Source organism: Salvelinus namaycush, chromosome 4 (assembly GCF_016432855.1).
Source record: "Salvelinus namaycush isolate Seneca chromosome 4, SaNama_1.0, whole genome shotgun sequence".
NCBI lineage: Eukaryota > Metazoa > Chordata > Actinopteri > Salmoniformes > Salmonidae > Salvelinus > Salvelinus namaycush.
The window spans coordinates 84,160,767-84,217,439 of NC_052310.1; the positions used below are offsets into that span (position 1 = coordinate 84,160,767).

The following is a 56,673-nucleotide window of genomic DNA, read 5'->3' on the forward strand; positions in this document are numbered from 1 at the left end:
ACAGAGCACTCTCCCCATCCCAGACAGAGACACTCATCCCATCCCAGACAGAGACAGAGACACACTCCCCATCCCAGACAGAGACACTCACACCATCCCAGACAGAGACACTCTCCCCATCACAGACAGAGACACTCTCCCCATCCCAGACAGAGACACTCACCCCATCCCAGACAGAGGAACCTCTTCCTGATGAGCCTGGTGCGGACTTTCCCAGTGACGGCCATGTAGGACTGCCAAGCCTCCGTTAGGACCCAGCAGAACGACGCCAGGAAGAAGAAGTGAAGGAAGGCTGTCGTCATGGTACAGACACCCTGTTGATGACGAAGAAAAGGGACAGTGAGGTTCTGGATGGTAAAACCTTGTGAAGAACATGAGTGAGCGGGACAGCAATGGCCGACAACATCAACTTCCTAGACCTGTATTCACAAAGCATCTCAGAGTGGGATAGCTAATATAGGATCCGTTTAGTCTTTTAGATCATAATGAATGAGGTTATATGGACGAGAAGGACCTGATCCTAGATCAGCACATAAGGACCTAAGATTATTAGAAGAATTGACTGTGTCAATTCTGAGATTCCCATAATGCACCACAGTTTGATCACATAAAAGCAGTCACAAAAGCAGCACAGTATCATATAACAATTCTACTCAGGTATAAAACACAGTAGATCTGAACTGCACTTTCATTCTACATAATACCTTATAAACCAAAGATTGTACTACACTCCATTAATATATTATCTGTTTGCCATGAGCACTACAACTACATACAACTCCAGCATACATATATAACGCTTCTGCTAAATGGTATATTGGTTAGTTAGACAAATACATATTGTAATGGGACCCTGTCCTGAACAGTAATGGAACCCTGTCCTGAACAGTAATGGTACCCTGTCCTGAACAGTAATGGGACCCTGTCCTGAACAGTAATGGAACCCTGTCCTGAACAGTAATGGTACCCTGTCCTGAACAGTAATGGAACCCTGTCCTGAACAGTAATGGTACCCTGCCCTGAACAGTAATGGGACCCTGTCCTGAACAGTAATGGAACCCTGTCCTGAACAGTAATGATACCCTGCCCTGAACAGTAATGGACCCTGTCCTGAACAGTAATGGTACCCTGCCCTGAACAGTAATGGTACCCTGTCCTGAACAGTAATGGGACCCTGTCCTGAACAGTAATGGTACCCTGTCCTGAACAGTAATGGGACCCTGTCCTGAACAGTAATGGGACCCTGTCCTGAACAGTAATGGGAACCTGTCCTGAACAGTAATGGGACCCTGTCCTGAACAGTAATGGTACCCTGTCCTGAACAGTAATGGTACCCTGTCCTGAACAGTAATGGTACCCTGCCCTGAACAGTAATGGTACCCTGTCCTGAACAGTAATGGGACCCTGTCCTGAACAGTAATGGGAACCTGTCCTGAACAGTAATGGTACCCTGTCCTAAACAGTAATGGGAACCTGTCCTGAACAGTAATGGCACCCTGTCCTGAACAGTAATGGTACCCTGTCCTGAACAGTAATGGTACCCTGTCCTGAACAGTAATGGGAACCTGTCCTGAACAGTAATGGCACCCTGTCCTGAACAGTAATGGTACCCTGCCCTGAACAGTAATGGTACCCTGTCCTGAACAGTAATGGTACCCTGTCCTGAACAGTTATGGTACCCTGCCCTGAACAGTAATGGGACCCTGTCCTGAACAGTAATGGCACCCTGTCCTGAACAGTAATGGTACCCTGTCCTGAACAGTAATTGGACCCTGTCCTGAGCAGTAATGGTACCCTGTCCTGAACAGTAATGGTACCCTGCCCTGAACAGTAATGGTACCCTGCCCTGAACAGTAATGGTACCCTGCCCTGAACAGTAATGGAGCCCTGAACATATGTACCTGTCCTGAACAGTAATGGTACCCTGTCCTGAACAGTAATGGTACCCTGTCCTGAACAGTAATGGTACCCTGCCCTGAACAGTAATGGTACCCTGCCCTGAACAGTAATGGTACCCTGCCCTGAACAGTAATGGTACCCTGCCCTGAACAGTAATGGTACCCTGCCCTGAACAGTAATGGTACCCTGTCCTGAACAGTAATGGTACCCTGTCCTGAACAGTAATGGTACCCTGTCCTGAACAGTAATGGTACCCTGCCCTGAACAGTAATGGGACCCTGTCCTGAACAGTAATGGTACCCTGTCCTGAACAGTAATGGTACCCTGTCCTGAACAGTAATGGCACCCTGTCCTGAACAGTAATGGAACCTGTCCTGAACAGTAATGGGACCCTGTCCTGAACAGTAATGGTACCCTGCCCTGAACAGTAATGGTACCCTGTCCTGAACAGTAATGGTACCCTGTCCTGAACATTATGGTACCCTGTCCTGAACAGTAATGGTACCCTGCCTGAACAGTAATGGTACCTCCGAACAGTATGTCCCTGCCCGAACAGTAATGGGACCCTGTCCTGAACAGTAATGGTACCCTGTCCTGAACAGTAATGGTACCCTGTCCTGAACAGTTATGGTACCCTGTCCTGAACAGTAATGGTACCCTGTCCTGAACAGTAATGGTACCCTGCCCTGAACAGTAATGGTACCCTGCCCTGAACAGTAATGGGACCCTGTCCTGAACAGTAATGGGACCCTGTCCTGAACAGTAATGGTACCCTGTCCTGAACAGTAATGGTAACCTGTCCTGAACAGTACTGGTACCCTGTCCTGAACATTAATGGTACCCTGCCCTGAACAATAATGGGACCCTGTCCTGAACAGTAATGGTACCCTGTCCTGAACAGTAATGGTACCCTGTCCTGAACATTAATGGTACCCTGCCCTGAACAGTAATGTACCCTGCTGAACAGTAATGGTACCCTGCCCTGACAGTAATGGTACCCTGCCCTGAACAGTAATGGGACCCTGTCCTGAACAGTAATGGACCCTGTCCTGAACGTAATGACACGTCTAACAGAATGGTAACCTGTCCTGAACAGTAATGGTACCCTGTCCTGAACATTAATGGTACCCTGCCCTGAACAATAATGGGACCCTGTCCTGAACAGTAATGGTACCCTGTCCTGAACAGTAATGGTACCCTGTCCTGAACATTAATGGTACCCTGCCCTGAACAGTAATGGTACCCTGTCCTGAACATTAATGGTACCCTGCCCTGAACAGTAATGGTACCCTGCCCTGAACAGTAATGGTACCCTGCCCTGAACAGTAATGGTACCCTGTCCTAAACAGTAATGGTACCCTGCCCTGAACAGTAATGGTACCCTGTCCTAAACAGTAATGGTACCCTGCCCTGAACAGTACTGGTACCCTGTCCTGAACATTAATGGTACCCTGTCCTGAACATTAAGTGAATAAGAGCATTGGTTAGAATCCCATGACTGCAGCAACAGGAACGACCGACAGACAGACAGACAGACAGACAGACAGACAGACAGACAGACAGACAGACAGACAGACAGACAGACAGACAGACAGACAGACAGACAGACAGACAGACAGACAGACAGACAGCACTACTACTAATGATCAGATTGGGAGCCAGAGAACCAGGTTGACTGACTGACTGACACAAAAGCCATGGCTCTGGAATTTCTCTGCCTGGAGCACACACTCATTAGTATGCTAGTGATCGAACAGGAAGGCACGTGAAGCAAGGTCAAGCTATATACACGGAGAGGGAGTGTTTGTGTGTGTGTGTGTATGTGTGTATTTTTGTTTAACTATCCTTGTTGGTACCAGAAGAACTCACAAGGATAGTAAAACAAGGAAAATTCAGGGATGGGGTAAGTATCTGCTGGTCCCCATAAGGAAAAATGCTATTTTAGGCTTAGGGGTTAGAGTTAGGTTTAGGGTTATAATTACGGTTAGGTTTAGGGTTAGGGGTTAGGTTTAGGGTTATAATTATGGTTAGGGTTAGAATGAGGGTTAGGGTTAGAATGAAAGTTAGGGTTAGAATGAAGGTTATGGTTAGAATGAAGGTTAGGGTTAGAATGAAGGTTATGGTTAGAATGAAGGTTAGGGTTAGGGAAAGGGCGATATCTAGTCAGTTGTCCAACTGAATGTATTCAACTGAAATGTGTCCTCTGAATCAGAGAGGTGCGGGGGGCTGGGGGGCTGCGGGGGGCTGCCATAATCGACATCCACGTCTTCGGCGCCCGGGGAACAGTGGGTTAACTGCCTTGCTCAGGGGCAGAACGACAGATTTTTACCTTGTCAGCTCAGGGACAAGGTAAAAATGGTTAGGGGTTAGAGTTAGGTTGAGGGTAAGGGTTAGGGGTAGGAGTTAGGGTTACAGTACGTATAGTTTTAGGGTTAGGGGTTTGGAATCAAGGTTAGGCTTTGGGTTAAGGTTAGAGTTAGGGTTAGGGAAAATATGATTTTGGTTGGGAATCAATTATTTGGTCCCCACAAGGATAGCAATACAAAACTGTGTGTGTGTGTGTGTGTGTGTGCTGTGTGTGTGTGCTGTGTGTGTGTGTGTGTGTGTGTGCGTGTGCGTGTGTGTGTGTGTGTGTGTGTGTGCGTTTGTCCATCACTATTCTTCCTCTAAGCAGATAAAGCAACAGCCTGAATTTGGGCGTGAATCCATGAAAAAGAGGCTTAGTGAATTAAGAAGTAGCCTTAGTAAGCTTGGTGAAAGGGAAGTGACATGTACAGTGGGTAGTGAGAGGATGTCAATTCAGACACACTCTGGTTTCTGTATTTCCTGTTTTTGAGCTGTGGTAATCTGAGTGTTATTAGGCAAAGCAGTGGAAACAGTTGAGCATGTGTCAGCTCCTTCCAAATCCAAGTCTTCCACACTGTACTGTACTGTAGAGGGATTAGATTAACATTCAACACATCCATCCTCTTCAATTAGAAAAGCTACTTCATTCAAAAAACAACAAAACCTGCAGCCCCGTCACGCAGTTTGCCATTAAGCTGGGGGACGGGGCTGGAGATGCTTTCATTGAAATGACCAATGAACAGCAGTATATATTGCAGAGTGCACCTTTAATGTTGATGGAAGCCACTGGAGATACTGACTAACCCATGTTCAGGCCATGTGAGAAAATGAAATGATGTTTACCCATGGCCAGGAGGGATTTTAATCACGCCTTTGTGGACGCGGCTGGCAAATGTTTTCCCTGAATTCATGCATGCCTGCACATCGTCCTCTTTTGAACTCTTATACAACTGCCTGCTATAGAAAGAGACAGCACACCAATACTATGGAGACTATAACACATTCTCTCTCCACACAGCAGACAGTAGATCTAGAGACAGGTGTTGAAGGAGAACTATAACACATTCTCTCTCCACACAGCAGACAGTAGATCTAGAGACAGGTGTTGAAGGAGACTATAACACATTGTCTCTCCACACAGCAGACAGTAGGTCTAGAGACAGGTGTTGAAGGAGAACTATAACACATTCTCTCTCCACACAGCAGACAGTAGATCTAGAGACAGGTGTTGAAGGAGAACATAACACATTCTATCTCCACACAGCAGACAGTCAGGTCCTAGAGACAGAGTGTTGAAGGAGAACTATAACACATTCCTCTCCACACAGCAGAACAGTAGTCTAGAGACAGGTGTTTGAAGGAGACTATAACACATTCCTCTCTCCACACAGCAGACAGTAGATCTAGAGACAGGTGTTGAAGGAGACTATAACACATTGTCTCTCCACACAGCAGACAGTAGGTCTAGAGACAGGTGTTGAAGGAGAACTATAACACATTCTCTCTCCACACAGCAGACAGTAGATCTAGAGACAGGTGTTGAAGGAGAACTATAACACATTCTCTCTCCACACAGCAGACAGTAGGTCTAGAGACAGGTGTTGAAGGAGACTATAACACATTCTCTCTCCACACAGCAGACAGTAGATCTAGAGACAGGTGTTGAAGGAGACTATAACACATTCTCTCTCCACACAGCAGACAGTAGGTCTAGAGACAGGTGTTGAAGGAGAACTATAACACATTCTCTCTCCACACAGCAGACAGTAGGTCTAGAGACAGGTGTTGAAGGAGAACTATAACACATTCTCTCTCCACACAGCAGACAGTAGGTCTAGAGACAGGTGTTGAAGGAGACTATAACACATTCTCTCTCCACACAGCAGACAGTAGGTCTAGAGACAGGTGTTGAAGGAGAACTATAACACATTCTCTCTCCACACAGCAGACAGTAGATCTAGAGACAGGTGTTGAAGGAGACTATAACACATTGTCTCTCCACACAGCAGACAGTAGATCTAGAGACAGGTGTTGAAGGAGACTATAACACATTCTCTCTCCACACAGCAGACAGTAGTCTAGAGACAGGTGTTAAGGAGACATAAACACATTCTCTCTCCACCACAGCAGACAGTAGGTCTAGAGACAGGTGTTGAAGGAGAACTATAACACATTCTCTCTCCACACAGCAGACAGTAGTAGTCTAGAGAAGGTGTTGAAGGAGACTATAACACATTCTCTTCCACACCAGACAGTATCTAGGACAGGTGTTGAGGAGACTATAACACACTCTCTCCACACAGCAGACAGTAGATCTAGAGACAGGTGTGAAGGAGAACTATAACACATTCTCTCTCCACACAGCAGACAGTAGATCTAGAGACAGGTGTTGAAGGAGAACTATAACACATTCTCTCTCCACACAGCAGACAGTAGGTCTAGAGACAGGTGTGAAGGAGACTATAACACATTCTCTCTCCACACAGCAGACAGTAAGTCTAGAGACAGGTGTTGAAGGAGAACTATAACACATTCTCTCTCCACACAGCAGACAGTAGGTCTAGAGACAGGTGTTGAAGGAGAACTATAACACATTCTCTCTCCACACAGCAGACAGTAGATCTGGAGACAGGTGTTGAAGGAGAACTATAACACATTCTCTCTCCACACAGCAGACAGTAGATCTGGAGACAGGTGTTGAAGGAGAACTATAACACATTCTCTCTCCACACAGCAGACAGTAGGATCTAAAGAACAGGTGTTGAAGGAGACTATAAACACATTTCTCCCACGCGACAGTAGGTCTAGAGACAGGTGTTGAAGGAGATAACACATTCTCTCTCCACACAGCAGACAGTAGATCTAGAGACCAGGTGTTGAAGGAGAACTAAACACATTCTCTCTCCACACAGCAGACAGTAGGTCTAGAGAAGGTGTTTTGAAGGAGAACTAAAACATTCTCTCTCCACACAGCAGACCAGAGTAGATCTGAGACAGGTGTTGAAGGAGACTATAACACATTCTCTCTCCACAGCAGACAGTGTTATGAGACAGGTGTGAGGAGACTATAACACATTCTCTCTCCACACAGCAGACAGTAGTCTAGAGACAGGTGTTTGAGGAGAACATAACACATTCTCTCCACACAGCAGACAGTAGGTCTGAGACAGGTGTTGAAGGAGAACTATAAACACATTCTCTCTCTCCACACAGCAGACAGTAGGTCTAGAGACAGGTGTTGAAGGAGACTATAACACATTCTCTCTCCACACAGCAGACAGTAGGTCTAGAGACAGGTGTTGAAGGAGACTATAACACATTCTCTCTCCACACAGCAGACAGTAGATCTAGAGACAGGTGTTGAAGGAACACTAAAACACATTCTCTCTCCACACAGCAGACAGTAGGTCTAGAGACAGGTGTTGAAGGAGACTATAACACATTCTCTCTACACAGCAGACAGTAGATCTAGAGACAGGTGTTGAAGGAGAACTATAACACATTCTCTCTCCACACAGCAGACAGTAGATTCTAGAGAGACGGTGGTTGAAGGAGAACTATAAACATTCTCTCTCCACACAGCAGACAGTAGATCTAGAGACAGGTGTTGAAGAGAACTATAACACATTCTCTCTCCAACAGCAGACAGTAGGTCTAGAGACAGGTGTTGAAGGAGAACTATACACATTCTCTCTCCACACAGCAGACAGTAGTCTAAGACAGGTGTTGAAGGAGAACTATAACACATTCTCTCTCCACACAGCAGACAGTAGATCTAGAGACAGGTGTTGAAGGAGAACTATAAACATTCTCTCTCCACCCAGCAGACAGTAGACTAGAGACGGTGTTGAAGAGAACTATAACACATTCTTCTCCACACAGCAGACAGTTAGGTCTAGAGACAGGTTGTTGAAGAGAATATAACACATTCTCTCTCACAACAGCAGACAGTAGGTCTAGAGACAGGGTGAAGGAGAACTAACACATTCTCGATACTCCACACAGCAGACAGTAGAATCTAGAGACAAGGTGTTGATAGGGAGAACTATAACCACATTCTCTCTCCACACAGAGCGACAGTAGGTCGTAGAGACAGGTGTTGAAGAGAACTAACACATTACTCCTCCACACACAGACAGTAGGTCTAGAGACAGGGTTGAAGGAGACTATACACATGCTCTCTCCACACAGGGCAGACAGTAGAATTAGAGGACAGGTGTTAAGAGAAACTATAAACATTTCTCTTCCACACAGCAGACAGTAGTCTAGAGACAGGTGTTGAAGGGACTATAACACTATCTCTCTCCACACAGCAGACTAGTAGATCTAGAGACAGGTGTTGAAGGAGAACTATAACACATTCTCTCCCACACAGAGACAGTAGATTAGAGACAGGTGTTGAAGGAGACTATAACACATTGTTCTCCACACAGCAGACAGTAGGTCTAGAGCAGTGTTGAAGGAGATATAAAACATTCTCTCTCCACACAGCAGACAGTAGATCTAGAGACAGGTGTTGAAGGAGAACTATAACACATTCTCTCTCCACAGGCAGACAGTAGGTCTAGAGACAGTGTTGAGAGAACTATAACACATTATCTCTCCACACAGCAGACAGTAGGTCTAGAGACAGGTTGGAAGGAGACTATAAACAACTCTCTCTCCACCAGCAGACAGTAGATCTAGAGACAGTGTCTGAAGGGGACTATAACACATTGTCTCTCCACACAGCAGACAGTAGGTCTAGAGACAGGTGTTGAAGGAGAACTATAACACATTCTCTCTCCACACAGCAGACAGTAGATCTAGAGACAGGTGTTGAAGGAGAACTATAACACATTCTCTCTCCACACAGCAGACAGAGGTTCTAGAGACAGGTGTTGAAGGAGAACTATAAACACATTCTCTCTCCACACAGCAGACAGTAGGTCTAGAGACAGGTGTTGAAGGGATATAAACACATTCTCTCTCCACACAGCAGACAGTAGGTCTAGAGACAGGTGTTGAAGGAGAACATAACACATTCTCTCCTCCACACAGCAGTACCAGTAGGTCTAGAACAGGTGTTGAAGGAGAACTATAACACATTCTCTCTCCACACAGCAGACAGTAGGTCTAGAGACAGGTGTGAAGCGAGACTATAACACCATTCTCTCTCCCACACAGCAGACTGTAGGTACTAGAGACAGGTGTTGAAGGAGAAACTATAACACATCTCTCTCCACACAGCAGACAGTAGATCTAGAGACAGGTGTTGCAGGAACTAAAACACATGTCCTCCAAACAGCGAGACAGTAGATCTAGAGACAGGTGTTGAAGGAGAAACTATAAAACAGTTCTCCTCCACACAGCAGACAGTAGGTCTAGAGACAGGGTTGAAGGAGACTATAACACATTCTCTTCCCACAGCAGACAGCTAGGTCTATAGAGACAGGTGTTGAAGGAGAAAATATAACACATTCTCTCCACACAGCAGACAGTAGGTATTAGAGACAGGTGTTGAAGGAGACTAACACATTCTCTCTCCACACAGCAACAGTAATCTAGCAGGTGTTGAAGAGAACTATAACACATTGTCTCTCCACACAGCAGACAGTAGATCTAGAGACAGGTGTTGAAGGAGACTATAAAAACATTCTCTCTCACAACAGCAGACAGTAGATCTAGAGACAGGTGTTGAAGGAGAACTATACACCATTCTCTCTCCACACAGCAGACAGTAGATCTAGAGCAGGTGTTGAAGGAGACTATAACACATTGTCTCTCCACACAGCAGACAGTATCTAGAGAAGAGTGTGAAGGAGTACTATAACCACATTCTCTTCCACACAGCAGACAGGATCTAGAGACAGGTGTTGAAGGAGAATATAACACACTTCTCTCTCCAACAGCAGACAGTAGATCTGAGAGACAGGTGTTGAAGGAGAACTATAACACATTTCTCTCCACACAGCAGACAGTAGGGTCTAGAGACAGGTGTTGAAGGAGAACTATAACACATTCTCTCTCCACACAGCAGACACGTAGGTCTAGAGAACAGGTGTTGAAGGAGAACTATAACACATTCTCTCTCCACACAGCAGACAGTAGTCTAAAGAGACAGGTGGTGAAGGAGACTATAACACTTCGTCTCTCCATCACAGCAGAAGAGTAGTCTAGAGACAGGTGGTAAGGAGAAATTATAACACATTCTCTCCACCACAGCAGGACCAGCTAGGTCTAAGGACAGGTGTTGGAAGGAGAAACTATAACACATTCTCTCTCCACATCAGCCAGACAGTAGGTCTTGAGGACAGGGTTGAAGGAGAACTATAACACATTCTTCTCCACACAGCAGACAGTAGTCTAGAGACAGGTGTTTGAAGGAGACTATAACACAATTCTCTCCACACTAGCAGGACAGTAGGTTAGAGAAGGTGTTGAAGGAGAACATATAACACATTCTCTTCCACCACAGCAGACGTAGAGTCTGGAGACAGGGTGTGAAGGAAGAACTATAACACATCTCTCTCACCACAGAGACAGTAGGTCTAGAGACCAGGTGTTAGGAGACGTATAACACATTTCTCTTCCACACAGCCCAGACAGAGGTCTAGAGAAGGTGTTGAAGGGGATATAACACATTCTCTTCTCCACACACAGACAGTAGATCTACGAGACAGTGTTTGCGGAAACTATAACACATTCTCTCTCCACACAGCAGACAGTAGGATGCTAGATGAAAGGTGTTGAAGGAGAACTATAACACATTCTCTCTCCACACACAGGACAGTAGGTCTAGGACAGGTGTTGAAGGAGACTTAACACATTCTCTCTCTACACACAGGCAGACCAGTATGGTCTAGAGACAGGTGTGAAGGAGAACTATAACACTTCTCTCTCCACACAGCAGACCAGTAGATCTGGAGACAGGGTTGAAGGGAAGAACTACAAACCACATTGTCTTTCTCCACACAGCAGACAGTAGATCTAGAGAAGGTGTGAGGAGACTATAAACACATTCTCTCTCCACACAGCAGACAGTAGATCTAGAGACAGGTGTTGAAGGAGAACTATAAACACATTCGCTCTCCACACAGCAGACAGTAGATTAGAGACAGGTGTTGAAGGAGAACTATAACACATTCTCTCTACACCAGCAGACAGTAGTCTAGAGACAGGTGTGAGGAGACTAGTAACAATTCTCTCTCCACACGCAGACAGTAGTCTAGAGACAGGTGTTGAAGGAGAACTATAACACATTCTCTCTCCAAACAGCAGACAGTGGTCTAGAGACAGGTGTTGAAGGAGAACTATAACACATTCTCTCTCACACAGCAGACAGTAGATCTAGGAGAAGGTTGGTGACTCTTTTCCAGGAGAAACTATAACCACATTCTCTCTCCAAACAGCGACAGTAGAATCTGAGACAGGTGGTGAAGGAGAACTATAACACATTCTCTCTCCACACAGCAGACAGTAGGTCTAGAGACAGGTGTGAAGGAGAACTATAACACATTCTCTTCCCACAGCAGACAGTAGATCTAGAGACAGGTGTTGAAGGAGACTATAAAACATTCTCCTCCACACAGCAGACAGTAGATCTAGAGACAGGTGTTGAAGGAGAACTATCTAACACATTCTCTCTCCACACAGCAGACAGTAGAGTCTAGAGACAGGTGTTTAAGGGAGACTATAACACATTCCTCTCCACACAGCAGACAGTAGTCTAGAGACAGGTGTTGAAGGAGAACTATACACATTCTCTCTCCACACAGCAGACAGTAGATCTAGAGACAGGTTGTTGAAGGAGAACTATAACACATTCTCTCTCCACACAGCAGACAGTAGATCTGGAGACAGGTGTTGAAGGAGAACTATAACACATTCTCTCTCCACACAGCAGACAGTAGGTCTAGAGACAGGGGTGTGAGAGAGAACTATAACACATTCTCTCTCCACACGCAGACAGTAGATCTAGAGACAGGTGTTGAAGGAGAACTATAACACATTCTCTCTCCACACAGCAGACAGTAGATCTAGAGACAGGTGTTGAAGGAGAACTATAACACATTCTCTCTCCACACAGCAGACAGTAGATCTAGAGACAGGTGTTGAAGGAGACTATAACACATTCTCTCTCCAACAGCAGACAGTAGGTCTAGAGACAAGGTGTTGAAGGAGAACTTAACACATTCTCTCTCCACACAGCAGACAGTAGATCTAGAGACAGGTGTTGAAGGAACACTAAAACACATTCTCTCTCCACACAGCAGACAGTAGGTCTAGAGACAGGTGTTGAAGGAGAACTATAACACATTCTCTCTCCACACAGCAGACAGTAGATCTAGAGACAGGTGTTGAAGGAGAAACTATAACACAATTCTCTCTCCACACAGCAGACAGTAGGTCTAGAGACAGGTGTTGAAGGAGGACTATAACACATTTCTCTCCACACAGCAGACAGTAGATCTAGAGACAGGTGTTGAAGGAGCACTAAAAACATTCTCTCTCCACACAGCAGACAGTAGTCTAGAGACAGGTGTTGAAGGAGACTATAACAACATTTCTCTTCCACACAGCAGACAGTAGATCTAGAGACAGGTGTTGAAGGAGATTATAACACATTCTCTCTCCACACAGCAGACAGTAGGTCTAGAGACAGGTGTTGAAGGAGAACTATACACACACTTCTCTCTCACACAGCAGACAGTAGATCTTAGAGACAGGTGTTGAAGGAGAACTATAACACATTCTCTCTCCACACAGCAGACAGTAGATTAGAGACAGGTGTGAAGGAGAACTATAACACATTTCTCTCTCCACACAGCAGACAGTAGATCTAGAGACAGGTGTTGAGAGGAGACTTATAACACATTCTCTCTCCACACAGCAGACAGTAGATCTAGAGAGACAGGTGTTGAAGGAGAACTATAAACACATTCGTTCTCCACACAGCAGACAGTAGGTCTAGAGACAGGTGTGAAGGAGACTATAACACATTCTCTCTCCACACAGCAGACAGTAGATCTAGAGACAGGTGTTGAAGGAGAACTATAACACATTCTCTCTCCACACAGCAGACAGTAGGTCTAGAGACAGGTGTTGAAGGAGAACTATAACACATTCTCTCTCCACACAGCAGACAGTAGGTCTAGAGACAGGTGTTGAAGGAGACTATAACACATTCTCTCTCCACACAGCAGACAGTAGATCTAGAGACAGGTGTTGAAGGAGAACTATAACACATTCTCTCTCCACACAGCAGACAGTAGGTCTAGAGACAGGTGTTGAAGGAGAACTATAACACATTCTCTCTCCACACAGCAGACAGTAGGTCTAGAGACAGGTGTTGAAGGAGACTATAACACATTCTCTCTCCACACAGCAGACAGTAGATCTAGAGGACAGGTGTGAAGGAGAACTATAACACATTTCTCTCCACACAGCAGACAGGAGATCTAGAGACAGGTGTGAAGGAGAACTATAACACATTCTCTCTCCACACAGCAGACAGTAGTCTAGAGACAGGTGTTGAAGGAGAACTATAACACATTCTCTCTCCACACAGCAGACAGTAGATCTAGAGACAGGTGTTGAAGGAGAACTATAACACATCTCTCTCCACAGCAGACAGTAGGTCTAGAGACAGGTGTTGAAGGAGAACTATAACACATTCTCTCTCCACACAGCAGACAGTAGGTCTAGAGAGACAGGTGTTGAAGGAGACTATAACACATTCTCTCTACACACACAGACAGTAGATCTAGAGACAGGTGTTGAAGGAGAACTATAACACATTCTCTCTCCACACAGCAGACAGTAGATCTAGAGACAGGTGTTGAAGGAGACTATAACACATTCTCTCTCCACACAGCAGACAGTAGGTCTAGAGACAGGTGTTGAAGGAGAACTATCCACACAGCAGACAGTAGGTCTAGAGACAGGTGTTGAAGGAGATTATAACACATTCTCTCTCCACACAGCAGACAGTCGGTCTAGAGACAGGTGTTGAATGAGAACTATCCACACAGCAGACAGTAGGTCTAGAGACAGGTGTTGAAGGAGACTATAACACATTCTCTCTCCACACAGCAGACAGTAGATCTAGAGACAGGTGTTGAAGGAGAGTAACTATAACACTCTCTCTCCACACAGCGACAGTAGATCTAGAGACAGGTGTGAAGGAGAACTAAACACATTCTCTCTCCACACAGCAGACAGTAGGCTAGAGACAGGTGTTGAAGGAGAACTTTAACACATTCTCTCTCACACAGCAGACAGTAGTCTAGAGACAGGTGTGAAGGAGAACTATAAACCATTCTCTATCCCACAGCAGACAGTAGGTCTAGAGACAGGTGTTGAAGGAGACTATAACACATTCTCTCTCCACACAGCAGACAGTAGATCTAGAGACAGGTGTTGAAGGAGAACTATAACACATTCTCTCTCCACACAGCAGACAGTAGATTAGAGACAGGTGTCTGAAAATGAAGACTATAACACATTCTCTCTCCACCACAGCAGACAGTAGGTCAGAGACAGGTTGTTGAAGGAGAACTATAACACATTCTCTCTCCACACAGCAGACAGTAGGTCTGGAGACAGGTGTTGAAGGAGACTATAACCACATTCTCTCTCACACAGCAGACAGTAGATCTGAGACAGGTGTTGAAGGAGAACTATAACACATTCTTCTCCACACAGCAGACAGTGGTCTAGAGGACAGGTGTGAAGGAGAACTATAACACATTCTCTCCCACACAGCAGACAGTAGGTCTAGAGACAGGTGTTGAAGGAGACTATAACACATTCTCTCTCCACACAGCAGACAGTAGATCTAGAGACAGGTGTTGAAGGAGAACTATAACACATTCTCTCTCCACACAGCAGACAGTAGGTCTAGAGACAGGTGTTAAGGAGACTATAAAACAATTCTCTTCCACACAGCAGACAGTAGAGATCTAGAGACAGGTGTTGAAGGAGAACTATAACACATTTCTCTCCAACACAGCAGACAGTAGGTTCTAGAGACAGGTGTGAAGGAGAACTATAAACACATTCTCTTCTCCACACCAGACAGTAGGATCTAGAGAAGGTGTGAAGGAGGACTATAAACACATTCTCTCTCCACACAGCAGACAGTAGAATCTAGAGACAGGTGTTTGAAGGCAGCATCCTGTATGACGGCTGTACGGCACGATGAAACAAGCATCCAGAACTACCTGCCTTATTGTTCATGTATTCATTCTACTCTTTTTCAGGATTACCTGTCTTATTGTTCATGTATTCATTCTTCTCTTTTTCAGGATTACCTGCCTTAGTGGTTGCCGTCTCAATGGGATTCACCAAAGCAAAAGGCTATGGGACACCCCAATAGTATGTTTTTCTCTCACTTCTTTCTACCTATATGTCACCTTGGTAGCTCTGATATTTTGGTAAAGATTATAATGTATAACGTGTGGCATTTGCTCATGGTAATCACTGTCTATATCCCAAAATGCAATTGTTTTCATTTGTAAAGCCTCATACTAATTGTGTCAATTTAAATCAGAAGTTTCATTTTCAGAAATGTTGGTAAATTAGCTTTTATTGTTAAAATAATTTATGAACGAGACTGGTGTGTTTTTTTCACTAACTAATCATGGCATGGGCTTGTTCAATGGCAAAGGAGAGCCTCACACTCTAGGAGTTGAATAACCAACGTTTGACAGACAAGCTGTGTTCATCAGGGCATAATGACAAACACTGGGGGGTCACTGCTTTATATACTTTGAAAGGACACACACAGGTGTCTGTAATCAAGGGGTTGTTCAATGATACATGTATTTGTTTCAAATCTATCACATGATGGTTTCATTTCAGAGAGACAAAGAATCATGTGTTTTTTGCTAAACTGTCACGTTCGTCATAACGATGAGACCAAGGCGCAGCGTGATTGGAATACATTCTTCTTTATTAAACAAAGAACACTTAAACAAACTAACAAAATAACAAAACAAACGTGACGCTATAAACAACTAGTGCTGACATGCAACTACACATAGACAACTACCCACAAATACAGGTGGGAAAAGGCTACCTAAGTATGGTTCTCAATCAGAGACAACGATAGACAGCTGCCTCTGATTGAGAACCACACCCGGCCAAACACACAGAAATACAAATCATAGAAAAAGGAACATAGAATGCGCACCCATATCACACCCATACCAAACCAAAATAGAGACATAAAAAGCTCTCTACGGTCAGGGTGTGACATAAACGCTATACATCCGCCTCACTCAGATAAATAAGTAGTTATACTAGGTTGTACACAGTCAAATGTAACAAATAACTACATTTTTAATAAAGAACTTTACAAATGTTACATTTGTGACATCAATGTATTACAAAAATGTAAGATAATAATAATAATATAGCTTCTTTAAATCAGAACAACAGTTTTCAGCTGTGCTAACATAATTGCAAAAGGGTTTTCTAATGATCAATTAGCCTTTTAAAATGATAAACTTGGATTAGCTAACACAACGTGCCATTGGAACACAGGAGTGATGGTGGCTGATAATGGTCCTCTGTACGCCTATGTAGATATTCCAAACAGCCGTTTCCAGCTACAATAAAAAATCTGCCGTTTCCAGCTACAATAGTCATTTACAACATTAACAATGTCTACACTGTATTTCTGATCAATTTGATGTTATTTTAATGGACAATGGCTTTTCTTTCAAAAACAAAGACATTTCTAAGTGAGCCCAGCCTTTTGAACGGTAGTGTAAATGTAAAACATTTACATTTGACGTTTGAGTCATTAAGCAGATGCTCGTATCCAGAGAGACTTACAGGTGGTGCCTTCATCCTAAGACAGCTAGGTGGGACAACAACATATCACACTTAAAGATATTTCATTCCATCTAAACAATGGATATATATCGCGTTTTGAAAAAAATATTGTTTTATTTCACCTCTAAAATCTATGGATTAAACACATCTGAGAGCAGTAATACGTTAAACACACATGAAGGTACCCACATGCAATGACTTCTGATGAAAAACACAAATGTGAAAACTTGGTTAGCTAGGCTAGGGTGAACCCTACAAACCTGACAAACCCCCAAGACAACCCCAGTTGGCATTTAAAAAGATTCTGACAATACCCCATTTCCTCCTGAGTTGTGTCCCAGCTGAATACTAGTACATAAACAATGTTTTAAAACTCTCGTTAGCATTTTATTCCCCAGTAAAACTTTCTGAAGCAGAACCACAGCATATGCTAGTGCTCCCTTGACACTGGAGGATAACACCACTGTATGCAGCTGTGCACCATTAAGTTGATGTGATTCTGGGGTTTCATTTCTTTGTGGGAGTTGGTTCGCTAGCTGATGTCTCCTCTCCAATCCACTCCTCTTCTCTTCTCCTCTCCGCTCTTCTCCCCTCTTCTCCTCTCCTCTCTTCTCCACTTCACTCCACTCCACTCCTCTCCTCTTCTCTTCTCTTCTCTTCTCTCCTCTTCTCCTCTCTTCTCCTCTCCGCTCTTCTCCTCTCTTCTCCTCTCCGCTCTTCTCCTCTCTTTTCCTCTCCTCTCTTCTCCTCTCCTCCTTTCCTCTCCTCATCTCTCTACAGCTGCTGGCTATCTCTAGAAGGTGGTCTCCTGTATGCCTTTGTTGGACCGGCAGCAGCAGTGGTTCTGGTATGTATTATAGTATTACAGTACTGCTGATTAAAGTGCATATTATAGTATTACACTACTGCTGATTAAAATACATATTATAGTGTTATTTTACAGCTGATTACAGTGCATAGTATAGTATTACAGTACTGCTGATTAAAGTATGTATTATATAATTACAGTACTGCTGATTTAAAGTATGTATTTTATTATTACAGTACTGCTGATTACAGTGTGTTTTATAGTATTACAGTACTGTTGATTAAAGTATGTATTATATAATTACAGTACTGCTGATTAAAGTACATATTATATTATTACAGTACTGCTAATTAAAGTATGTATTTATTATTACAGTACTGCTAATTAAAGTATGTATTTATTATTACAGTACTGCTGATTACAGTGTGTTTTGTAGTATTACAGTACTGCTGATTAAAGTACATATTATAGTATTACAGTACTGATAATTACAGTATGTATTTATTATTACAGTACTGCTGATTACAGTGCGTTTTGTAGTTTTACAGTACTGTTGATTAAAGTATGTATTATAGTATTACATTACTGCTGATTAAAGTATGTATTATAGTAGTACAGTACTGCTGATTAAAGTATGTATTATAGTATTACAGTACTGCTGATTAAAGTATATATTATAGTATTACAGTACTGCTGATTAAAGTATGTATTATAGTATTACAATACCGCTGATTAAAGTATGTATTATAGTATTACAGTACTGCTGATTAAAGTATGTATTATAGTATTACAGTACTGCTGATTAAAGTATATATTATAGTATTACAGTACTGCTGATTAAAGTATGTATTATAGTATTACAATACTGCTGATTAAAGTATGTATTATAGTATTACAGTACTGCTGATTAAAGTATGTATTATAGTATTACAGTACTGCTGATTAAAGTATATATTATAGTATTACAGTACTGCTGATTAAAGTATGTATTATAGTATTACAGTACTGCTGATTAAAGTATATATTATAGTATTACAGTGCTTATCTGCTCTTTAAAAGGGAGAAGGCTTGCAGTATCATTGTATGTTTAGGTGAAGTACTATTCAAGGTTGAAGGTGTGTTAATTATCCCAAACATAATATTGGTTTACAGGCAGGATGAGCATACAGTACATACAGTACATACAGTACATACAGTACATACAATACATACAGTACATACAGTACATACAGTACATACAGTACATACAATACATACAGTACATACAGTACATACAGTACATACAGTACATACAATACATACTATCACATATAAAACATAGACACAAACATAGGCTACTCATTTGTTGCCTTTTTGGTTATTCATGTAAATGTACATTTTGTAAAAGTGTAAGTGTTTGCTGAAAGAAAAGGTTAACTCTTAGTATTTACTACAATCACTGTCTACACTCTTAGTATTTACTACAATCACTGTCTACACTCTTAGTATTTACTACAATCACTGTCTACACTCTTAGAAAAAAAGGTGCTATCTAGGACCTAAAAGATTTTCGGGGCTGTGCCCATAGGAGAACCCTTTGAAGAACCCGTTTGGGTTCCAGTGAAAAAACCTTTCCGCAGAAGGTTCTACAGTGAACTCAAAAGGGTTCTACCTGGAACCAAAAAGGAAAGATTATCCTATGGGACTAGCTTTTTTATTAAGAGAGTAGCCTCCTTCCAAAATCTTGACATTTTTCATCAAAGCAGTAAGCACTGATTAAATTACATTCAAAATACTTGATTTATCCCACAAGGGGCAATTATTGCAAATCTGGTGTTACAGTGTTGGAGTTACTGTTTGTCTAAGGAGGTGCTTTTGCTTTAGAAAATAACAGCAGCTGCTGTCAGACAGACAAAGCCTCCCTGAAGGCTCTGGTGTTGGATTGAGGGGAACATAGAGGTCAGGTCTTGCGAGTTAGTACATTTAATGTCAATGCCATGAGTGAGCCATACAGCCCTAGATGTCACGTTACAACAGAGGAGAGGAAGAATTCAGGAGAGAGACCATAATAGAGGAGAGAGACCATAATAGAGGAGAGAGATCAGAATAGAGGAGAGAGATCATAATAGAGGAGAGAGATCATAATATAGAGTGATTATAATATAGAGAGATCATAATAGAGGAGATAGATCATAATATAGAGAGATCATAATATAGGAGAGAGATCATAATAGAGGAGAGAGATCATAATAGAGGAGAGAGATCAGAATAGAGGAGAGAGATCAGAATAGAAGAGAGAGATCAGAATAGAGGAGAGAGATCATAATAGAGGAGAGAGATCATAATAGAGCAGAGAGATCATAATAGAGGAGAGAGATCATAATAGAGCAGAGAGATCATACTAGAAGAGAGAGATCATACTAGATGAGAAAGATCATAATAGAGGAGAGAGATCAGAATAGAGGAGAGAGATCATAATAGAGGAGAGAGATCATAATAGAGGAGAGAGATCAGAATAGAGGAGAGAGATCATAATAGAGGAGAGAGATCAGAATAGAGGAGAGAGATCATAATAGAGGAGAGAGATCAGAATAGAGGAGAGAGATCAGAATAGAGGAGAGAGATCATAATAGAGCAGAGAGATCATACTAGAAGAGAGAGATCATACTAGATGAGAAAGATCATAATAGAGGAGAGAGATCAGAATAGAGGAGAGAGATCAGAATAGAGGAGAGACAGAATGTGTACGGTACACTAATGATGTCAATCACCTTTTGTATTTCACAAGGATAATAACATCTTATTGACATACTAATGCAGCTAACTATCCTGAAGTACACAAGTGTCTTTAGATGTGACATTGTTCCCTCACCTTATTCCAGGGCTGGGGTCCACTCCATTAGGAGGATTGGAGTTGGAATCCACATTTCTGTTTACTTCCTTTATTGAAATGGAAGTGACCCCAATCCTGCCTTGTTCCCCCTCTATGGAAATATAAATGTCAGCCTTCAGACCTTGACAGTGTCCTCTTAGTCTAATGGAGTTGTGTTGGTGAGAGCGAGAGCCATGTTTGATTCCCACCAGTTACACTGCTTTTCTCTATAAACAGTTGAATATGAGGGAGTGTAACTAGTTATATATTTTCATTAGTCTCTGGGATTCAAACCGGCGACCTTTCAGTTACTGGCCCATTTAACTGGGAGCCTACCTGCCGCCCCATATGACAAAATATATTCAGGTTTCCCTCAGGTATATGACTAAATAGATTCAGGTTTCCCTCAGGTACAGTGGGGCAAAAAAGTATTTAGTCAGCCACCAATTGTGCAAGTTCTCCCACTTAAAAAGATGAGAGAGGTCTGTAATTTTCATCATAGGTACACTTCAACTATGACAGACAAAATGAGGAAAAAAAATCCAGAAAATCACATTGTAGGATGTTTTATTAATTTATTTACAAATTATGGTGGAAAATAAGTATTTGGTCAATAACACAAGCCACAATTGGTGGCTGACTAAATACTTTTTTGCCCCACTGAATATGAATAGATATATTCAAGTTTCCCTCAGGTATATGTCTAAATATATTCAGGTTTCCCTCAGGTACATGAAAATATATGTGAAGGTTTCCCAGAAGTACCTGACTAGATATATTCAGGTTTCCCTCAGGTACATGAATATATATGTGAAGGTATTCCTTCTCTATGAACAGGTCAACATGGTGATTGGCATCCTGGTGTTCAACAAGCTGGTCTCCAGAGACGGGATTCTGGAGAAGAAGCCGAAGCATCGAGCTGGGTAAGAAACCACCTACAGCAAAGCTTTAGAATCTCTATTCTATTCTATTTCTATGAACTGTAGTATGTCTGAAGCAGCTGGGTAAGAGAGCACCTACTTATAAAATACATCGTGATACACAACAAAGACAAACAGCAACTAGTTATACTTCCTTAATTAGTTATACTTCCTTAATTGGACATTGAAAAACTCCATGTTGGCTGGAGTGTTGTCTGTATAGTTCTCCTGAGATCTGCAGTGGTCTACTTCTCCAGTCCTTTAGTGTACATGGTAGTCTGACTCCCGCTCACCACACATTCACACAGACCCTCGGGATCTCTTCATTTTCCATATGGAGATTAGACCTTGTTCTTTACTCTGGCTGATGGGAGAACATTAGAGGCATCAACATAAAGAGGTCACATCTCTCTGGGGGAGACGACGTGTGTGTGTGTGTGTGTGTGTGTGTGTGTGTGTGTGTGTGTGTGTGTGTGTGTGTGTGTGTGCGTGCCTGCGTGCGTGCGTGCGTGCGTGCGTGCGTGCGTGCGTGCGTGCGTGCCTGCGTGTCTGGGGAGAGACGCGGGAGACGTGGCAGAATCAGTCCATAATGAAAATGGTTTAAAACGCCCACCACCCATATGTCCCCAGATTGGCCCTGACTACTACTAACGAGATACAGAGTTGGTAATGCGTTATTTTCTGTCATCTTCTTGTTGGTTGGTACACCAGAATCCCTCTCAATAAACAGCCCCACATAAAGACTGGTTTATACTTGGTCTAACAACATGTCTGTAGACCACTAGAATGTGGTCCAGACAGTCCTTAGATTTACTGTAAACCAGCCTTATGTCATCTTGTCATGTGTTTTTAGAACACCTTGGCCCTGCCTGACTACTACTAGTGTGATACAGAAAGTTGGGATGCCATTCCTAGTGATGTTTTTTTTACTAACGTCATTTTGATGGGTGCCCCAGGACCAGCCCATTGTCGTCATCTTGATGGCTGTTAATCCCAAAGCCCTCTACAACACCCACGCTAACATTGGCCATGTCTGTCTGGCAACTGCTAACATGAAAAGTTGTGGGTGCTACTGTTTTTCCTTAACCCTTGTGTGGTGTTGAGGTCTGTGAGACCCATTTTCAGTGTTTACTAAATGAAAAATGTTATTAATTATTTTTTCAATCTGAACCCTTTGGCTTTGGCTCATTTTCTGTGAAGAACATGTAAAATAACACATTTTTATTGAGTGCACACTGTGCACCCCCCTACAAATTTATATCACATATGAGGTGTTCGGGTCCACCGGACCCGAGGGTAATAAAAGTGTGGAAAAGTGTGTGTGTAGGTGAAAACAAGTACAAATTTGACAAAAAGGTTTGCTGTGTGCCTTCACTCTGTCTTCCTCCTCCCTAGGCCTGCTGTTTCAACATAGCACCAAGAACCTATTTATCTCCCTGCCTGTCTCCCACTTTTCTCACACTCTTTACCCTTTGTAGTGTGTGAAACTACACAATACATTTTTTATTTATTGTATTTTTTTATTTAACCTTTAACTAGGCAAGTCTTGCGGGAACCTGCACGATGTTATTACAATATATTATTTCGATACATTGTCAAAAAAATTTTTTTTTCCAAACTCTCCCCCAGCCAGGTGCAAATTGGGTGAGGAACACAAAAGATAAATAGCTTTGCATGTGTGGCTCCTTACCACAATCAATCGGTAAGGCAAAAATAATCTCTGCTCAGAGAGACTTCAAAATTATTTTTGCAGAGAGAGAAGCTAGTGTGGAAGGAGTGTTTTCCACTTTGGAAGATGAAGAATTTTTCCGAATATGAGGATCATGTCTCTGTCAATTCGGAGTCTGACAGTGAGTTGGAAGAATAGGATGAGATTGGCCCTCAGCCAGCCCCAGGACCAGCCCATCAGCAGCCAGCCCCAGGACCAGCCCATCAGCAACCAGCCCCAGGACCAGCCCATCAGCAACCAGCCCCAGGACCAGCCCGTCAGCAACCAGCCACAGGACCAGCCCGTCAGCAACCAGCCCCAGGACCAGCCCGTCAGCAACCAGCCCCAGGACCAGCCCGTCAGCAACCAGCCCCAGGACCAGCCCGTCAGCAACCAGCCCCAGGACCAGCCCGTCAGCAACCAGCCCCAGGACCAGCCCGTCAGCAACCAGCCCATCAGCAACCAGCCCGTCAGCAGCCAGCCCATCAGCAACCAGCCCCAGGACCAGCCCGTCAGCAACCAGCCCCAGGACCAGCCCATCAGCAACCAGCCCCAGGACCAGCCCATCAGCAACCAGCCCCAGGACCAGCCCATCAGCAACCAGCCCCAGGACCAGCCCATCAGCAACCAGCCCCAGGACCAGCCCATCAGCAACCAGCCCATCAGCAACCAGCCCCATGACCAGCCCATCAGCAACCAGCCCATCAGCAACCAGCCCGTCAGCAACCAGCCCGTCAGCAACCAGCCCGTCAGCAACCAGCCCGTCAGCAACCAGCCCCAGGACCAGCCCATCAGCAACCAGCCCATCAGCAACCAGCCCCAGGACCAGCCCGTCAGCAACCAGCCCCAGGACCAGCCCGTCAGCAACCAGCCCCAGGACCAGCCCGTCAGCAACCAGCCCCAGGACCAGCCCGTCAGCAACCAGCCCATCAGCAACCAGCCCCAGGACCAGCCCGTCAGCAGCCAGCCCCAGGACCAGCCCGTCTGCAGCCAGCCCGTCAGCAATGAGACCCAGAACCAGCCCATCAGCAACCAGCCCCAGGACCAGCCCGTCAGCAACCAGCCACAGGACCAGCCCGTCAGCAACCAGCCACAAGACCAGGCCATCAGCAACCAGCCCCAGGACCAGCCCATCAGCAACCAGCCCCAGGACCAGCCCGTCAGCAACCAGCCCCAGGACCAGCCCATCAGCAATCAGCCCCAGGACCAGCCCGTCAGCAACCAGCCCGTCAGCAACCAGCCACAGGACCAGCCCGTCAGCAACCAGCCACAGGACCAGGCCATCAGCAACCAGCCCCAGGACCAGCCCATCAGCAACCAGCCACAGGACCAGCCCGTCAGCAACCTACAGGAGGAGAAATATGGATGTCAAACATTTTTGAAATTTAATGGTCTTCTTGCCCAAGGAATGAGCCACACCTCATGGCTGCCAATGTGATAAAGATGTAACCAGGGCCACCCCTCATGGCTGCCAATGTGATAAAGATGTAACCAGGGCAACCCCTCATGGCTGCCAATGTGATAAAGATGTAACCAGGGCCACCCCTCATGGCTGCCAATATGATAAAGATGTAACCAGGGCCACCCCTCATGGCTGCCAATGTGATAAAGATGTAACCAGGGCCACCCCTCATGGCTGCCAATGTGATAAAGATGCAACCAGGGCAACCCCTCATGGCTGCCAATGTGATAAAGATGTAACCAGGGCCACCCCTCATGGCTGCCAATGTGATAAAGATGTAACCAGGGCCACCCCTCATGGCTGCCAATGTGATAAAGATGCAACCAGGGCCACCCCTCATGGCTGCCAATGTGATAAAGATGCAACCAGGGCCACCCCTCATGGCTGCCAATGTGATAAAGATGTAACCAGGGCCACCCCTCATGGCTGCCAATGTGATAAAGATGTAACCAGGGCCACCCCTCATGGCTGCCAATGTGATAAAGATGTGACCAGGGTACCCCCTCATGGCTGCCAATGTGATAAAGATGCAACCAGGGCCACCCCTCATGGCTGCCAATGTGATAAAGATGTAACCAGGGCCACCCCTCATGGCTGCCAATGTGATAAAGATGTAACCAGGGCAACCCCTCATGGCTGCCAATGTGATAAAGATGCAAACAGGGCCACCCCTCATGGCTGCCAATGTGATAAAGATGTAACCAGGGCAACCCCTCATGGCTGCCAATGTGATAAAGATGCAACCAGGGCAACCCCTCATGGCTGCCAATGTGATAAAGATGTAACCAGGGCAACCCCTCATGGCTGCCAATGTGATAAAGATGTATCCAGGGCCACCCCTCATGGCTGCCAATGTGATAAGATAAAGATGTAACCAGGGCTACCCCTCATGGCTGTCAATGTGATAAAGATGTAACCAGGGCCACCCCTCATGGCTGCCAATGTGATAAAGATGCAACCAGGGCCACCCCTCATGGCTGCCAATGTGATAAGATAAAGATGTAACCAGGGCAACCCCTCATGGCTGCCAATGTGATAAAGATGCAACCAGGGCCACCCCTCATGGCTGCCAATGTGATAAAGATGTAACCAGGGCAACCCCTCATGGCTGCCAATGTGATAAAGATGTAACCAGGGCCACCCCTCATGGCTGCCAATGTGATAAAGATGTAACCAGGGCCACCCCTCATGGCTGCCAATGTGATAAAGATGTAACCAGGGCCACCCCTCATGGCTGCCAATGTGATAAAGATGCAACCAGGGCCACCCCTCATGGCTGCCAATGTGATAAAGATGCAACCAGGGCCACCCCTCATGGCTGCCAATGTGATAAAGATGCAACCAGGGCCACCCCTCATGGCTGCCAATGTGATAAAGATGCAACCAGGGCCACCCCTCATGGCTGCCAATGTGATAAAGATGCAGCCAGGGCCACCCCTCATGGCTGCCAATGTGATAAAGATGCAACCAGGGCCGACGCGGATGGAGGTTTCTCATGTGCAGGACATACAGTCTTCTTTTGAACTGTTCATCCCAGACACCATCCAGAAAATAATTCTGGACTGTACTAATTTGGAGGGAAAATGTGTTTATTTATGTTTTAAATGTAGGGGGGTGGGGTTCTTATCCTTGCTGGTGTTTTCAGATCCAATGGAGAATCCACAGAATCCCTGTGGGATGCAGAAACAGGCAGAGAACTTTTCCATGCAACAATGTCTCTGGAAAACTTCCACATTATTTACAGGATTATCCGCTTCAATACCCGAGACACCAGACCAGCTCGGCAGCAGAGAGACAAGCTAGCTGCACTCAGGTCAGTGTAGAGAGACAAGCTAGCTGCACTCAGGTCAGTGTAGAGAGACAAGCTAGCTGCACTCAGGTCAGTGTAGAGAGACAAGCTAGCTGCACTCAGGTCAGTGTAGAGAGACAAGCTAGCTGCAGTCAGGTCAGTGTAGAGAGACAAGCTAGCTGCACTCAGGTCAGTGTAGAGAGACAAGCTAGCTGCACTCAGGTCAGTGTAGAGAGACAAGCTAGCTGCACTCAGGTCAGTGTAGAGAGACAAGCTAGCTGCACTCAGGTCAGTGTAGAGAGACAAGCTAGCTGCACTCAGGTCAGTGTAGAGAGACAAGCTAGCTGCACTCAGGTCAGTGTAGAGAGACAAGCTAGCTGCAATCAGGTCAGTGTAGAGAGACAAGCTAGCTGCAATCAGGTCAGTGTAGAGAGACAAGCTAGCTGCATTCAGGTCAGTGTAGAGAGACAAGCTAGCTGCATTCAGGTCAGTGTAGAGAGACAAGCTAGCTGCATTCAGGTCAGTGTAGAGAGACAAGCTAGCTGCATTCAGGTCAGTGTAGAGAGACAAGCTAGCTGCACTCAGGTCAGTGTAGAGAGACAAGCTAGCTGCACTCAGGTCAGTGTAGAGAGACAAGCTAGCTGCATTCAGGTCAGTGTAGAGAGACAAGCTAGCTCCACTCAGGTCAGTGTAGAGAGACAAGCTAGCTGCACTCAGGTCAGTGTAGAGAGACAAGCTAGCTGCATTCAGGTCAGGGCAGAGAGACAAGCTAGCTGCATTCAGGTCAGTGCAGAGAGACAAGCTAGCTGCAGTCAGGTCAGGGCAGAGAGACAAGCTAGCTGCATTCAGGTCAGTGCAGAGAGACAAGCTAGCTGCAGTCAGGTCAGTGCAGAGAGACAAGCTAGCTGCTATCAGGTCAGGGTGTGACAAGTGGTTGGACCGCCTTCCCCTGTTTTACAAGCCTGGGCCCAACGTTACTGTTGATGAGCAGCTTATGCCATTTAGGGGCCGCTGCCCCTTCAGGCAGTACATACCGTCTAAACCTGCAAAATATAGAATCAAGTTCTGGGCTGCCTGTGATGCTGCTTCATCATATGTGTGGAACTTGCGAGTGTATACGGTGAAGTCAAATGAAGGAGCCCCTGAGAAGAACCAAGGCATGCAGGTTGTCCTCAACGTGACACAGTGACTCCGTGGCCACAACATCACATGCAATAACTTTTTTACTTTGCACAAGCTGGGACAGGAGCTCATCAAGAGGAAGCTGACAATGGTAGAGCTCCCCCCTCAGCTGCTGAATGCACAGAAGAGGCATATCAATCCCTCTAAGTTTGTGTTCACGGCCGACACGTCCCTAGTGTCCTACGTGCCAAAGAAAGGCAAAAATGTGGTACTCATGCTGCATAGGGATGGGAGAATCTGTGACCAGGAACATCATAAACCAGAAATGATAATGGATTACAATGCTACAGAGAGAGGGGTGGACAAGACAAGCTGGTGACTGGCTACAGCTGCAAAAGAAGAACCGTCTGGCTTGTAATATTCTCTAAACATCTTGGACGTACGCGTTTGTCATCTGGATGGCGTTGAACCCAGATTGGAACAGAGGGAAGCTCCAGAGGAGACGACTCTTTCTCGAGGAGCTGGGCAAGACATTGGTAAGACCTCAAATCCATAGGAGACAACATATCCCAAGGACCCCAGCTTCTGCAGCCATCATGAGGAGGATTCAGGAAGAGGATGCTGGTGCCCCATCTGCCCGACCCACAGAACCAACAACTCCAATACTGGAAGTGTGAGTGATGTTGTTGCATGTGTGTGTGTGTCTGACTCTCCTACCTTGGCCTGCTGTAACTATATATGTGAGTGAGTGAGATGTTAGTAAAACTAAGTGTTTCCGTCATTCTAGATTGCAGCCGGTAGCAACAAGAAGAAGCTCTGTGATGTGTGGGGACCCAAGAAGGACAGGAAGACACAGTACACATGCATCAAGTGCAAGAAATACATTTGCAACACACACAGTAAAACTCTGTCCCTCATGTGGTGTGTAGACCAGCCTTCATTTGTGTTCAATGGGGCTCATTTATCATTTCCATAAAATACTGTAGGAAAATTTGTCCTTCCAATGTGTTCTGTTCAAAGCAATAAACATCAATTGTGATGAAAACATTGTTTCATTTATATTTGTTCAAGATAAACATGATTTATTCCACCCATGTCTTGATTATAATTGATTTTTGTTTATTTTTGTTTAAATGGAAAATATTAACCATGTATGCTGTCTATATTGCTTGTAATTGATATAAGTCAACATCTAAGTATTAAGTATTAAGTATTTTTACATAAATTGTTATGGCTGTATTGTTTTAAAAACCCAATAATGTTGTGTGTCCATCAGGTGAATAGCATGAACACCACACAAGGGTTAAAAACACTGAGAAATTGGCCCTGGCTACTGCTAATATGATAGAGAACGTTGGGATGGTGTAGTGCTGCTTCTTCACTACTATCATCACTAGTGTCCACATGTTGTATGATAGAACAGAAGGAATGCTATGCTAGTCATAGTGCTACTTCTTCACTAAACACTATTTCCTGTTGTTTTGTTGTTTGTTGTCCCACAGACCGATGAACGAGCCCCACACAGGGTTAACTCTGAAATGTGCCAAATGTGGCGTGGTGTCCACCACTGCTCTCTCTGCAACTACAGCCAGTAATGCCATGTAAGTTCTCTCTTACAGTACATCGATGCCTGCCGGTGGGAATTCATGAGATTAGCTGTGTGTGTGTGTGCATGACTGGTCTGATGGTCTGTGTGTCTGGACCAAGACTTTGGAATGTTAGACCTATAGTAGTACTGGGCAGTCAGACAGTAATGTTAGACCTATAGTAGAGTACTGGGCAGTCAGACAGTAATGTCTTGCATGTCAGAGAGACAACAGAACACTAGCTGGTAACTCTGGCCAGGCAGTAATGTCTTCTATCTACAAGAGAGATCACTGTAGTAGTCTGGCCAGGCAGTAATGTCTTCTATGATCTGATGTGTGCGAGGTGGTAATGTAGACACTTACCTTAACCTCTATCCCCTTTCTCCCCCTCTTCCCCCTCTCCCACCCTCTCCTTCCCTTGCCCCTCTCCCACCTCCCTTCCTCCCTCTCCCCTCCTCTCTCTCTCCCTCTCCCGCCCCCTCTCTCCCATCCCCCTCTACTCTCCCCTCCTCTCTCCCTCCCTCTCTCAGGGCCTCTCTGTGGAGTTCCTGTGTGGTTCTGCCTCTGCTGGCTCTGACCTGGATGTCTGCAGTGCTAGCCATGACAGACAAGCGCTCCATCCTATTTCAGATCCTCTTCTCTGTCTTCGACTCGTTGCAGGGCTTTGTCATCGTCATGGTGCACTGTATCCTGAGGAAAGAGGTAAGGAAGAGAGAGGGAAGAGGGAGAGAGGAGGGAGAGGGACAAGGAGGTATTGGGGAAGTGAGGGAAGGAGAGCGGGAGAGAGGAGGGAGAGGGAGGTATTGGGGAAGTGAGGGAAGGAGAGGGGGAGAGAGGAGGGAGAGGGAGGTATTGGGGAAGTGAGGGAAGGTGAGGGGGAGAGAGGTATTGGGGAAGTGAGGGAAGGAGAGGGGGAGAGAGAGGTATTGGGGAAGTGAGGGAAGGAGAGGGGGAGAGAGGAGGGAGAGGGAGGTATTGGTGAAGTGAGGGAAGGAGGGGGGGGAGAGAGGAGGGAGAGGTGAAGTGAGGGAAGGAGAGGGGGAGGGGGAGAGAAGAGGGAGGTATTGGGTAAGTGAGGGAAGGAGAGGGGGAGGGGGAGAGAGGAGGGAGAGGGAAGTATTGGTGAAGTGAGGGAAGGTGAGGGGTGGAGAGGAGGGAGAGGGAGGTATTGGGGAAGTGAGGGAAGGTGAGGGGTGGAGAGGAGGGAGAGGGAGGTATTGGGGAAGTGAGGGAAGGTGAGGGGTGGAGAGGAGGGAGAGGGAGGTATTGGGGAAGTGAGGGAAGGTGAGGGGTGGAGAGGAGGGAGAGGGAGGTATTGGGGAAGTGAGGGAAGGTGAGGGGTGGAGAGGAGGGAGAGGGAGAAAGAGGTATTGGGGAAGTGAGGGAAGGACAAAGGGAGGTATGTATGGGTTAGGGATAAGGGGATACTCTTTCAGTAGGATTCTGTTCATAGTGCACAACATATCAAAATTACCCCCCCAAAATACTTTCCAATAGGATATAAAATGAAGGTTTCTTATTGGACCAATTCAGATAGAATCACCCCATTTGACCCATTTTACACTTGGTGCCAAATGAACATGCTCTAGGTCACACCCTGTGTCACAACGTTTTGTTGACCCTTATACATCCCTCTTATCTATTGTGGCCCCACACACACACACACACACACACTTCCTGTTTCCCGTTTGGCCCTAACTACAGTATTTATTAGGAGATTATTAGGAGATTAGTGATCTGGCCCAGATTAATTCCAGATGTTTTGTTTACAGTGGCTTGCGAAAGTATTCACCCCCTTGGCATTTTTCCTATTTTGTTGACTTACAACCTGGAATTAAAATATATTTTTGGGGGGTTTGTATCATTTGATTTACACAACATGCCTACCACTTTGATGATGCAAAATATTTTTTATTGTGAATCAAACAAGAAATAAGACAAAAAAATTGAAAATTTGAGCGTGCATAACTATTCACCCCCCCAAAGTCAATACTTTGTAGAGCCACCTTTTGCAGCAATTACAGCTGCAAGTCTCTATAAACTTGCCACATCTAGCCACTTGGATGTTTGCCCATTCTTCAAGGCAAAACTGCTCCAGCTCCTTCAAGTTGGATGGGTTCCGCTGGTGTACAGCAATCTTTAAGTCATACCACAGATTCTCAAATGGATTGAGGTCTGGGCTTTGACTAGGCCATTCCAAGACATTTAAATGTTTCCCCTTAAACCACTCGAGTGTTGCTTTAGCAGTATGCTTAGGGTCATTGTCCTGCTGGAAGGGGAACCTCTGTCCCAGTCTCAAATCTCTGGAAGACTGAAGCAGGTTTCCCTCAAGAATTTCCCTGTATTTAGCGCCATCCCTCATTCCTTCAATTCTGGCCAGTTTCCCAGTCCCTGCCGATGAAAAACATCCCCACAGCATGATGCTGCCACCACCTGTCAAGTGTCAGTTGTGCAGAGGTGAGGACGGAGTCAGGCGCAGGACACAGAACTGAGTAAAATAACGTACTTTACTCTGAAAAAAGTATCCACGCAGGGATAACAAACCCTAACACAAAAGACTAGCACAAAACCAGGAACAATCACACACAAAACATAATGAGAACAAGAGGGTTAAATAGGGAAATAATAATAATGTAATGGGAACCAGGTGTGTACAATCAAGACATAACAAATGGAAAAAGAAAAGTGGATCGGTGGCAGCTAGAAAGCCGGTGACGACGACCGCCGAACGCCGCCCGAACAAGGAGAGGCACCAACTTTGGCAGAAGTTGTGACACCACCATGCTTCACTGTGTGGATGGTGTTCTCGGGATGATGAGAGGTGTTGGGTTTGTGCCAGACAAAGTGTTTTCCTTGATGGCCAAAAAGCAACATTTTAATCTCATCTGACCAGAGTACCTTCTTCCATATATTTGGGGAGTCTCCCACATGCCTTTTGGTGAACACCAAACATGTTTGCTTATTTTCTTCTTTAAGCAATGGCTTTTTCTGGCCACTCTTCCGTAAAGCCCAGCTCTATGGAGTGTACGGCTTAAAGTGGTCCTATGGACAGATACTCCAATCTCCGCTGTGGAGCTTTGCAGCTCCTTCAGGGTTATCTTTGGTCTCTTTGTTGCCTCTCTGATTAATATCCTCCTTACCTGGTCCGTGAGTTTTTGTGGGTGGCCCTCTCTTGGCAGGTTTGTTGTGGTGCCATATTCATTTTTTTAACCCAACCCTGATCTGTACTTCTCCACAACGTTGTCCCTGACCTGTTTGGAGAGCTCCTTGGTCTTCATGGTGCCACTTGCTTGGTGGTGCCCCCTGCTTAGTGGTGTTGCAGACTCTGGGGCCTTCAGAACAGGGATCATGTGACAGATCATGTGACACTTAGATTGAACACAGGTGGACTTTATTTAACTAATTATGTGACTTCTGAAGGTAATTGGTTGCACCAGATCTTATTTAGGGGCTTCATAGCAAAGGGGGTGAATACATATGCACGCACCACTTTTCCGTTTTTTTTTACTTTTTTTAAACAAGTTATTTTTTTCATTTCAATTCACCAATTTGGACTATTTTGTGTATGTCCATTTCATGAAATCCAAATAAAAATTCATTTAAATTACAGGTTGTAATGCAACAAAATAGGAAAAACGCCAAGCGGGATGAATACTTTTGCAAGGCACTATACATCCCTTTCCTGTTAACCTGCCCCTCCCCTTTGGAAAGTAGCTGGAATCACTGTGAGCAAGGATCAAGAGGTTACAGCAGAAACAATTGAGCATGTTTTCAGAAACTAAAATACACATTATATATAACATTATACTCATGTCAAGTGCTCTAATGCATCACTTTCCTATTAACCTGCTCCTCCCCTTGGAAAGTAGCTGTAATCACTGTGAGCAAGGTCAAGAGCAGGAACAATAGAGGATGTTTTTACTCTCTAGTGTCATGGCCATAGCCTGTCAGAAACTAAAATACACATTATATATCATATTATACTAAATGTCAAGTGTCTAATACTACTTCTATGGTGCTTGGCTTTCCCCAGGTCCAAGATGCTTTCAGATGTCGTCTCAGGAACTGTCAGGACCCCAGAAACTGTCAGGACCCCCTCAACGCTGACAACACTGGAACTTTCCCCAACGGTCATGCTCAGATTATGGTACGATAACACCAGCACTGTATAACCCTCAACCCAGTGGTGGCTGGTTTGCATTTTCCATGGGGAGGACGGGCTCAGGGTAATGGCTGGAACGGAAATAAATGGAATGGTCTCAAACACATCAAACTCCTGGTTTCCATGTGTTCGATACCATTCCAGTTAATTCATTCCATCCATTGTATGTACCGTCCTCCCCTCACCAGCCTCCTCTGCGCTCAACCAAAGCCTATACCTGCTTTTATATTTGAGACAAAGGAGCACATCCACATGTTCACGAGTAAAATGTGAATTGATGTTGATTAGTCTGAAATGGCACCCTATTCCCTATATAGTGCACTATTTTTGACCAGGACCAATAGGGAATAGGGTGCCATTTGGGACACCCCCCAAGTGAAAATTCCACTTAAATGGAGGTTAGGATTTGCTTCTAACAGCTGATTCACACTATAGGGCTGAACTGAACCGTACTGTGCTGGCTCTGGCTAGGAGACATTCTTTTCACATTGTCCTTTCCAGTATGTTTCCAGCAACTGTGGTGGATGCCTAACCAGGCCAGTGCAGTACGGCTCGGCAGGGATCGCCTTGGCTCAGCTCAGTGTGAAAAGGGTATAGTATTACATACCCTCAAGACAAGCCTTCATAGCAGGGTTGGGGTCCATTCCATTTCAATTCAGTCAATTAAGGAAGTAAACTGAAATTCCAATTCTGCTGGTTGGGCTGGATGAGGCATTGTTACCCGCCGTTTTACAAATACTGTATCTGCTTTAGTTCAAATGTAATTACACACAGTGTAGACCAGCACGTGGCCCTGGCCCCTGTAATAAATCACACACATGCACAAGCACACACACACACACTTTAATAAATGAGATCCATTTTCCATTTTCCAACTTCCTGGATTCATTTTGATTGAACTCATTTGTCACTTTCGTCAAGCGTCAATTTTCATCATTTTACCAAGCCCTCTCTCCATTGTCACGCACACACACCTACGCACGCACACGCACACACACACACACACACACACACACACACACACACACACACACACACACACACACACACACACACAGTAATAAAGCACCAGTTGTTTGAATGACCTTTGTAACGCCACACCAAATCTCTTGATCCAGCAGAACGCCAACTGCCAACGACCTTCGCTCATCATAACTATCGTCTGATCTCCCCAACGTTGTATTCTAATATCCTCCTACTCAGATTGAATTAATTTCCACTGTTGTAGAATGGTGTGTTGGCTGTCGGGGTGCCCCCGGTTCAATAGAATCATTTGCAGAGAACAAACAGTGATTCGTTCCCAACCGCTGTTTTAGTGCTACAAATCCCCTGTTATATGCAGGCGTGTTGCTATATAGTTGGGAACGGAGCAGGGAGAATAGGACCATTAACTTGACAGTAACTGACCCAAACTGGGAAAGGAAATAGATAGATGCAATGAAACTCCTCCTATATAATGATGGCATGTTTAATCAGATGTCAGAGAGCTATTGGGATTGTTCTATTGACTTAATTCACCTCAACACTGCATGTGGCTGGAGTTGTTCTATTGACTTAATTCACCTCAACACTGCATGTGGCTGGAGTTGTTCTATTGACTTAATTCACCTCAACACTGCATGTGGCTGGAGTTGTTCTATTGACTTAATTCACCTCAACACTGCATGTGGCTGGAGTTGTTCTATTGACTTAATTCACCTCAACACTGCATGTGGCTGGAGTTGTTCTATTGACTTAATTCACCTCAACACTGCATGTGGCTGGAGTTGTTCTATTGACTTAATTCACCTCAACACTGCATGTGGCTGGAGTTGTTCTATTGACTTAATTCACCTCAACACTGCATGTGGCTGGAGTTGTTCTATTGACTTAATTCACCTCAACACTGCATGTGGCTGGAGTTGTTCTATTGACTTAATTCACCTCAACACTGCATGTGGCTGGAGTTGTTCTAGGGTTCTTTTATGATGTCATAGTGTAACAATCATCTCGGATCTTAAATCATGCTACAATATTAAAGTTAAAAGAAATGCTGTGTTTATATGAGGGTGAACAAGGCAAGACAGACAAAATGAATACAGTGAGCAAAATAAGCATATTGTCATAGAATGTGTATCATTTCACAAAACCAATTGAAATAGACCCAAAATAAAGTTCAGGAAGTCCAAATCCCAAATAGAATCCCAATGAAAAATAGTCCCAAAGTCAATGAAAAAGTCCAAATTAGAAATCCCCCTTCAAAATGCAAAAATACAAGTCATTCAAATAAAAATACAATCAGCAGGATAGATCTCACCGGATGGTTGAGGGAGAGGGAAATCCGGCCCTTGGTAGATTTCCTCACAACAGCTCAGCTCATCTTACATATAGGAGTAAAAATCAACAATAACAAACTAAAAGAATTCCCTGGAATGGATAAATCTAGGGTGCTTAAAAGCACAGGTTCCTTAATTGGGGAGGATGGGCTTTAAGTAATGGCTATAAGTAATGGATGGAACGGAATCTATGGATTGGTATCCAACACATCAAACACATGGATTCCTTGTTTTGATGCCATTCCATTGACTCCGTTCCAGACATTATTATGAGCTGGCCTCCACTCAGCAGCCTCCTGTGCCTACATTTTTTTCCACACAAATAGAACTCAGCCAGTTACACGCCAAACATTTCCCCAAACTGCTACTTTTTTCTTAAAGGGACATGCCCTATTAAAGGGATAGTCCACCAAAATTTGCAAATAAGTCAGTCAGAACTGGCAGATACATAACATAACAGACACATAACATAACAGATACATAATATAACAGATAAATAAAATAACAGATACGTAACATAACAGATACATAACATAACAGATATATAACATAACAGATACATAACAGATACATAACAGAGACATAATATAACAGATGCATAACAAATACATAACATATACATAATATAACAGATACATAACATAACAGATACATAACAGATTCATAACTTAACAGATACATAGCAGATACATAGCATAACAGATACATAACATAACAGATATATAATATAACAGATATATAATATAACAGATACATAACAGATATATAATATAACAGATGCATAACATAACAGATTCATAACTTAACAGATACATAACTAATACATAATATAATGTAACAACATGAAAAGGAAAATACAAGGGTTTGGGCTATTACCTCACACTTGTGGCAGTGTCACAATATATGACATTTTGTGTTGTGTCAATGCTGAAATCTATGTCTGTATTTTCACCACTGTTGTCTTTTCTCTCCCAACAGACGGACTTTGAGAAAGACGTTGACATCGCCTGTCGTTCAGGTAATAACCAGATGGTGTCATATTCAATTAATGAGCTCCTGATTACATTGCCTATTGAAATTAAAGCCCTAAAAAGAGGTTAGACACAATGGGGGTAAAACACAACATAAAATAACTTCCCAGGTTGTGTAACAGCACACTATCCACATTGGACGCCTGCTGGCTTAATAATCAAAACAGGCTCATTTGATGTGAGAACAGGGTCTGCATCCCAAATGGAACCCTATTCCCTATATAGTGCACTACTTTACCTATGGGCCCTGGTCACAGGTAGTGCGCTATAAAGGGAATAGGGGTGCCATTTGGGACATAGACGAGGAGTGATAGAGAAGGCTTCAGTGTAAAAAAGAGAATTTGTTAGGTGTCAGAAAGCCGGCTAGCTTTCTGTGTGGGATGAAACGCATTGTTTGATATCAAAGGGAAGGGTAAGATAGAGAGTCGTGAATTTGAATAATAATGACTGCGCTTATCATTTTAAACATCCCGTTGTAGTTGTTGTTCATTAACAAAATGGCCGATGGGAAAGCATTGCACTGTAGCCCTGGTTTCATTGGTTTGTTGATGACTCATGTTTAAAGTATTGCGTTTTTAAGCGTTTTTTAGAGTCTTTTGATGTAAACATGTTGTGTTTTTAAGAGTGTGTAAGGTGTCCAATCACAAACACATATTTTGACCAATAGGTAAATGTTCATTGTGTAAATACTCCTTTAACAAAACCAGTAGTTCTAACCTCATGTCTCTATCATAATCCGTTCAAAATTGATTGTAGTTTTTACCCTTGTTTTTTATTTTAAACGTAAAAAACCTGAAGAAACAACTTGGAAGACGATGACCACAAAATATAAAAATCCTCCCAAGTTTTGTCGAGAAATTATTATGGGATGTATAAGGTTATGAAATCTGACTTCTAGGATGTAATGTTAATGATACGTCAGAGAAAGACCCCACGGAACCATTCAGAACATGAAGAACCATATTTGTCTTGTTTTTGAAACGAAAAGCACCTTTTTTGAGGACAAGTACATTAGAGTGTCTAGTTTGAGAAACATACACCTCACAAGTCCTCAACTGGCAGCTTCATTAAATAGTACCCACAAAACACCAGTCTCAACGTCAACAGTGAAGAGGCGACTCCGGGATGCTGTCCTTCTAGGCAGAGTTGCAAAGATAAAGCCATATTTCAGACTGGCCAATAAAAAAAAAGATTAAGAACACAGACACTGGACAGAGGAACTCTGCCTAGAAGACCAGCATCCCTGAGTCGCCTCTTCACTGTTGACGTTGAGACTGGTGTTTTGTGGGTACTATATAATGAAGCTGACAGTTGAGGACTTGTGAGGCATCTGTTTCTCAAACTAGACACTAATGTTCTTGTCCTCAAAAAATGTGCTTTTCTTTCAAAAACAAGGACATTTCTAAGTGACCCCAAACTTTTGAACGGTAGTGTATAATTACACATGCTCTCCCTGTGTAGCCTACTCCAAGTAGTCCAGAGTAGACTGATAAGACTGCTTTAATTTGGTGAACTGATAAAGGGAACATACCATTTTCAGATGAGGCATATAATTAGAATAGATCATTACAATAGAATGGCCCGCCCTGTTCTTCATTCACAATTGGTGATTTACATCATTATTAATTGTTCGCTTCCCCTCACTCATCAACTCCCCCATACTTTACTTTATTTATTTAATTTGTTGTTATATGTGTGAAATTAGTTTTGGTATATTTTAGGTTCAGTTTTCAGGCAATCGTGGAGTGATTATCAGCTGGGCAACGGGGGAAAACTTTTCCAAAAAATGACATGCCTTCTTAAAACTGGTTATAACTCTAGTTCTGTTGTTGATATTAAGACTTAAAGACTTAAAACATGGCAGAGTAATATAAAAATATATAAATCATGAGCAATCAAAATGACTGCTTTAGCGGTTCTAGTGTTTAGGATAAAAGTAATGAATAAAAATCCAAATTCTGTTATCCATCGGGAATACTTGGAATAACACCAGGAATATATACCAGGAATACATACCAGGAAACAATAATAACTGTGCCAAGAATATATACCAGGAATAATCCCTCGCCTGCCTGCCCATCCCTCTGGCCATGGAGTCATTCCACCTCCACCACCCTCTACCTCTACCCCAACCCCTCCTTCCTCTCTCTCTCTCTGCACCACTGTTTATCTCCCTGCTCCACTCTGTGGTGATTCAGGCTGAAAACAAAAAGGGAAGTGTTATGTTTTCTGTTTCTGGCCGTGCTGCTCTGGGCTGGACACACACACACACACACACACACACACACACACACACACACACACACACACACACACACACACACACACACACACACACACACACACACACACACACACACACACACACACACACACACACACACACACACACACACACACACACACACACACACTGCTGACCTTGTGTTCCCCTTGCAGCCTGTTGGTTTTCAAGCAGGCAATTCCCCTGTGGAGGATTCAGAAGGCCAAGATTAAAATGGCCCCAAATGCATCCCAAATGGCACCCTATTCCCTTCATAGGGCACTACTTTTGACCAGGGCCAATAGGGACCAGCGCCCATAGAGCTCTCATCAAAAGTAGTGCACTATGTAGGGAATATGCTACCATTTGGGACGCAGACATCATCTCTGCAGCGGTGGAGAGAGGCACAGAGAACAGCAGTACAGGCTGTTCTGTTCCCCCAAAACAGAGGGGATTTCTGACTTCTGACAAGGGAGCTTTAGAACAAAAAGCAAGCCTCTCCTGGTTTTGTGTCTGAGGTTTTGGGGGTTTTCCAAGGTGAACCAAACTTTAATAAGATAAAAAGGTGTCGTAGGTATCCGGGATTTCAGGTCGAATTTGAGGAAAGTCCTCCTCAGAGGCTTGTCGGCTCTGTACTTAGTTATATCAGGAACATCTAATCCTCTATAGTGGCTCTTTTGAAGTAGTGTCCCTGTGTCCTATTTGAGGAGATCGGTAGTTAACTTTTGTCTATTTCTTCCCAGCTGTATGAGGAAATAGTCATTACACTGTAAAATGGACACATCCGGTTCATTGTTTCAATGTGTGCCAAGTGTCCTGGCGTTATTATTTCAACTCTGTACGCATATTCATCAAAAGGAAATGTAACAATGGTCTGAAATGCAACAATAATCTGAAATCTGCAACAATGGTTTGAAATCTGCAACAATGGTCTGAAATCTGCAACAATGGTCTGAAATCTGCAACAATGGTCTGAAATGCAACAATGGTCTGAAATCTGCAACAATGGTCTGAAATCTGCAACAATGGTCTGAAATCTGCAACAATGGTCTGAAATGCAACAATGGTCTGAAATCTGCAACAATGGTCTGAAATGCAACAATGGTTTGAAATCGGAATGATTTAAAATAAGCATACAATGAGAAATAAACAGATCATACAGAACAGACTGACATTAGTTCTCAGTATGGTGCATTCATTCCCCACTAACCACCCTGTCTGTCAGTATGGTGCATTCATTCCCCACTAACCACCCTGTCTGTCAGTATGGTGCATTCATTCCCCACTAACCACCCTGTCTGTCAGTATGGTGCATTCATTCCCCAACTAACCACCCTGTCTGTCAGTATGGTGCATTCATTCCCCACTAACCACCCTGTCTGTCAGTATGGTGCATTCATTCCCCACTAACCACCCTGTCTGTCAGTATGGTGCATTCATTCCACTAACCACCCTGTCTGTCAGTATGGTGCATTCATTCCCCACTAACCACCCTGTCTGTCAGTATGGTCCATTCATTCCACTAACCACCCTGTCTGTCAGTATGGTCCATTCATTCCACTAACCACCCTGTCTGTCAGTATGGTCCATTCATTCCACTAACCACCCTGTCTGTCAGTATGGTGCATTCATTCTCCACTAACTCCCCTTTCTCTCCTCTCCACAGCTCTCCACAAAGACATGGGCTCTTGCCGCGCGGCGACCATCACCGGCACCCTATCCCGCATCTCTCTGAATGACGAGGAGGATGAGAAGGGTCCCGAGGGGCTCAACTACTCCACCTTACCCGGCAACATCATCTCCAAGGTGATGATCCAGCAGCCCGGCATGCACATGGGCCCCATGGGCGACATGGGTGAGGGCTGCCTGGGCGACAGCGTGTCCGACATGCGCCGCACCGTCTACCTGTGCACCGATGATGCTCTCCGTCAGTCCGACCAGGATATGGGCGGGCACGGGCACGGCGGGATGGGCAGTGGCCACGACATGGGCAGCATGGGCGGTATGGGTGGTATGGGCGGACATTCACCCCAAGGCCAGATGATGGAGACAGACTACATCGTGATGCCACGGGCTTCTGCGGCGGCAGCAGGATCTGGGAACTGTAACACACTTCCCACTCTCCTGAAGGACGATAGCTCCACCAAGATGAACATGGGCCTGGGCATGGGAGATACGCTGCCCCACGATAGGATGATGCAACACTACAAGATGGCACCGGACTTCAACATGAGCCCGACGGGGATGGGCGGGATCGGGGTCATGGAGCACATGAACATGGGGGTGAACATGGATCAGAACCTGCACCAGCAGTACGGGTCAGGAGGAGGACAGGAACACATGCAGCAGAACCTGCCCTTTGAACCCCGAACCGCTGTCAAGAACTTCCTGGCTGAGATGGAAGAGACTGGAGGGCTGTCGAGGAGCGAGACGGGATCCACCATATCCATGAGCTCCTTAGAGGTAGGCTGGAGTGGAGAAGACTGTTGAAGTGTTGGATAACCTTAGAGGTAGACTGGAGTGGAGAAGACTGTTGAAGTGTTGGATAACCTTAGAGGTAGGCTGGAGTGGAGAAGACTGTTGAAGTGTTGGATAACCTTAGAGGTAGGCTGGAGTAGAGAAGACTGTTGAAGTGTTGGATAACCTTAGAGGTAGGCTGGAGTGGAGAAGACTGTTGAAGTGTTGGATAACCTTAGAGGTAGACTGGAGTGGAGAAGACTGTTGAAGTGTTGGATAACCTTAGAGGTAGGCTGGAGTGGAGAAGACTGTTGAAGTGTTGGATAACCTTAGAGATAGGCTGGAGTGGAGAAGACTGTTGAAGTGTTGGATAACCTTAGAGGTAGGCTGGAGTAGAGAAGACTGTTGAAGTGTTGGTTTAACCTTAGAGATAGGCTGGAGTAGAGAAGACTGTTGAAGTGTTGGATAACCTTAGAGGTAGGCTGGAGTGGAGAAGACTGTTGAAGTGTTGGATAACCTTAGAGGTAGGCTGGAGTGGAGAAGACTGTTGAAGTGTTGGTTTAACCTTAGAGATAGGCTGGAGTGGAGAAGACTGTTGAAGTGTTGGATAACCTTAGAGGTAGACTGGAGTAGAGAAGACTGTTGAAGTGTTGGATAACCTTAGAGGTAGGCTGGAGTGGAGAAGACTGTTGAAGTGTTGGTTTAACCTTAGAGGTAGGCTGGAGTGGAGAAGACTGTTGAAGTGTTGGTTTAACCTTAGAGATAGGCTGGAGTGGAGAAGACTGTTGAAGTGTTGGATAACCTTAGAGTCAGGCTGGAGTGGAGAAGACTGTTGAAGTGTTGGTTTAACCTTAGAGGTAGGCTGGAGTGGAGAAGACTGTTGAAGTGTTGGTTTAAGTAAATAAAGGTTTTGTTTGTTGTTGTGTTCCAGTGAGAGATTGTGACAGAGGTAAATACAGAAGTAATGTGTAGCTGTGTTCAAGTGAGAAGATTGTCACGTTGTTGCCGTAAAATAAAATGAGCTTATTTTGTCATGGTTAGAATGTTATTTAGTGTTCATTAATATAATTATAATTTCTATAGTATTCAGAAGTTAATGACCCCTCATGTTAACAGACTGTCTAATTATCTACAATATGTTTGTTTTGTCTTCAGAGAAGAAAATCGCGCTACCAAGATATGGACTTTGAAGTAAGTAAACTTACTGGTTGGCAAAGTGCATGCTTCAGGCTTTTGTTGTTACACTGAGCATTTGTGTTTGCCCTACCCTTTAATTCACTACTGTTGTTACACTGAGCATTTGTGTTTGCCCTACCTTTTAATTCACTACTGTTGTTACACTGAGCATTTGTGTTTGCCCTACCCTTTAATTCACTACTGTTGTTACACTGAGCATTTGTGTTTGCCCTACCCTTTAATTCACTACTGTTGTTACACTGAGCATTTGTGTTTGCCCTACCCTTTAATTCACTACTGTTGTTACACTGAGCATTTGTGTTTGCCCTACCCTTTAATTGTACTACTACCTTGTGTAGCTCTTAAGCTTATTGGAGTAACATGGTTTTGACACAAAACAGATGTATTGATGTGTGGCGTAGTTAAGGTGAAAGCAACACTGTCAATCTACAGGGCAGCCAGCCAATCTCACCCGCTCTCATGTTGCTCCCCCTCCATCTCCTACATACATCCGTTGGCTATGAGTTGATTTGAAAACTGTTACGCTTTATAAAGTCACATGCACATTTCACACCTGACTTTTGCACTTTTTCTATGGAAAATATGACATTGGCTGACAGCCCAAGACACAAATGTCTCACACCACTTTTGTGGGTTTATTCCATTTCTACATCAAATTTTCTGCATAAATGCGAAAGGTAGATTTGATAATAAAATTTGCCATAAATTAAATGTAATTACTCAACTGGCTTACATTATATGCAAAAAATCCTTGAAAGACATTGGCCCCTTTAATATGTTTTAGGCTTGCCGTAATACCAGTGGCAGATTAAATGCTATTCAGAAAGGTGCACGGGTTGGAGAGGATAATACATTGCATTATAATCTCCATCCTATTATTGGCTTTGATTTCCAAACCAAAACGAACCCCTTGCCATTGCAGAAAGTCATGCACACCAGGAAAAGACACATGGAGCTGTTCCAAGAACTGAATCAGAAATTTCAAACCCTGGATCGATTTCAAGACATACCAAATATGGGCAGCATGGTGAGTAATAATACCAGGAACAGGAAATCAGCAGTAACAGGAAATGGTGAAGGGCAGAGAGAGATGATTGGTCAGCGGTCGTCTGTTGTAGACCAATTACAGAGCTGGAGAAGATCCAGGTGGGGTGATTGGTCGAAGCTGGTGGTTGTCGACCAATTAGAGTACAAAACAAGATGATGTCAGGATAGATAGTATTTTATAGATATCGATCCGCTCAGCAGCACACGTAGTGAGTCATTGAGCAAATTAACAGATCCAGTGACATGGCCCTATACCTAGCAGGCCTGCCAGCTGCTTCTGGTGGGGGGGTTCAGTGACATGGCCCTATACCTAGCATGCCTGCCAGCTGCTGCTGGTGAGGGGGTTCAGTGACATGGCCCTATACCTAGCATGCCTGCCAGCTGCTGCTGGTGAGGGGGTTCAGTGACATGGCCCTATACCTAGCAGGCCTGCCAGCTGCTTCTGGTGAGGGGGTTCAGTGACATGGCCCTATACCTAGCAGGCCTGCCAGCTGCTGCTGGTGAGGGGGTTCAGTGACATGGCCCTATACCTAGCAGGTCTGCCAGCTGCTGCTGGTGAGGGGGTTCAGTGACATGGCCCTATACCTAACAGGCCTGCCAGCTGCTGCTGGTGGAGGGGGGGACTAGTCTCTAGTTGAGAGACTCTGTCTGAGAGAGGGTAGGCATTATCTCATTTAGGCAGTCTGCAGATTCACTGGCTCCTTCTCAATTAATCTTTCCATATTTCCTTGTATCCTATATCCTCGCCTCCTCCTCAACCATATTGAAGGAGACGGTCCAAAGTCCCTCCACTCGGACAAGGATGCAAGGAATCGAGAAAAGGATCCTGCTTGGCGCTCTTTACCACCACCCAGCAAATTGGGGGGGGGGGGGGGGGGGGGGGGGGGGGCAAGGTTAAGACTATGTATCATAGATGTATTGAAAAGAGCCACTGTGAGATGGTTGTCTGTCGTGGTAGTCCATCTGAATTAGAGTCCATTCAAATTCAGATGTCTATCATTCAAGACACCGGACATGGTCAGTCAGGATTGATCACTTCTGAGTGAATGCTTTCTGCATTGTTTTCTGCACTGTATCCTGGGAATAGGATACAGACAGAAATTGGCCTGTTGACCAAAACACACTCAGGCCTATTGTTGTGTGAGAATAGTGTCAGCTCTGCGGCATGCAAGTAGGCAGGCAGGCAGTTAGCCCCTCGGCCTGCCATGTCATGTAATCCTCTCTGTCTTCTCTCACATTTCAATCAGCCCCACTGCACAGTGTAATTCTCTGCTTGTTGCTTAGTAACCACCACAAGGACATTTATATAGAAAACTACATCCTTTGTTTTCCTTCTTTTTTTTCTGGAATAAATGTACTGCAGTGCCGGCTGGGCTGGCTGAATAAATGTACTGCAGTGCCGGCTGGGCTGGCTGAATAAATGTACTGCAGTGCCGTCTGGGCTGGCTGAATAAATGTACTGCAGTGCTGGCTGGGCTGGCTGAATGAATGTACTGCAGTGCTGGCTGGGCTGGCTGAATAAATGTACTGCAGTGCCGGCTGGGCTGGCTGAATAAATGTACTGCAGTGCTGGCTGGGCTGGCTGAATAAATGTACTGCAGTGCTGGCTGGGCTGGCTGAATAAATGTACTGCAGTGCTGGCTGGGCTGGCTGAATAAATGTACTGCAGTGCCGGCTGGGCTGGCTGAATAAATGCACTGCAGTGCTGGCTGGGCTGGCTGAATAAATGTACTGCAGTGCCGGCTGGGCTGGCTGAATAAATGTACTGCAGTGCTGGCTGGGCTGGCTGAATAAATGTACTGCAGTGCTGGCTGGGCTGGCTGAATAAATGTACTGCAGTGCCGGCTGGGCTGGCAGAATAAATGTACTGCAGTGCTGGCTGGGCTGGCTGAATAAATGTACTGCGGTGCCGGCTGGGATGGCTGAATAAATGTACTGCAGTGCTGGCTGGGCTGGCTGAATAAATGTACTGCAGTGCTGGCTGGGCTGGCTGAATAAATGTACTGCAGTGCCGGCTGGGCTGGCTGAATAAATGCACTGCAGTGCTGGCTGGGCTGGCTGAATAAATGTACTGCAGTGCCGGCTGGGCTGGCTGAATAAATGGACTGCAGTGCTGGCTGGGCTGGCTGAATAAATGTACTGCAGTGCCGGCTGGGCTGGCAGAATAAATGTACTGCAGTGCTGGCTGGGCTGGCTGAATAAATGTACTGCAGTGCTGGCTGGGCTGGCTGATTAAATGTACTGCAGTGCTGGCTGGGCTGGCTGAATAAATGTACTGCGGTGCTGGCTGGGCTGGCTGAATAAATGTACTGCAGTGCTGGCTAGCCTGGCTGAATAAATGTACTGCAGTGCTGGCTGGGCTGGCTGAACAAATGTACTGCAGTGCTGGCTAGGCTGGCTGAACAAATGTATTGCAGTGCTGGCTGGGCTGGGCTGGCTGATTAAATGTACTGCAGTGCTGGCTGGGCTGGCTGATTAAATGTACTGCAGTGCTGGCTAGGCTTGCTGAATAGCCGGCAGGCTCCAGAGCTACAGACAACATTAGTGACCATTGTGTATTCCCTGACTGCATAGTAACAGCTCAGATAGCTCGCTGCCCTATTTGCCTCCCTACTAGTCTCTCTGTGAGTGTCAGTACGAGTACATCCAGATTATGGGAACAGAACGGCACACAGTCAGACAAGGTGGAAGCTCGTCCTCTAGTCCCTCTTCACCGTTCTTCAGAGAGAAGGGAACGCACTATTCATTTGAATTCTTCCATGATATAACCATATTATTCACATTTGAGATACTTATCATTACATTACCTTTTGTTACTTACACCTCTCATAGAACCATTACACCATTAATATGCTCTACCAGAACATTAGTTGAGGTGATCAATGCATAGAGGCCGTACCGCATGATTCAAAGTCTCTGCATAATCCATTGTTTGGCTATACTATATAATAACTTTCATGGATAATCCATTATAACTTTCATATTAATGTTTATAAATGTTTTAAAGTGATGAAATTCAAATGTATTTATAAACAGTTTATTCATGGTTATTCATGAAAGTTATTATTAACCAATGTTACCCAATGTTTAAGAAGAAGAAGAACCGTGAACTGTAACCAGTGACAGTGAGGCATGCTCCCTTCTAAGTAATAACCCTCACATATCCCTGTATATATATACCCCTGACCCTATCCTATATATTACATATAAAGTACATATGGTATAACATATAGTAACAATTTATAGTGAACCATGTTTAGTGACTGTAAGGCATGCTACCTGCTATGTCCTGCTATCTCCCTGTCCATACCTGCTGCTAACCTGTCCCTGTCCTCCCAAGGACAAGGCCATGGCCAACAAGAACCCCTGGGAGAGCTACAACCCAGCCTGTGAGTACCAGAACTACACCAGTATGAATGCACTAGACCCTGACCCCAAGGACTCTCTGGAGATGACCGCAGCAGAGTGGGAGAAGTGTGTCAATCTCCCCTTAGACGTCCAGGAAGGAGACTTCCAGACAGAGGTCTGATCTGATCTAAACAAACCAGGAAATGAGTCCAAAATGGCACCCTATTCCCAATGAAGTGCACTACTTATGACCAGGTCCTATAGGCCTCTTTTTCACCAGTACCCATAGGGCTCTTTTGAACAGGACTCATAGGGCTCTGGTCAAAAGTAGTGCACTATATAGGGAATAGGGTGACATTTTGGATGCACTCCAGGAAGGAGACTTCCAGGAAGTAAAACCCAGGAAGAGGATAACCAGGAGAAAATGATATCCAGGACATGGAGGAAAGGGGAAAGGATGTATTTTGCACTGAAAAAATGGACAGACTGTCCTAACAGCCTTGGCCTAGTACATATCTGGATTCTAAAGGAGTATGACAAGGACATGATGTGCCAATACCATTTAAGAGGAAAACGCAGAGGACAGGAGGAAAAAATACAACAAAAAATACAACAAAAATCATCAGTGTTACTTTTTGTATTCTCACTAGTGTACTTAGTGCAGCGGGCCAGCCAGGTGGGTGTACAATATTTACCATCATGTGTTTCAGAGTACCCATGGTAAGAAGAATTGGTTTCAAAAAGGTGAAAATCTTTCTAGATGAATAAACCTCAAAAGCTAAATGAAGACATAATACCATGTCGATCCCAGCTTCGTTGGATCCAGTTTTATATTTCACAAAACTGGACCCTGGAAGCACAATGTATATATTTATGCAGGTTTTTAAAAAGTTTATAACAAGTCTGTTTGGCCATTACTATACTTTTTACTTTATAATATAAAAAATATATATGAGCGAGAGTGGCAGGCAAAGAGGATTTTTCTGTCATATAAAAATGAATGTTTGTCAAAGCTACATTCTTCATTGCTTTAAATGCAATAAAGGTAATACTCACTTTTATACGAATAATATATTTCACAAACTTTAATACTGCAGAATCTTGCTTGAAGACTCTCGGCTAAAACTCTCTCATCTGCAGACCTGTATAAAATATTTAAAAATGAAAAATGTTGTATGGTGTAAATAAACTTTTGTCTACATATGTTTTACTTGTGCCAATTTATTTTAATGAGAAAAAAATGCCAACTTGATCAAGCGTTATAGCGTTATAACATGTTAACATTTGAACAAGGAATGTAAATAAAAGAGGAAATATGTTCGTACTGCTTCAGAGAACGTGTCAAGTCTATCTGGTGGTCATGCCTTTGTCAGATGTATTGCTCTTTAAACCAACAGGTTCTCCTCAGAAGCCCCGTTTATACCTTGTGCTAACATGCGTCCATTGTTCTGATCTTTTCCACATTCTGATTGTGCCCAAATTTTTAGACAGGTGTAGACGCATTGCGAAAGACGCATTGTGATCTTATTGTGATCAGATCTTCCTGACCAATTCCAGAGGTAGTCGGGGTGCATTGTGTCTGGATATCTTACAAGTGGAGACAGATCTAAAATCATTGACAGGTGGCATGATTGACTTATGGCACAATATGTCTTAAAACAAATGCATGTATCTTATTTTGAAAAAATATTTGTGAAATAATTTACATACAAGTATACCTGTTTACATTGCAGACACTGTGGATGGATCAGAGACATTTTAATACCATGTGTAGATGCGACAAACCTTGATCAGATAGTGATTGTATCATATTGATCAGATCATGAAACCTACATGCTAGTGCAAGGTGTAAACAAGGCTTATTAAGATGTATTCCATCTGGTTCTGCCATCTTTGCTTTGCTTTTGACCTTCCATTAACAAACCCACATTAGGTTGGACAGAACGAACAGAACGTACATGTGAAATGAAAGAATCTATCCATATCGTGGAAGTTCAGCGTGATACAAATGTAAAGGCAATGTTTCCAGCATTAGCGGAGACTTGGAAAGGGGGATACCTAGTCAGTTGTCCAACTAAATGTATTCAACTGAAATGTGTCTTCTGTTTTTAACCCAACCCCTCTGAATCAGAGAGGTGTGGGGGGGGGGGGTCCGCCTTAATTGACATCCACGTCTTCGGCGCCCGGGGAACAGTGGGTTAACTGCCTTGCTCAGTGGCAGAAAGACAGATTTTACCTTGTCAGCTCGGGGATCCGATCCAGCAACCTTACGGTTACTGGCCTAACGCTCTAACCACTAGACTACCTGCTGGGTACTGGCCCAACTCTCTAACCACTAGACTACCTGCTGCCCCATCAGACTTCACTCACGGTAAATGCTGCATATGTCAACTCTATGGGAAATGACCTTTACATTTTTATCTGTAACGCTTGAGCCATCGAGACTGAATAGAGACCTACGTTTCTCTGATACCTCTGTAGTAGTTCTGTAGTTACACTAGTAACAACATTGTATTCACGTTGTTAGCGTGTCAAAGACATTAGTGAAGACATTATACTGTACATTGATATACAGTGGTGTAAACCTATGGAAAGAATAGAACATTGATACAAGGTAGTGGAGACCTACAGTTACTGTTAGGAACAGTCAGAGAGATACTGAACAGAACATTGATACAAGGTAGTGGAGACCTACAGTTACTGTTAGGAACAGTCAGAGAGATACTGAACAGAGCATTGATATAAGGTAGTGGAGACCTAAAGTTACTGTTAGGAACAGTCAGAGAGATACTGAACAGAACATTGATATAAGGTAGTGGAGACCTACAGTTACTGTTAGGAACAGTCAGAGAGATACTGAACAGAACATTGATATAAGGTAGTGGAGACCTACAGTTACTATTAGGAACAGTCAGAGAGATACTGAACAGAGCATTGATATAAGGTAGTGGAGACCTACAGTTACTATTAGGAACAGTCAGAGAGATACTGAACAGAGCATTGATATAAGGTAGTGGAGACCTACAGTTACTATTAGGAACAGTCAGAGAGATACTGAACAGAGCATTGATATAAGGTCGTGGAGACCTACAGTTACTATTAGGAACAGTCAGAGAGATACTGAACAGAACATTGATACAAGGTAGTGGAGACCTACAGTTACTGTTAGGAACAGTCAGAGAGATACTGAACAGAACATTGATACAAGGTAGTGGAGACCTACAGTTACTGTTAGGAACAGTCAGAGAGATACTAAACAGAACATTGATACAAGGTAGTGGAGACCTACAGTTACTGTTAGGAACAGTCAGAGAGATACTGAACAGAGCATTGATATAAGGTAGTGGAGACCTACAGTTACTGTTAGGAACAGTCAGAGAAATACTGAACAGAACATTGATATAAGGTAGTGGAGACCTACAGTTACTATTAGGAACAGTCAGAGAGATACTGAACAGAACATTGATACAAGGTAGTGGAGACCTACAGTTACTGTTAGGAACAGTCAGAGAGATACTGAACAGAACATTGATATAAGGTAGTGGAGACCTACAGTTACTGTTAGGAACAGTCAGAGAGATACTGAACAGAACATTGATATAAGGTAGTGGAGACCTAGTGGAGACCTAAAGGGTCAAATGAAATCAGTTATCACATCTCAGTGGAATCCTACATCGTGAGCATATTGTATAGTTTCTTTAGGAATTAAATAAAAAAGGACTGGCAGATTTCTGTCATTATTTTAAATATAGGAAGACAGGCGACATAGAGCAGCTTTGAATTGCAGTGCAGAAGTGGATGTCCCCATATGTTTTAAATGACTGGCCCCAGAGCCCTTCCACTCTGTCTTCACTGTCACTGTCCTCTGAAATAAATGTCAGGGGTTGTAGATTAGTAGTCTTCGCTGCCCTCCTTTAATCTGTCACCTCACCTCTTATTCTCCCTGTGTGTCAGTCTAGCAGCCTGCATCGTCTCTCTCTCTCTCTCTCTCTCTCTCTCTCTCTCTCTCTCTCTCTCTCTCCCCCCCCCCCCCCTCTCTCTCTTCAGTACACTGTATCTGATTTCGGACTTCTGATTTCGGACTATTAGTAGTCTTCGCTGCCCTCCTTTAATCTGTCACCTCACCTCTTATTCTCCCTGTGTGTCAGTCTAGCAGCCTGCATCGTCTCTCTCTCTCTCTCTCTCTCTCTCTCTCTCTCTCTCTCTCTCTCTCTCTCTCTCTCTCTCTCTCTCTCTCTCTCTCTCTCTCTCTCTCTCTCTCTCTCTCTCTCTCCTCTCTCCCCCCCCCCCCCTCCCCCCTCTCTCTTCAGTACACTGTATCTGATTTCGGACTTTAGCGGCCAGCTAACTTTCCCACTCTAATAGGTTTTATGTGCATGCGCTGTGCCTCCAGAAGGTTAACTGGATAAGATCAGGCAGATTTGGCTCGGGGACTGATGGGAAGGTTGTGTGTGTTTGTCTCTGTGTGGGGGGGGGTCTTGTTTGTCCTGTCTGATGGGCCCGGTCTGGCCTAGCCTGCATTACGACAGCAGACACTGAAAGAGCATCAGTGTTACCTCTCAGGGGAACAGACATCCACCCACCAGCAGGAGAAGGAGACAGAGGAAGAAAAGGAGGAGGAGAAGGTGAGCCTACATCATTGAAAGCCTGCCAATCTGATGGTGGAGGAGGAGGTAGAGGAGGTAGATGAGGAGGAGGAGGGAGAGGTGGAGAATGAGGAGGAGGTAGAGGAGGTAGATGAGGGAGATGAGGAGGAGGAGGAGGAGGAGGAGGAGGAGGGAGAGGTGGAGAAGGAGGAGGAGGTAGAGGAGGTAGATGAGGAGGAGGAGGAGAAGGGAGAGGTGGGGGAGGTGGAGGAGGGGGAGGAGTGTGATGAGGAGTGAGAGGAGGAGGAAGAGGAGGAGAAGGATGTGGAAAAGTCATATAGTCCTCCTGTGGCTGTACCTGACAGCGCTCGACCTCCTCAGGCCCCGCTGGAGGGGATGAAAGCCCAGGCTAAATTAAAGTCATCTCTCTTTGTCCCCCACAACAATGATCTCCAGCAGCCGGCCACCCATTTAAAACGGTGATCCAAAGCTCACCCCACTGTCATCGACATATTCCCCTGGTGTCCAAAACCCTCAAAGCTGTTCTTCCCAGCCTAGAAGTCCCCAACTTTTGATTGACAGACATTAGTATGCATTAAAGTCACCATAGATCTAGTGGGAGTTCCCTATGTAATGGCCAGATCACAGGAAATTGTCTGTTCATTCTGCCCTACATGGGCTTATTCTATGGCACTTTTGAAAATAGGTAGTCCACTCTCTTCAGCATTAAATCTTCAAATTAAAACGGATTTATTTTGGTGTTCAGAATAGGAATTTAGGTTTCCCAGTATTTTAGAAGGGGATTGAGAAAATGTTTTTTCTCTTATACACATGGATTGGTTGTACAGGTAGTGTACAGGTAGTGTACAGGTATGTTGACATATTCATCACAATTATACACCTTTTCCAACTAATTCAACAATCAGCCATGGCCTCTGGATCAGGGTTTCCTTGGGAAGAGGATACATGTTTCAGAGTAGCTATGATATTCTACTTTCTGTCAGATTAGGTGCTAGAAGAAATAACACTGTTTTACCAGAGCGCCTTGTATTCTTCAAAGAAGCCTCACTGTCATGGGTTATTTTCTGTCAGAATGGAAGCCACTTCAGCCAATGGTTTTTATCCTGAAATAAACAAAGACGTTTCACTGCACATTTGGATCCCTGATGAAACGTGTTATTTACTACACTCCATTAATTCATCACTGTTCATTGGCCTAGTTTAATACCAGTCATCTGTGGCTGTCAAAACACACACACACGGACACGCGCAAGCATACACATACACATACACATACACACACACACACACATACACACACACACACACACACACACACACACACACATACACACACACACACACACATGCGCACACACACAATAACACACACTCACCCACGCACGAGCACACACACACATACACACACTCACGCACGTGTGCACACACACACACACACACACCCATGCACGTGCACACACACAAGTACGCACAAATACACATACACACACGGATGGACGCACGCACGCCAGACGCATGCACGCATGCAGGCACGCACGCACTTACACACACGCATGTGCTTCAACACACACGTTTGTGTTCACAGACTGAAGTGAGCATCTGCTCAGAAAAACACCCATATCTCCTACCAAGCCCCCACCGTCCACCCCTTCTCTGTGTCCTCGTATGACCGCAGCAGACCACTTCTACCGCTTCTCTAGACCCCCGTCCATCAAAAATAATAACATGAATAATAATGTCATCCTTTGCAGAGTAAGTACAGTTGGGAGAAATACGTGAGAAAGAAACCTATGCCTCCCCCAACCCTCCTCTCTGTTCTCATGTGACCAGACCACTTCTACCTCTTCTCGAGACCCCCGTCCATCAAATATAATAATACTGTCTCATCCTTTGCTTTTCAAAACAGTAAGTGCATTTGAGAGAAAGGTGGGCGGGAGGAACCTAAGCCTCCCCCTCCAACCCTCCACTGTATCCTGGTGTGACCAGAAACTTCTGCAACCACTCCCCTAAAGCCAAATCCATCAACACGTCATCCTTATAATGTCACCCATTAACATAATGTCCCCCATTAACATAATGTCATCCTTATAATAATGTCAACCTTATAATAATGTCATCCATACAATAATGTCATCCATCAACATAATGTCATCCATACAATAATGTCATCCATCAACATAATGTCATCCATATAATCATGTCATCCATCACCACAATGTCAACCTTATAATAATGTCATCCATATAATAATGTCAGCCATCAACATAATGTCATCCATATAATCATGTCATCCATCAACATAATGTCATCCATACAATAATGTCATCCATCAACATAATGTCATCCTTATAATAATGTCATCCATCAACATAATGTCAACCGTATAATAATGTCATCCATACAATAATGTCATCCATCAACATAATGTCATCCATATAATCATGTCATCCATACAATAATGTCATCCATCAACATAATGTCATCCTTATAATAATGTCATCCATCAACATAATGTCAACCGTATAATAATGTCATCCATACAATAATGTCATCCATCAACATAATGTCATCCATATAATCATGTCATCCATCAACATAATGTCATCCATATAATAATGTCACCCATCAACATAATGTCATCCATATAATCATGTCATCCATCAACATAATGTCAACCTTATAATAATGTCATCCATACAATAATGTCATCCATCAACATAATGTCATCCATATAATCATGTCATCCATCAACATAATGTGAACCTTATAATAATGTCATCCATATAATAATGTCATCCATACAATAATGTCATCCATACAATAATGTCATCCATACAATAATGTCATCCATCAACATAATGTCATCCTTATAATAATGTCATCCATACAATAATGTCATCCATTAACATAATGTCATCCTTATAATAATGTCATCCTTATAATAATGTCATCCATCAACATAATGTCAACCTTATAATAATGTCATCCATACAATAATGTCATCCATCAACATAATGTCATCCTTATAATAATTTCATCCTCAAAATAATGTCATCCTTATAATACTGTCATCCATCAACATAATTTCATCCTCAACATAATGTCATCTTTATAATAATGTCATCCATCAACACAATGTCATCCTTATAATAATGTCATCCTTATAATAATGTCATCCATCAACACAATGTCATCCTTAAAATAATGTAATCCTTATAATAATTTAATCCTTATAATGTCATCCTTATAATAATGTCATCCATCAACATAATGTCATCCTTATAATAATGTAATTCTTATAGTAATGTCATGCTTATAATAATGTCATCCATCAACATAATGTTGTCTTTATAATAATGTCATCCATCAACATAATGTCATCCTTATAATAAGGTCATTCTTATCATAATTTCATCCATTTAGTAATGTCATCCTTATAATAATGTCAGCCATCAACATAATGTCATCCTTATAATAATGTCATCCTTATAATGTCATCCATCAACATAAAGTCATACTTATAATGTCATCCTTATCACAATGTCATCCTTAAAATAATGTCATCCTTATAATAAGTTCATCCTTATAATGTCATCCTTATAATAATGTTGTCCTTATAATAATGTCATCCATCAACATAATGTTATCCTTATAATAATTTCATCCTGAACATAATGTCATCCTTATAATACTGGCATCCATCAACATAATGTTGTCTTTATAATAATGTCATCCATCAACATAATGTCATCCTTATAATAAGGTCATTCTTATCATAATTTCACCCGTTTAGTAATGTCATCCTTATAATAATGTCAGCCATCAACATAATGTCATCCTTATAATGTCATCCATCAACATAAAGTCATCCTTATAATGTCATCCTTATCATAATGTCATCCTAATAATAATGTCATCCTCATAATAAGGTCATCCATCAACACAATGTCATCCTTAAAATAATGTAATCCTTATAATAAGTTCATCCTTATAATGTCATCCTTATAATAATGTTATCCTTATAATAATGTCATCCATCAACATAATGTCATCCTTATAATAATGTTGTCCTTATAATAATGTCATCCATCAACATAATGTTATCCTTATAATAATTTCATCCTCAACATAATGTCATCCTTACAATACTGGCATCCATCAACATAATGTTGTCTTTATAATAATGTCATCCATCAACATAATGTCATCCTTATCATAATGTCATCCTAATAATAATGTCATCCTAATAATAATGTCATCCTCATAATAAGGTCGTCCATCAACACAATGTCATCCTTAAAATAATGTAATCCTTATAACAAGTTCATCCTTATAATGTCATCCTTATATAATGTTATCCTTATAATAATGTCATCCATCAAAATAATGTAATCCGTATAATAATGTTGTCCTTATAATAATGTCATCCATCAACACAATGTCATCCTTAAAATAATGTAATCCTTATAATAAGTTCATCCTTATAATAATGTCATCAATCAACATAATGTCATCCTTATAATAATGTTGTCCTTATAATAATGTCATCCATCAACATAATGTCATCCTTATAATAATGTTATCCTTATAATAATGTCATCCATCAACATAATGTCATCCTTATAATAATGTTATCCTTATAATAATGTCATCAATCAACATAATGTCATCCTTATAATAATGTTGTCCTTATAATAATGTCATCCATCAACATAATGTCATCCTTATAATAATGTCATCCTTATAATAATGTCAACCATCAACATAATGTCATCCTTATAATAATTTCATCCTCAACATAATGTCATCCTTATAATAATGTCATCCTTATAATACTGGCATCCATCAACATAATGTCATCCTCATAATAATGGCATCCTTATAATAATGTCATCCATCAACATAATGTCATCCTTATCATAATTTCATCCTT

General features: G+C 43.6%; 2 protein-coding genes across 4 annotated transcripts in view; one reads left to right on the top strand and one right to left on the bottom strand.

Moving 5' to 3' along the window:
* The window catches only part of LOC120046876 (adhesion G protein-coupled receptor B3-like), a 37,024-nt gene extending 36,715 nt beyond the window's left edge, over positions 1–309 (bottom strand). Inside the window, exon 1 of the mRNA XM_038992450.1 lies at positions 164–309. Within this exon, the coding sequence (XP_038848378.1) occupies positions 164–302 (139 nt within the window). The 5' untranslated portion in view covers positions 303–309. The remainder of the gene's footprint in view (positions 1–163) is intronic.
* A 15,229-nt stretch (positions 310–15,538) lies between these two features.
* Positions 15,539–48,448, top strand: LOC120046877 (adhesion G protein-coupled receptor B3-like). 3 transcript variants are annotated; one of them, XM_038992452.1, is made up of 12 exons: positions 15,539–15,603; positions 17,848–17,914; positions 21,564–21,649; positions 29,230–29,328; positions 29,844–30,015; positions 33,347–33,460; positions 33,977–34,066; positions 36,769–36,808; positions 40,751–41,547; positions 42,697–42,732; positions 43,661–43,765; positions 47,126–48,448. In XM_038992452.1, exons 1-12 carry the CDS (start codon positions 15,563–15,565, stop codon positions 47,312–47,314), a joined length of 1,836 nt encoding a protein of 611 aa, XP_038848380.1. In that variant the 5' UTR covers positions 15,539–15,562; the 3' UTR covers positions 47,315–48,448. The 3 variants fall into 3 exon arrangements, with proteins under 3 accessions (XP_038848380.1, XP_038848382.1, XP_038848381.1); XM_038992454.1 differs by lacking the exon at positions 43,661–43,765; XM_038992453.1 differs by lacking the exon at positions 33,977–34,066.
* The last annotated feature ends 8,225 nt before the right edge of the window (positions 48,449–56,673 follow it).

Excerpts from the sequence above, each read along its gene's own strand:
- LOC120046877 (XM_038992452.1), top strand. The coding sequence starts at position 15,563 with ATGGGATTCACCAAAGCAAAAGGCTATGGGACACCCCAATA. Across the intron at positions 15,604-17,847 it reads GGCTATGGGACACCCCAATA|CTGCTGGCTATCTCTAGAAG; the intron begins GTATGTTTTTCT and ends ATCTCTCTACAG. Across the intron at positions 36,809-40,750 it reads TGACATCGCCTGTCGTTCAG|CTCTCCACAAAGACATGGGC; the intron begins GTAATAACCAGA and ends TCCTCTCCACAG.